The sequence below is a fragment of a genome, unplaced genomic scaffold (genome assembly GCF_019419815.1).
Source record: "Pyrus x bretschneideri cultivar Hongxiangsu unplaced genomic scaffold, Pyrus_bretschneideri_v1 Contig59, whole genome shotgun sequence".
Taxonomy (NCBI): Eukaryota; Viridiplantae; Streptophyta; class Magnoliopsida; order Rosales; family Rosaceae; genus Pyrus; species Pyrus x bretschneideri.
The window spans coordinates 876,143-944,448 of record NW_025999797.1 but is presented as its reverse complement, the minus strand read 5'-3'; the positions used below and the strand labels follow the sequence as shown (position 1 = coordinate 944,448).

Sequence of the window (68,306 nt, the reverse complement as noted above, 5' to 3'; positions counted from 1 at the left end):
ATATACACAGAACCATAGCAGTATATATATATATATATATATATATATAAACAGATGCTATACTACATGCTACAGATTCATATACATACATACATATATATATATATATATATATATAAATTACTTTCATGCCTTGAATAATCAATTCTACATCAAATTAATGCCACGGCATGACACACCCCAACCAAAATCAAGGCGTGACGGCCAACACGCCTTGATTTTGGTCGGGGTGTGTCACGGCAACCTTGATATGCTTCAAGTCTTGTAAACAACACGTAGTATAAACAAAGTATAAGACAAAATATGGATTACATGCGCCATACATGATTTGAACAACAATTTTGCTTCTCAGTTTCTTTATAAATATAATCTTGGTTTTAGACTTCTAGATGCATATAACCTACTCTCTGATGCCACATGTAAGTTAACTTTAATATACATACTAAAAGTACTAACCTTGAAAAGCCATTGAATCCAAGCTTAGTGATGAAACACTAACACAGCAGCAAGCAAATATCTTCCGCTCCTAGTACACGCCTTATGCACTCCTATATAGGGTAGGGTTTTATGCCAGAATGTGTGTACAAGAGTGGGGACCTAAGCCTTATATTTATAGGTGAGTTTATTAGGTTTCTTGCCCATAAAGAAATCCCTAATACATATCTTTAGCACCTCTCTAGAATCCATGACCTAATAGGAAAAATATTCCCAATCATTATAAGTTTACTTGACCACCAAGTAATCCCGGATAACCAAATATTTCTTCCTATCTTGTATTCTTAATAAATTAGAACTCCTAAATAGATGTAAGCCAATAAAAGTCTTACACCTTCCTATCCGCACGTTTCACACTTTCAATTTTAAGTAAGATCTCTATAACTTTCAAAAATCTACTCCTCTCTATGTCTCTCTTTTGACAATCTACCTCTATAACCCCCAAACTTTTTTAATTAGTAACTAAACAAATATAAACATTGCTAATCGATCCTTGAAGTAGCTAGGCACTTTTAATCAGTTAAAAGGCTGTAGATGCTTGAGATATCAAGAAATATCAACGGTTGATGAAAATAATTTCTTGTATTCTAGTGTAAACTTATAACAGTCAAGATAATCAGAATCTTCTTAACACCCTCCTCTTTTGTCTTTTATTTTCTTGTTCACTCTACCGTGCAGCAAATTCCAAAATATCATAAATGATCAAGACACATGCAGTAAAAAAATGTTGAACAATTTAATCCCATGTTGGAATCTTTTCGTGATAAAATTCATCAGATGTTGGACTATGCAAGTGGTTAAGTTGAGATAATATCAGCATAATTAAGCAGATTCTAAAATCTTGACATGGTATCAAATGGGTGCTTTTTTGCACATCACTCTCAAGTGATGGTAATATTTAGTACCCTACTTATTACTGTTGGATGAGTTTAAGTTTTAAAATTTACGACTATACACTACACAAATTTCAAAATTTAAACTCATATAAAGGTGATAAATAAGGACGTGATGAGCATTACCAACTTAAGAATGATTAGCAAAAATATCCTCGTATCACATCGCTCGCCTTAACAACTTATATTAAATAGTTAAGCTTCTAATTACCTATGCAGTAAAATCCAACATCTGTCAAACCGTAAATGTGATTGAATTGAAACAATATGGACATGAGTAGACTGCTCACTGGACTACGAAATCTCGAACAAAAAAATATACCTTCCCCTTGAAAGTACAGATGAAGCATGAGTTAAATTAAAAGCCTCTGATCACTTCTCTCTACAGACCTTTCATATTTTGCCTTCTGTGTCTCTTTAACTGTTTTGTAGTACACGTATAAACAAGTAGAGAGTAGCAGAAGAAACTCAAGTGAATGGAGTGAATTTATCTTATTTTTTAGTTGCCTTTTTTCTCCTTTTACCCAAATCAGTTTGCGATCTCCGTACAACATGGAGCTATAATGATAGCTAGTAATAGTAAATATTATCTCTTTCCGATTCCATGCATTTTCATTTGTTTTTGTTTTTGTTTTTTGTTTTTTTTTTTCGCTCGGGATTTGTAAAAGGAAGAATTGGCCACCCAGACGGGAGAGATTTTTCAGTGTGATCATCACACAAGGTGGTATATCACGTGTCTTTATATAAATGGTAGGTTATGTGTGTTAAAAGGTTAATAACTTAAAAATTAAAATTTTCAATCATTTGCATAAAAATATATGATATACTATCCGTATTCTCGTCATAATTAAAAATTTCTGCACAGATGGGACAATGCTTGGTGATGATTGATGGAGGGGATAAGATAACTTTCCGGACTTCGAACACGTGGCCGGATATTACAGGCTACACTAATCATCATCAACTATGATGACAACTCGACCAAGAGGAGACTTCCAAATTCCCAGAAAATTAGGAAAACATAAAAAACATATTATTTTTAGGTCGGCTTGGGATTCTGAAGCTTTAAACAAAAAAGTTTATTAAAAAATTTAGAACAAAAAAAAGTGATTTTTTTTTTTAAATTGTTGTCAACAACTGTAGAAAAATGGAAGTATGATCCAAAAGAAGTGTTTTTATTTTCAAATTATAGTATAATCAGTGCTTATTTAATAAATTTACAAATAACATATTTTGCAAAATTATAATCTTTGCCTTCTACTACGTTATTATCTCTGATAATTATTATATTATATTAAAAACATATATTGTTTAGTCATTTAACATATTCATATTAATTTATATAAAAGTTTACCAAGCACTCCAATACTGTTTTTTTTTTTGTTAAAAGCAATTTTACAAAAAAAAAATAAAAAAATAAAAAAAGGTTTGTCAAACACTCAACAACTTTATTTTTCAGCGGTTTATTCTCACAACACAACATAAGCATTTTTCTTTAAAGCACAACAATACCAAACTAACCCTTAATTTAGAGAATTTTTATTTCCTTTACAATAAGAAAAATGCTAGAAAGGTCACATTTTTGTACCACATGTGTCTACCATATGATGTGGTAAGTGATATGTACATGTCATGTCAATTAATGAATTTATTTGATTAGATGTTGATTGTATGCATTACTTGCAGCATGTGATGGCATATCAATGTGGTATAAATATATGGTCTACTTAACATTACTCAAACAGTTATAAAAAAACGCTAAAATGCACGAAATTATTGACTGCATTTGCATGTATTATTGGAACACTACAGGTCTGGAAAGTTATTATTATCATCCTGGAACACATATTCGCGATATAACAAATACTGTTGTAGTATTGAGTTAGTATGATCGTACTAAAACATAATTAATTACGGGATATAACAATATTAGCTACTATTGTAATACTAGACAATATAGAGACTGGTTTTTTACTTACCACGTGGCTATGATTCAGTATCACACAATAATTTTTCTATACTAAAACATAATTACGAGATATAACCAATACTAATTAATATCATGTTACTGTACTACATCACAATTGGTTATACATACCACATAACTGTGAATAATTTCTCAGGGTACGAGAGAGAAGAGTACTGCAAAAGAATGAAGAGTAGGAGTCTAGATAGGTAGAGAGAACGAGACACCAGAAAATGAAGGGACATTAGAATTCTAGAAGCTTTTGTTATTCCAACAGTCGTTTGTTCTCTTCTATACTTCAGATCGTACACAAAAAACAAAACAAACTGCTTCTTCTTCTAAACTAACTTACAGTGCTAAGCTTAGCTGTACATGATTAAAAGAAGAAAAACAATAAAACTAGCGAAGAACTGAACGTAATTAGTAGAACCTAATTAAAAATAATAATAATAGCAACAGATTATGCATGAGAATTACCGATCTTTTTCGATTCCTTTCGACCGCTCGCTCGTGTTTCATGGCTTTAATCGAACCCACTCGTAACGTCCTTCGAGCGGCTCGTCCTTAGAAACATCAAAATTGTACCTGAAAATTTATCACCAATTTAGAATTTCATGCTCGGACAATGAGAACGTAAAACCTAAATTCGAACGAGCTATAAATTTAATTTATTTTTTTTTAAATGAGTTGACTTACTTCTCGTTAAATTTTTGCTGGCTTTCCTTTTCCACGGCAGCGAAGAATTCTTCGAGCTCCGACGCGTTCACTACCGCCGGTGATCGTCGTTGAGACTCCTCTTTAAGCCTCGCCGTCGATTCTGCTTCTGCTCCAACTTCGCTCGTCGGCGCCGTCATCTTTCTCCTGCTGCGAAAGCAAAAAAACGCACGCAAAAGCGAGAGAAGTGAATTGAGAAACAAATAATTTAGACAGAGTGTGCAAATTTAAATACACTTCACCTACGTGAGTGAAACAAATTCGAATTTTGAAACAAAATTAAACTTTTGAATTTTGAAATTTAAGATAGGATGCAAAAAATACGGTAATAAATGTTCGACGAATTGTAATATTATATGCATATTTATATATGTGTGTGTGTGAATAAAACCTTTCGTCTCTGCTGGAATTATACGTCCACGATTCGACCTGGTCACTCTCATCCTCCTGCAGAAAATAATTAATTAAAATTCCAGTTAATTAAAGCGCGACGAAACTGAAAAATTCAAAGAGTTACAAGAGAATTGAATTTATTTCACTAATTAATTTTGAATTTACCAGCTCGCTCGAGCCGTTACTCGAGCAGCAGTAGCTCTCCGCGTGATCCGACGTCCAAACGTCGTCGTTGGAAGTCCGTACGCTCTCTGCCTCCGTCTTGATTTTCGGCGCGCTGCTAACCACGACGACGGGTCTTCTCGGCCTCTTCTTGTGCTGAGCCACATCATACGACGACGGCAATTCGACTGATTCTCCGTCCGCGCTGCCGGCCTTCCTCTTTCTCGCCGCCGTCTCTGACGTGGCAGCTCGAGTCACCTCCATCGTCGTAAATTCCTCTTCTGCAAGATCTTCGTGCTGTTGCTTCCTCATCGTTGTCTCTCTCTGGACCTCGTTTCTAGAGAGAGAGAGGAGAGGGAGAGCGCGATGACGATGATAATGATGGTGGTGATGATGAGTCCGTTGGACGGCTGTGATTGATTTGGTTTATAAGTGCGGGTTGGCCAAACGTGGTCCAGACTCCGTTAACAGTGACGGGGAATCTGAAAACGGGCGTTTTGACGGCGCCGTTACATAGATCTGGGCCGCGCCGAACATTCCTCGAATTGCTTGCTGCCACGTGGATGGGATGCACGTTGAAGATAACAGGAACAATTAAATGATAAGAGATTTTGCAATGTGTCGAAAATAGGATTAAGTATATTAAGTATCATAATACAAACAGTTAAAATTGTTTTTTCAAGTATTTAAATACTTTTATTATAAAAATGTATCAAATCGTGATTTCAATACGTTAAAAAATCTATGTTAAATGATTGCCTGCACGAGGGTTCCGGTTTGGAGGCTGTACGGTTGTGGAAGTAGAACGGGATTCACTGAATTACGGGCAGTTAGAAAGAGCTGAATTACTTATATGCCCTCGCGTTTATTTGGAATCATCTGTGCTACCATCAACTAGTTTGTTTTACTTGTTCCGTAATTACCAATGAGTTAATGATGGTTTGTGCATGTTAATCTGCATGTTTGGGCCGATTAAATAAGTGTAAAATATCAGTTTTCAAAACTTTATGGCCAATGGTAATTGCATAGGGGAAGTTTTAGACATTGTAAATTGAATAAGTGCAAAAGATCAACTGCGTTATTTACCACATTCAAAATAAAAGTTCAACTCTTGATTTTTTAACTTTTAAATAAAATTAAAAAATAAATTTGATTTTTGGTGTAGTTCATAACTACCAATGTTCTTTGACTGAAATTTTTGTGGGATTAAAAATATTAAATAAACTAAAAAAAAAAAAAAAAAGATATTAGGCTTAATAACATAATTAATGCAAGATCCCTTCTGGCTTTATCATTGTCCCTATTCATCCATGAAACCCTCCGTATGCCCACTCTTTCCAAATCAAGATGAGCTTTGATCATGTCATTTGTCTTGCCCTCGATATCTAAAATGGTGCCCACCAATATGTTAAAGACATTTTTCTCAACATGCATAACATTGAGGTTGTGTCTCAATTTTAGTGTTGACCAATACGGGAGCTCAAAAAACATAGACTTGTGCGCCTAGTTCATATGTGTAGAAGGTTCGGCCATACTCATTTTCCCGAACGGAGCAAAATTCAAACGGTTAAGCTGTTCCAAAATTTGATCACCGGACCATTCTCTAGGTCTGAGGCGATGCTCTGTGTTCCCGTCGAACTCTTTATCCTTTTCATGCCACTCATGGTGCCATGGCAACCATCTCCGATGACCAAGGTAACAAACTTTTCCGGTGTGCCAGCCAGATGTTACATTATCCTTGCATACAGGGCATGCCATATAACCCTTAGTGCTTCACCCAGAAACTATAGCATATGTAGGAAAATCGTTCATAGTCCACATAACTGTTGCCTGCAAAGTGAACATTTTCCTAGTGGACTTATCGTACGTGCACACACTATTTGTCCATAAATCCCTTAGCTTATCAACCAATGACCTTAAGTAAACATCGATTGATCTGCCAGGATCCTCAGTTATGAAAAGATTCATCATCATGTATTCTTTTTTCATACATTTCCAAGGCGGCAAATTATATGAGAATATGAAAATTGGCCAAAGTGTTGTGGTGTTGGTTTAGAACCCCGAACGGATTGAATCCGTCAGTGGCAAGTCTCAATCTAACATTTCAGGGATCAATAGAAAACTCGAGGAATGTTTGATCGAACTATTTCCATGCCTCCCCATCTGCAGGATGCCTCATCACTTCGTCATCTACCCGTTTTTCCTTATGCCATCTCATATATGTGGCAGTATGTGTCGACATATACAATTACTGCAACCTAGGTTTCAGGGGCAGATAACGCATGACTTTTTGTGGGATCTTAGTCGTTCTATTATGAGATGTCATTTTGAACCTCGACTCATTGCATACATGGCATTTATCCAATGCTTTATTCTCTTTGTAGAATAAAATACAATTGTTTTTGCAAGCTTGAATTTTTTCATAACCCAATCTAAGACCATTCAAAACATTTTGCACATGTCTATAGTCTTTCGGCAAACAATTGTCCTTCGGAAGCATTCTCTTGAAAACCCCCAAAAAATAATCGAAACACTGGTTTAACATACGATACTTTATTTTTTTGCGTGCATTAGTTCCACAATGGCCTTGAGAACGAAAAAGCTCTCGCACCCCGGATATAACTCTTGGTTGACATTTTTTAATAGTTTTTCATATTGTTCGAACACTGCACTGTCCATTGGTGTAGGCACGTCATTTGCCCCTTCCTGATTGGTGTTTGTCGATGCAAATGGAAAAGCATAATTTATAATATCCATGACTTGTTTATTAGGATCCACAATAGGTTCAACATTGTCTACTCTTGTGGCGTTTGAAGACGAAGCATTAATTGTCTAATTGTTCACCATGATGGTTCCAAGTATTATATATCTCAATCATTCCATTCCTTACTAAATGAAATCGAACATTTTCAATGGTCTCCCTTAACGCATTGTTACACATCTGACAAGGACACCGGACTCTAGTTGCAACCGGGTTATGTGTACGTGCAAAGTCAATAAAATCCTCGATTCCATCCGAGTATTCATTCGCGCATCTATTCGGATTCTGTATCCACGTCCTGTCCATAATTCCTAGAACCACAATAAAAATACAACAATCACAACAACTTCATACAAATGATAATGTCACCTTATGCCTCTGATAAGAGCCTTATCCCATTCGGGAATGCATAGTCATGTCATGTAATTTATGGCTACATCATATTAGATTTTACATTAATACTTTTACCCTAACAAAAAAAAAACGCTTACCAAACATACCAAGATAGCTTGATCAACCTAGAGAATAAGATGGAGGGGGTATTAGATGATAAAATTGAGAGAAAATGGAAATAACGGATGTCAGCTTGAGCAAAACCGAAGGGGATGAGTGCAGAGATTAAATCCGCAATTTTTGTGCAGTTTGCCTCTGCATAACCTGAATCCAGATTATAAAGTTACTTTTGGATGAATGATTTTGCTTGACGAACAAGGTCTTCATTGCGCAAATGCCCTTTGTGCGACTAACATAGTCTTCGTTGTGCAAATAACATTTGCGCGACAAAAAAAAAAAAAAAAAAAGTATTCGTCGCTCAAGTTTACCATTTTTTTTATTTTATTTCCTTTACATTATAATTTATTCTTTTCAACAAATTGCGAGACAAAAACAAGTATCATCGCGCAATGCATATATATATATATATATTTTTTTTTTTTCCATTTTATTTGTATGTATTGTAAAATTTTCTTTTATTATAAATAAAAAATTTAAACCTAATTAAACATTAAATTAATTAACAAAATTAATTTACCATTCCAAATAAAAATTATAATTAATGTAAATATTAATAGTCATCCACACAACATAAATTTATTATTGAATTAAAAATAAAGTCCATAAAATCTTATTTAAAAAAATAAATAAAGTAACCCTCCTCAACTTCATTCCTCTGTTGCCCGCAACACATCAAACTTCCACCGCTAGAAACTTTGCTTGAAAAGCCCATCCACATAAATCCGTTGCTTTTCCTCGATTTTATCAACATCCTAATGAACCTACATTAATGCCAATAACAATAAATTAGTAATTTAAAAATATTACATTTTAACAAAAATAATTGTTCATTGTTTACTACAAACTTACCGATAACTCCCCTAGCATGGAATTCTTCAACTCCTCAAGGATCTTTTCCAAGACTCAAACTCGACAGAACAATCCCTCTGCACCAAATTCCCTATGTCATACACAAATTTGGCGTACGCCTCAGCCATATTTTTGCCTCCAAAGTACGGCACTTGCTTCCGTCGATACCTCTCTGATTGCACTACAAGTTTCTTTTTATCAGAACCTTCTCCAGAATCAAACATTCTTTTTGAAATAATTATTATTTTTTTTTAAACCAAGGTTCTGAAATTGTGTTTATATAACACTAGGATACCTTTGCGCAACGAAGTCATTTGTCGCACAAATCTCCACGTTTGTTGTGCAAAACGTGTCATAAATGCGCAATAAATGGGAAGGTTTGAACGCAATCTGACCGTGCTTTGCGTGACAAACACCTAATATTCGTTGCACAAAGATATCTTATGTGACGAAGGTGGCGTCGCGCAAAATATGTAGCGACGAATAGAATGATTGTAATTATAAAGTTTATGTAAACATATATATATCTATGTTTAAGTAAATTTTATAATTACAAACAAATATTCAGTTAAAAATATTTAATACCTTAAATATTTATTCTAAAATAATTAATACTTTAAATATTTATTCTATAAATAATTAATACCTAAGATATTTATTCTATAAATAATTTATACCTTAAATATTATTCTATGAATAATTAATGCCTTAATCCATACAATTATTTTGAGCATAAGTATGAAGATTAAAAACACATACAAACCGAGGATAAGGTGCTTATATTAGGCCTCAATAAAAAAACCAAATAGGATTTAAAACCTAATTAAGTCCAAATACATAACTTATAAAAAAAACCTTGAATTTAAATATTGTCATACAAAACATAAATTTAAAACTACTATTTCGATGGTCCTGGTCCATTCCGCAGGACTTCATAACGTCACCGATTGTAACCTCCTTCCAATGCATCGTCCATCAACTTCATCAACTGTTCGTTCGTATCATCGTCAAGAGTATACTTACACTGTTACACATATATGCAAATAATTAATTCCAACATATAACTAAAAATTTCATAAACTTAATTATTGATCCATCAACAATATACTTACTAATAGTTCATCCATCACAACCTTCTTCACATTCCTAGGAACATCTAACCAAGAACGCCACTCAGTCGTAGGACAATTGTTCCCCATGGCTACATCAATCGCATGTGCGAACTGAAAATGCTACCTCAAATCATTTGGGTTGGCGTCGATCACGCTCTGGTCCTTGTTTTTATCCTCCATCTCACCACAAACAAAATTGTGATGAATAAGGAGAATAGAATTGTGAAGAATAAGGACAACAGGAACGCATATTTATAGGAAGGTTAAGGCTTGTGCGCGACGAAGGCTTTATTGCGCAAACATCTGTAATAAATGTGGTATTGATTCCTCTAATTCACCTACATTGAATGGTCAAAGATGACAGGAACTTGCGCGACGATCCTTGGTCGAACAAATGTCCCCTTTTCGTCACTCAAGTTTTTTCGCTCCAAGAAAAATTACCTCGTGTTTTCTTGCTGACTTTACGAGATGACAACAAATATTCGTCGCGCAATTTTTTTTTCCTACCCTGTCTATTTTGCGTGACGAAATATTTTTTCCGTCGAGCAAGTATGTCTTGTGCGACGAAATATTGTTCGTCGCGCAAGTTGTTTTTTCTACTAGTGTACCTACATCGTTGATTTATTTGTTAAATTTAGATGATTAAACGATATCTGATTTGAATGATTTTTTGTAGGGTGATCTTCAAATGAAGATTAAGAGATCGAATGGATTTGATTATAAAACTTCTACAGTGAAGATACATTATTTACAAATGGAGAAATGAATTCATCCCCTAAAGGGAAATGCAAGTATTATCCTTGCATTTTATTCTAAAAATAATGTGACATCCCACATCGCCTAGGGGAGTGATCCTTATATGTATATTCTCATCCCTACCTAGCACGAGGTCTTTTGGGAGCTCACTGGCTTCGGGTTCCGTAGGAACTTCGAAGTTAAGCAAGAAGGGGGCTAGAGCAATCCCATGATGGGTGTCCCACTGGGAAGTTGCTCGTGAGTTCCCAAAAACAAAACCGTGAGGGAATGGTAAGCCCAAAGCGGACAATATCGTGCTACAGTGGTGGAGCGGGCCCGGAAAGTGATCCGTCCCGGGCCGGGATGTGACATTTGGTATCAGAGCCTAACCCTGGCCGCGTGTGTGCCGACGAGAACGTCGGGCCCCTAAGGGGGGTGGATTGTGACATCCCACATCGCCCAGGGGAGTGATCCTTATATGTATATTCCCATCCCTACCTAGCAAGAGGCTTTTTGGGAGCTCATTAGCTTCGGGTTCTGTAGGAACTCTGAAGTTAAGTGAGAAGGGGGCTAGAGTAATCCCATGATGGGTGACCTACTGGGAAGTTGCTTGTGAGTTCCCAAAAACAAAAACCGTGAGGGAATGGTAAGCCCAAAGCGGACAATATCGTGCTATGGTGGTGGAGCGGGCCCGGGAAATGGTCCCGCCCGGGCCGGGATGTGACAAATAAACTACGTGATAAAAGGAGAAAGAGAAAGAGAAATAAAGGTTGGAATTGTCATTGAAGAGTCCAAATTTTATTTTTTATAAAAAAAACATAAAAGCATATGAAAAATTGAAACAGTGGATTAGAGAAGTGAATGAAACGGCTGCGGTTTATAATTATATAAGTTTAAACATAGGAGGAATTGTTGAATATTTTAAGAATATATTCATATATTTGCTGGTTGAAAAGTTAGGTATTTGCCTAACCGTTGCTTCTCTTGGAGTGAAGTATTGCAGCATATGACATACTATATTATATATATATATATATATATATATATAATATATATTGGTGCTGCATTGTGCAACATGTGTATGCGAAAATGATGGTACCAAAGGGTTGGATTTAATTCAACCTTGTATCTTTTGGTTGAACTACAACTTTTGGTTAAAAGACATGATACTTATTCAAGTTGTATGAGTAGAATTAAAAGATATAAATACTCAATATTTATTTTCTGAAAATTCTAATTAGAAGACATATCTTTTGGATCAACACTATTAAGAAGGGTTGTATATCTTCAACTAAAATGAAAGGACCCGATGAACGGGTGCTTTAATGCCTATAAATACCTATTGCGGCATAATGTTTCACACACAATTTTTAGAAATTTGTTTCTACATTCCTTGCTCTCTTTTCTCCATCACATTCATACAATTTCTTTCTAATTATTTCTAAGGGAATACAATTCGGTTTTGCTAATCGAATATTCCATACTTTGTTGTATCTTGGAAGTGACTTTCCAAGAACCCTTTAGCAAACTCATTCAAGTGGGGGCAAATGACACTTTAAGGAAACGATTTAAGTCGTACCTCAAAGTCATCATTCATATTATTCTCTATATTTCTACATTTTACTCTAACAGGAATGATTTCTTCTTCCTCACCAAATTGAACAGCGACTTCAGTAACACTCTTTACAGAACACTCGCTCACAGATCGGCGAGAGTGAAGATATTTAAACATTGGCTGCACACATCCATGGAGGTCTCCACCTCCACCTGCCAAATGGTTGGGGGGCCCACCCAATGTAAGAATTATTGTGGGTATCAATAACTTGTTAATTACATCATTTCATTCAGGTGATCTTGCAGCTTTAGTATGGCTAGAATAATAGAGTCTGAAGTCTGATTGACCTATTACGTATTCTCTATTTGGTAAAACTTGTTATGGTGGAATATAAAATATGTAATTGTGATTATGAAAATGAATCTCTCATTTAAAAATAATGAGAGATATCCTAGCAACTATTTAAAGATTGGCCTTGCTCTCACAATACACACGTTCTATTATTTATTGGATCGATTCATTATATCGGTGATCGTAATGTCTTATTATTGTGCTTTTCAGAATATGTCTTATACCAGGTCCCTATGTGGATCCGCCTCTGGCTAGTCCACAATAAAAACCAGTCATGACTAAGAGGAAAGGTGACTATTTTGTCTATAAGGACATGGAAATCGAATTTTTTGGACAGAAACAACATGTAAAATTTTAGTATGGTATTTCGTTGAATAGTTAGTAGGCTATAATCATTTGTCTAGTCATATTAAATGGTTATCGACTGATGCCAACAACTTCCAAATGAATTTGTCAACGTCTATATACGCAAAAAATATGTTGATAAATGCCAACAACAACGTACAAAGGCGATACCAGGTCTCACTCAAGCATTTGTCGGAACAATTTATACGTGTGAAGTGGCTACTACCCAAACAACCAAAAAGTCACCGAAGGTACTTCCCTACAATTTTTCAGACCGCCAGGGGTCAAAGGACCCCGTTGACCCCAATGTGAACCCGCCAGTGACATTAATAATTCTTGTTTTATCTGTTGTGTCCCAATGCCATATCTCACTTGAGTTTGATGAACTATATTGCCTTTTTTATATTATTCTCAATTTGATTAATGGTTAACTAGATTGATAATAAGACTATAAGAGAATATGACATGTAAGAATGTTTGATAGGAATTTACATACATACATATATATATATATATATATGGACAAAGATTGTCCACCCTCCCATTTCCGGTGCCTTCCCGTGCTCTACTGTTTTGTGTGGTCACGGTTAAGCCACGTCAACATTTTATATTATTTTTTTATAGAGATAATAAGACAAAAATGAATAGTAATATAAAATGTTGACGTGACTTAACCGTGACCACACAAACAGGAGGGTACCGGAAATGAGAGGGCAGACAATCATTGTCCTATATATATATATGTGTGTGTGTGTGTTATAAAATTATAAATATCAATTGAGAACCCAAAAAATTATGAGCAGGAGTGTATCTTATTCTATATCAAGTTCCCACGTCATGAGTTGGGATTTCAGCAAATCAAGTTTTCAATTCTCTCTCATATTAGTTCATGTGCTTGGCACCGTGACTTGATCTAACGATAATAAGGATGGCAACTGACTTAGGTGATAAATTTGCACTAAATATAAAGTTTAGGTGGCATATTGCCAAAATAAAAAGTTTGGGTATAATTGCGCATACACCTACTAATTCAGGTGGTATTTGTGCAAAATCTACTTATTGTAAGAGCGACCTTCTTACCTTTAGGGGTCCGTTCTATTAAAAAATTCCGACTTCCGAGTAATTAATTTATAAATAGTTAGAAGGGGTCCATTCCATTAAAAAATTCCTAAAACTGCAATGGTGTGAGATGCTGGTATTTGATGATTGCAATATGTAATGGAGCCAAGGAGGTGTAACATCCAATCTCTGGTAAAATTTCAGTTCATCCAATCTTTGAACTAATTAAGGTCATTCCCGATAAGTTACATCAAAAGTTGAGGGGTGGTTTTAATAATCATTTCGTTTTTTTTTTTTTAGTTTTTGGTTTTCACTTTTTATTTTTATTTTTAAAAATATTTGAAATCTTGTTTAGTAACCACTTTCAGTTTCCAATTATAAAAAATGAAAACCGAAAACCTAAAAATTGAAAACACAAGGCTAAAGTTTATAAACTCAAGAAAGTAGTTTTAAGTTTTTGGTTTTAAGTTTTCACTTTTGAAAGCAAAAAACTAAAAATAGTTACTAAACAAGATTTCAGTTCTAAAAAAAGTGAAAAATGAAAACGAAATGGTAATCAAATTGCTCCTTAGTTAGTTGTAGTTCGTGACATTCATTTAATTCATTATCAGTAAATTTAATGACATCAAATGTCTTTAGGTCATGTTTCCTCACAAGGAATAGATTTGTAAGGAATGAGCATCATTCATATTCATGTGTTTAACAACCAATGATTTGAAAGGAGTGAGTATGATTTTCATTCGTATGTTTACTAGCAACCAAGGAATGAAAAAATAATAATTGAATCCATGTTTCCTATATTTTCTCATACCTAAAAAATTAAGGTACGAGTTTACTAATTGGAGTTGTTTATCTTCTACCAAATCCTTCATATCCTCATTCCTTCGTTCATGCCCTTAATTATGTATTTAGATTTGTGAGAACATATTGCGTTTTAAGTACCTAATCCTTCGTATCCTTATTCCTTCTCATGATAAGTAAACATATTATTATTAAAGTAAACTTGGAGTAATGATATCAATTTCTGAGCTTATCACTCTATAAGAAAGTAATTAAGAGCTAGCTAAACTTACATGTAGCACTTGAATAAAAGAGAATGCTTCTTTCATTGCACAACTAATTAATCTCTTTTGAGGATCACATCTAATTATCTATTCGATGTTGACATGTTGTTGCCGTCGCAAACACAACAAATGGATAAAATGGAAAAGTGAAAGACACCCATAATTGAAAATGACATCAAATTATCTTTTTCTTTTGGATGTTGGTGCCATTTTATCGATTTTTAATTTAATCCCAACATTGACAAGGACCAACTTTCATAGTAGAATTTTATAAGATTAAGAACCAGGAAGGCAAGAGTATTTTACACTTGACTGGGCGCTCCTACTCCTTGCATGCATCGATCATTGTATTAAATTTGATTACTGTATATGAATCAAAGCACAACTGTGGAAATCCTTTGAATCTATGGAATGAAGGAATTTTCAATGTTATCGTAGAGAGAGATAGAGGGGTGATGGAATGGATATTGATAAATAGGAGAAATGCTAAGAAGACTTTAAAAAGTGAGGTTTTTCATGGACTCTTTAACACTTGATATTTTTAGTACAATATTTCATAATATTGCCACAAGAATTAACGTTAAACTGTGAAGTAATAGAGAATTTTTAGAAAGTTTCAGTTTGAGAGAGTCTCCTTAGCGTTTTTCGGGTAAGTAGATAGGTAGGGCAAAAGATTGGTTTACTGAATGTTTGAGGTTGGTTTGTTTAAATTAAGGGTAATGCTAGGAAAATCAAATTTGGAGACTAAATTTGCAAACTAAATGATGTGTCAACAATAAGAATGAGCACATTTATCAATGTGTAAGTAATAAACCAATCATCAACTTTCATATTCTTTAATTTTAAAAAATTTGTTTACAAATTTAATCTTCCTACTATTACTCTTAAATTAAAGAGAAAGTAAGTACCTAACATCGTGACCATTAAATCATAACAAGGGAAAAACAGAAAGTAAGATTCCCTATCAAGTGAGAGAATAAAAAAGGGAAAAAAATAATATAGACATTATAGACAAGGCCACATGGATTATGGTGAACAGTGAGCACTCAAAACTGGGACATATTTTGCCCTTCTACGCTTCTACTACCAAAATTAGGGCGCCAAATCATATACAGTGGCTCAGCGGCTCAGCGGCTCAGCTCAGCCCCTCTATCCCTAAAACTAAGATTAATTGAACAAAATCAAACCCTAATTAAACGTAATTAAAGTGCTTTTTTATAAAAGGTAAATGAATGATTCATTAGGCTCACCTCACCCTTGTTAATTTCCCTAGCTAATTAAACTCTTTTTTATTAATGTTCTTTTGTTGACGAAAGGTCTTTTGATTACTGAGATTATGAGTCTATGACAAAAGTTTCTCAATGCAAATTAATTCACATCATTAGGGCTCTAGATAATCTTTCTTATTATAATCAGTCTAGTGTTTTATCAGTACAAAACTCCAACAACTTCCTCATTAAGTACATTTTCTTAGATTTGAATGCATGCTTACATGGGTTAAGTAATTTCCGGTATTTTTTATCTCTTAGTGTTTGAACCAAGGGTATCCTAGTTCACGGATCACGCCATAGTAACCACGCAATGATTAGTTTTTCATTTACTACTAATATTGGCATATATAACTAACTTGTAAGGTAATCACTTAGAATTATAACATAGTTAGGTTTAATGTTCAACTCACTCTAATCAAATTAAACATTAACAAGTATTCAAGTATCACGACTCAGCACACATTGTGGATGGTTTTCCACGTACTCTTAATTATTTGGCCCTCACCATCATTACCAACATATGAATCATTGATGATAGTGAAGTTCAGGTTAAAACTTAAAACTAATTATATGGTTTGGTGGATCCGAGGAACAACTTTTAATTCTGCTGGGGCAGAAAATTTTTCAAAAGAAAGGGCTGGAAAAGTGAGATAGACAGAACTTCAAAATTCAAAGTGTGACAGTGTGTGCATAGATCACGGTTACAAGCCAAAACCCAAAACCCAAAACCCAAAAGCGATGAGTAAAGAACTTTAAGCAGGGTAAAGACGTAATGACCAGTTTTGCTAAAAGAAATGGAATAGAAAGAGAAATAAAGAGAGCGAGAAAAACAAGGAAAGCATAAAAGCAAATAATTATGATGAGGAATCTGAAGGTGTGTACAATGGATGTTAAATGCCGAAATGAAATGAAGACATGCGAGCTTTCCAAGGGAAATCCATTCATGTCCGCAACATGTCGTTGCTGAGTTGATGGTGCTCAAATGCATGGTCCTTTCGTTTTCTAAGAGCATCTCTTTAATTTCCTTTCCCGAGTCAGGGTTACGGTACAAATTCTGCCATTAGGATCCTCATCGGATCCTTTTGGTAAAGATCTTAGGAATTTGTAAATTATGTCTGTTTATCGTATATTCTGTGGTCAATTTTTGTCCAGTACTATTTTTATTTAATTTCAAATAAAAATATTTAAAATAATTTCTAACCGCACGATGTATGATGAACAGATATGATTCACGAATTCTCAAGATCCTCACAAAAAGTATCTGGAATCCGGATTCCAAATTCTGGACCCTCCCTCTCTGATCAGTCTGCTTTCAAAAGTGACGAGGATGATAAACTTTTGTGGCTTATGTCTTTTGCGTCTTCTTTTTTAAAGTGACTTCGTGGCCAACATATAATGGTGCTGCCGGAGACGAAGCTAAAAATTTAACTAAGAGGGGGCACCTTAAAAAATTTGAGTTTCTTTTTTGGACAAATAAAGCTAGTTCTTTTACAAATGCTGAAAAAATTAATTTCCAAATGCCTAATTTTATTACTCTATTGTCTAATTTTGTCTTTAATTGTTGACAATCTAATGCGCATTTGTACTAATTAACCCAATACATGCAACTCAACAATGTTTAGACATTAGTGCACGAGAAAAATATACAGGACGGATGCGTATTTAAAAATTAAAAGAGGATTTTCACTATTTTAATATGATTAATTGAATAATCTGCAAAGCGAAAAAAATGGGAATGATTGATTGAATAATTTGTAATGCAAAAAAAATGGGATGAGAGGGGGCATGTGCCCCCATTGGGCCTTACCTCCCTCCGTCCATGCCTAATACGTGTGTGTTATAATTTGACTGAATTCGAGTAATAAATCAAACGTTAGTATGTCATGTGATGTTAGACATGATATTGTCACGCTAAGTAATTTTTGTTTGTGTCAGTGAATTGAGGGGCAAGTGCTTGGATTTACACTTAATTGGTATGAGCTAGGACTAGACAAAGTGCACCACACATTTTTTTTTAACAACTGAAATAAATTACAAAGAAGATCTTGAACGGATCTTAAAACCACACATGTCAAAAATTAATCTTGGAATGATAAAACTAAGTAAACTGTCCGACTAGATACAAGACTAATTAAGGATAATAATGACGTAGCAAATTCGTTGGCTGCCATATTTGCTTCCCTATATATGTGTGTGTGTGTAATAATCACATAAGTTCTATTAAGTTATGATATGAAAAATATTAGTTTCTATCATATGGTCATCTGTTAAAAAGAAGGACTTTAGTGTATTTATATTTGGTAACCCAAGGTCAAGGGTTTTTGAAGAGAATGTTAGAAAAGTTTTCCCTCTCAAATTCAAACCTTACCAAATTCTGGCCAAAAGAATACATCATTAAACTTAGGCAATTTTAGATGCATAAAAACTAGGGAATTGTTATTAGCACTCCAAAAATTTCATTCCACACTCCAAACTTTCTATATTAGGAAAGAAAAATACACTTGTGAAGAGTGTAGAATGATATTTTTGAAGTGCCAATAACACTTTCCAAAAACTATGGGAATAAAAATCGGGAATAACAATGATTCAAGTTATCTTTTTAGTAAAAAGAAACACACACTTTCAATATCATCCGTTTGGGAGGCTCCATAAAACCTTAACCATTCAAACAAAATAGGATTTTGTGTCCTAGTGGTACCCATAAAAAGATCCCAGAGCTCAGTGCATATATGAAAAAGCTGAATGTGACTAAATTATATACAGTGGCATTTTATTATTATGTTGTGCATGCAAAGATCATCTCCAAGAGAAAATTTTATATTTTTGTTAAACTAACAAGTAAACAGTGTTAAAAAATTATTTTAACTATTTAGAATTTTTTATCTTCAACAACACTTTCTATTTTAACAAATTTTGAATATTTTATTATTAAATTCAAACCCAACTAACTCATTTTCTAAGAGCTAGTTTAGGATTGTTGTGCCTTTTCAAAACTACTTCTCCTATGTTGTGAGAATAGACAATTGTGAAAGAAAAAACAAGGTAAGTGTTTGGTAAATTATAATGCTAAAAATGCTTTTAGCAAAAAAAAAGGGAGTCGTAGGATTGGCAATATGAAAGTTCCAGCTGTTTTGGACCCATAATTATTATTATTTTTTTTCATATATCAAACTTAATTAAGGCCACCAACTTACATGGAACAGTCCACCGTCACGTGGCGTCTTGTATCTATTAACACATTGTCATGTGCAAGTTTTTCTCCACATGACAATATATTATCAGGTTTGGATGCCACGTGGCGGTCAATTGATTCCAAGTAAGTTGCTCTTATTTTATAGAGTCTGTTAGAGATGTGCTTTTTTAAATTTGGCTCTTTAAAATAGATTATTGGTTGTTTACAGGATCTCTTAGAGATCGATGCTCTTAAGTTGCAACTTGTTACCTTTTACGATTGTTGTAAGTGAGATGCTAGTTCAATCAAGGTTAATTTCTATGCCTCAAGTGCCGAGAACTTTACATCTTTATTTGTTGTATGCTCAAACTAAAGAGAATAGAATTAAATATAATTTCATTGATAAGGGGTAGGCATACAAATCTTAAAATAAAAGATAAAAGACTGAAATCTAATACAAATTTTTAATGAAAATAAGAAACGTACGTAAAGTTGAAATGAAAGGGTTAATTAAAAGAAAAAAAAGGCAAGATCAAGCCACATGAGGCTAACTCCACGAATTCTTACGCCATGACAATTGAGCGATGGTACAAGAACGCGTCGCACAAAGTACTCTTTTGGGGAGATCAAAGCACTTGTCTTTGCTTTGGCCGGGGCTAAAAATTTATTTTTTTATTTCTATCACCTATACTATAACCAGTTTTTGTGCCATATTTAAATCAGCCAAATTGCTCATTCAGATTCGACTTCAAGATCTTTTATGTTATCGTTTTGATAATGTTGGTAGTGTGTTATAGTTTAATTTCAATTTAATTAGTGCGAGTTTTTCATCGACCAGTAGATGAATTTTAAATCCGCTTCTCTGTACTAAAATCTCAAGTCACACTCTCCCTGCTCTCTCTGATGCCGATTTGTACTCAGAATATAGCTTTCATGAATTGGTGAACTATGCGAATCATTAGAGCTAGCTAATGTTCTCCGCAGAAAGTTAATAAATCAAGGTGGTGGATGTTGCTGCATATATTTTTCAAGTTTGTGTTTTGGTTTCACTTACAGATTGAGTTAAATCTTGTGACAATACAAGAGCAAAAATTCATAATAATTCTTTACCTTTTTAGGGTTAACTAACATGAGTTTATATACTTACAATTATCTTTAATTAGAAAACCAAAAAAGAACACCAAGAGTAGGAGAAATTTTTCATTGTGATCGGAATATGAATGATACACCACGTGTTTTTATATAAGCTGAATTACAAGAGGCTGAGACCACCATGGCCTATAAATATGTATACGATCGGTAAGACGAGGAAACACGAAAACTCTAGGCCAGAAAAAATCCACAATATTGCAGCGTACGTGGGTTTGAGTGTTACAACTGCATGCATGCAATCCGAGCCCTTGATGCATACAAGGTTCCTGCCTCTACTCTAGCATTATCTTCAACCATTTTCTTTCACTTTCACTTCCGACGAATCGAGTTTTTATCCTTTCTATGAAATAATTAGTTACAGCCAAAATTCATATGATATGTAGAGATAAACATTGCCTTATAAGGGTGCATGCTGAACCTCAATTCAATTACAATAACATATTTTAATATTTGTTTTGTCAAAATGGTAGATTTTTAGTAATGACATTAAGCATATACTTATTACACAGCTACGACATAGTAACACAATAATAATATAAAAACGATTTAAACACTAATTATTTCTGTAATTAAATGTCGAAATATATCCATTGTAGCTAATTAACAAATTTTTTCTTGTGATAATGTTTACAAACTAAACACATATTTGTGCGAATCCTTCCAAAAGCTATAGGACGTAGGATAATGTTAGAGAGATCAAATTTTTTTAACTAAATTTGCAAACCAAATTATATGGTTGTTGATGATAGGAGTGCTTATTTTCTATTGGAATTTTGATCTTACTAACATTATCCTTTCTTTTAAATTGTCCTTTGTGCTCAATTACTGTCGATCAAATAAGCCGTTGCATTGACATTCAAGCACGAGATGTGGAATGTTGGTTCTTCTTTCTCCCTTCAACTGCTCTACTGAAGCGTGCCCCACAATACGGGCCACTTTCAGATTGATTACTGACGCCAAAGTATCCATCCTTTTCCTTCCTCCGCAGTCCGCACTCACTCACAGCATCGGATTCTCATTGCTTTAGGGCTCATTTGGACGTAGTTTCAAAATTGCTGAAAGTGTTTTTAGAGAAAGTGTCTTTGGAACCCAAAAACACTTTAAGTGTTTTCTGCAAGAAGCACCAGTTATATGCTTCTTCCAGGAAGTACTTTAAGTACCTTTTTCAAGATTTACTTACATTTCTACTAAGGATTGGTTCCAAAACTATTTTCACTAAAAACGCGTTCAATCATTTTAAATGAACGTCCAAATGAACTCTTAGACTTTAAAGAACCGATGTCGTGTTGGAAAATGACATATCGTTTCCGTATGGGCTTTGGATGGCATTTTATGTGGGCGGGGCCATCAGGACTTTCGGTTACGAACGTCAAAGGCCTGCATGGTACTGAAGAGGGCTCGCTGTCACTTCCACTTGACCTATTTACGTCCCAAACGTCTATTATCTAGGTATCTTTTTTGTTTGTTCAAAATTTAGGTCTCCGGATCTCTTTCAAGAAGGTCACAGATTAAGTGATTCATATTTTTGAAATTTCATTCAACGGTTCTCTTGTTTTGACTTCTTAAAAGCTATAATAATTTTTGGCCGTTGGACGAAATTTCAAAGGCCCAAATCACTTGATCATGTGGCCTTGGTGGAAGAGATCTGAAGAGGATCTCTTCTCCTTTTAAACTCCACATGGAGAGCAATTCAAACGTTTTACGTGAGACCGGATGCCACATAACCGTAAACTCATTTCAAGTAAATTCTTCTCCTTTACATATAATGGCTCAGTTCATTTTTTGTTTTATTTACAATGATATTAGAGGAATAGTTGTACACTATCATTAAAGCAGAGGAAGCCCTTACTCAAACTAGAAGGAGAAGAAATTGAGTCACATGTTGATGTTGCCATGTACTGGTGAGCCTTTGATTTGAAGTGATGCTTTGGCAGGTCCCTTATCATATTTTTGGGTTTTTGTCTTATAGAATTGCACAAGAAAGAGGTCCACCAAACTCATTTGCTTGTGGCAGTTTGTGTTAAACGACAAAGCATACACATTTAGGAGAAAAATTTCAATGTACCTGAAAAATAGGGTAGTACACTACATGTCATTATATAAGTGAAGAGACACGTGAAAAAATAAAATTCTCTCCACTTATATAATAACATGTGGTGTGTCACTCCGTGTTCAGAGTACATTGAAAAATTTCTTCACGTTGATAGAGTCGTAATAAATATGAACAAATAGAAAAGAGTTTTTTTTTTTCTTTTTTGGTGTTTTTAATGCTAATAGTCAAAGGGTTGTTTTATTCACACCGCATATTTTGTTGATTACACCTCATATATTTAATACACCCCACTTTTACATTTTAAACTAAAATTTATCTTAATACACCCACATACTTTCCAATACTATCCCCACACTTTCTACTTATACCCCACACTCTCCACTTAAAATCCAAATCAAATCATGTGTTCGTCTCACAAGTTCATCTTCTCCACCATTTTCAGAAACGAGTATTGTCGAATGATCATGGGTAGAAATTTCTAATAGGTGTAAAAAGAAAGTGCTTCATCTTCAAATCAATGGTTTAGGGTTTAGGGTTTATGAAGAAAAAGTTTGACCAGACTCCATTAGTATCATCTTGCTTCTTTCTTTGTGCATCTTTGAGGACTCCACTTTTTCATCTAATCTGGAATTGTTGCACTTGAGATATGTTGAGTTAAGGGGTTTCTCAAATGGTTTATCATCTATTAAGAAACTCGAATCAAGTACGGAACGAAAATTTTCTCATAGTGTTTTTTTTTTTTTAATTATTGCATTTTGGAGTTTCTATCAATTAAGAATTTTAGGGTTTCTCTATTCAATTAACTACAAAGATCTTTGTCCATTTGCGGGGTTAGTTTTTAATAAACTTCATTGATTTCTATCAATTAGGGATTTTAGATTTCACGTGTGTGTATATATATATATATATATATATCCATCTATACTCATCTTGTTTGATAGCTGTTAGAGTTTTGTTCTACAATGGATGATAGGAGTGAGTTTGAAAGCTTGAAGAAAAAAAATATGAAAACAATTTGGGATGTATTCAGAAAATAATTTTATTTTTTAAATTCAAATGTGCCTAAATAATCATTTCATAATAGGATATATAAGTTATTTAATAATAAATTTTTATTTGGTGTGCATTAAAAAATATGTGGGGTGTTAATAAAAAAAATCATAGTCAAATAAAAGTGCTTATAGTCATCCTACAAACAATCCTCCGCTTATTATGCATACATATTTATATATATACATATGTATACACACACATATACATATACATATACATACATACATACACACACACACACATATATATATATATATATATATTACTAGGCGTGACTGTTTCAGATAGGGCATGATAACCAACCTAAACCAAACACCGGATAATAAGCTTCAACTGGGCTTTCATCTCAAAACGTAAAAGCCCACAACCTTATCATTTACACAGTTTCAATCCAATACCTTGTGGCCTTAACAAACAGCAAAAAGCAAGAAGCCGCCAACGCTGTATAGAAAAATGGTGACAGGCGCGGCACAATGCGTGCTGTGCAAGCCACAGTTCTGTCCTCCTTTTTGGGCGACCGCTTCCTGCAGTCGGCGCAGGCTCTCCACCAACTCCGCGGCTTCCATCCAGGTTCTTACAATAGAATTTTACAGCTTAATTTTTATGTGTTGCATAATTGAGAATAGAATACATACAATTTTTGTTCTCCATGGTAAACTAAAAAAGGATATAGGAATTATATTTCCTAATAAAGGACTTTAATATTTACACAATATTTACATTCTTATTAAAAACTAATTCACGCAACACTCTCCCTCAAGTTGAAACATAAATGTCACACATGCTCAACTTGATAAGCGAGTCACCAAAAACTCTGCTACACATGACATGAGTGAGGATATCCGCAAACTGCTCTTCTGAGTTCACAAATGGTACTGACACAATCTTGCTTTTCCTTAATGAAATGTCGATCAACCTCCAAATGCTTCGTTCTGTCATGTTGTACCAGATTCTTTGCAATTTCTAGTGTCAACTTATTGTCACAAGACAACTTTATAGCCTCCTTTGGTTTGAAACCAAGACCCCAAAGCAACTTACGTAACCAAAGAACTTCACACACTCCATGTGCCGTACCTCTGAATTCGGCCTCCGCAGAAGACCTAGACACCACATTTTGTTTCTTGCTTCTCTAAGTAACCAAATTTCCACCAACGAACGTAAAATATCCAGAAGTAGAACGCTTATCAGTCACATCACTTGTCCGATTAGTATCAGTGAACCCCTCAATTTTTAGATGACCAGAATTTTTATACAAAATTCCTTCCCATGGGGCCAACTTTAAATACACCAAGATACGCATAACAGCAACCATATGATCCACACTTGGTGAGTGCATAAATTGACTCACCACACTCATTGCATAGGTTATATCTGGATGGTTATGAGCTAAATAAATTAGTCTTCCTACCAGCCTCTGATATCTGCCTTAATCCACTGGTTCTTGATTCGGATAAATCCCTAAGTGATGTTTCTCCACAATAGGTGTATCCATAGGTTTACACCAAAGCATACCTGTTTCCTTTAACAAATCAAGAACATACTTCATTTGAGACAAGAAAATACCTTTGGACGAACGAGTAACCTCAACTCCCAGAAAATACTTTAAGTCACCCAAACTCTTCATCTCGAACTCAGCCGCAAGGTTCTTCTCCAGTTTGACAATCTCATTTGAATCATCCCATGTTATTATCATGTCGTCCACATAAATAATTAAAGCTATTACTTTACTGTTCCTCCGTTTCACAAATAGAGTATGATCAGAATAACTTTGATAATACCCATTCTTTCTCATGGTCTGAATGAATGTTCCAAACCATGCACAAGGTGACTGCTTTAGCCCATAAAGAGACTTCCGCAATCGGCACACTCCCGTTTTTCCTTCATTATCATATCCCGAAGGAAAATCCATTTACACTTCCTCCTCCAAATGTCCATGAAGAAATGGATTTTTTACATCAAACTGTTTCAATGGCTAATTCAAATTTGCAGCTAATGAGATAAGAACTCATACTGTATTCATTTTAGCTACTGGAGAAAAAGTTTCCTGGTAATCAACACCATACGTTTGAGTATATCCTTTTGCTACCAACCACGCCTTATACCTAATGAGTGAACTGTCAGCCTTGTATTTAACTGTAAAAACCCATCGGCACCCAATTGGATTCTTCCCTTTCGACAACTCCACTACTTTCCATGTATTATTTTTCTGTAGTGCCTTCATCTTTTCATCCATTGCTTCCACCCATTCTCGACTCTTCCGCTTCCTCTACTCGAGTTGGCACTTGAATTAACTCCACATTATTCACCTAAGCATGACGTTTAGGTGAAAGGTTTTCACACGACACATAATTTGCTATGAGATACTTTACTTTTCCTTCTGGATAGAACTTGTCAGGAGGTACACCACGATTTTGCCTTGGTGGCAGTTTATATGTACTTATAACATCATTAGTTGCATGAGCATCACTAGTACTTACCTCAGGGATATTTAGAGAAGACGTATGAGACGATGGCATGATCAAGCTAAAGAGAGGGGGAAGCTTTAGCACAAATCTCATGGCTGTTAGCTTCGACAGATGTTTACGATGAGGCTAGCTCGGCCTCGGTAGTATTTGGCTGCCCATATATATCATCTTCGACAGGAAGCAACCGAGACCCTGCTTCCTCCCTTGGCACGGTATTGTTATCTCCCCCTGAAGGACGCACGTCTTGGACATCCAACCACCCAAACACACCATCAAGATCACAAATAACACTCTCCCCCTTGGGATCGGAAGGTGAGAATACGGGAGTATAAAAATACTCGGATTCAGAGAAAGTCACATACATGGTGACATGCATGTGGCGGGTTTCAGGGTAATAGCATTTATAACCTTTCTGTTGGGATGCAAAGCTAAGAAAAACACACCGAATAGCACAAGGATCCAATTTACTACGATGAATCTTGTGGATATGAGCGTAAGCAACACAACCAAACACTCGAGAAGCAAAAGCATTGGTAGAGACAACAAGAACATATTTTGTCAGAACTTGGAGTGGAGTACGGAATTCTACAACCCAAGATGGCATGTGATTGATGACATACACGACATACGTAACAACGTTCGGCCAAAAACTCTTAGGTATGGATGCGCCAATAAGCAATGCACAAGCAGTTTCGAAAATATGACGGTTTTTCCTTTCAGCCACCCCATTTTGTTACGGGGTATAAGGACAAGTGGTCTCATGGAGAATTCCTTGATCTTGAAAAAAAGAAGAAAGCTTAGAGTTAACATATTCACCCCCGTTATCAGAATGAAGAACCTTAATAACGGAGGAATATTGTGTAGCCACCATATGAGAGAAATACTGAATAATCATACTAACATCACTTTTATGTTTCAACAGATAAACCCATGTCATACGAGTGCAATCATCAACAAATGTAATAAACCATTTAACTCCTGAAGTTGTACTAATAGGGGAAGACCCCCACACATCAGAGTGTACTAGCGCAAATGGAGAAGATGTTCTATTCATACTTGGAGGGAATGAAGCACGATGACTTTTGGCTAAAATACGTACTTCACATTTCAATTCTAAGTCTTCAATACCACTGAACAAATCAGGTAATATATGTTTCAAATAACCAAACGATGCATGCCCCAAACGATGATGCAATAACAATACCTTTTGTAGATTACTATTACGTGACGCACCAACCAAATTAACTCTTCTAGGAACCACGTCATCCATATAATATAGCCTCTCTCTCTTTGTGCCACGCCCAATGATCTCCTTTGTCTGAATATTCTGAAGCAAGCAAAATGAACGATACATTAATACAACACAATTTAATTGTTTAGTGACTTTAGGTACAGACAATAAGTGATGTGACAATGATGGAACCAATAAACAATTATGTAAGGGAAGAGAGGGTGTAAGAGACACTGTTCCCTCTCCAACAACAGCAGCAGTAGAACCATTGGCAGTTGTCACATACTTTCTATGAGGACGTGTCATAGATTGAAATAAGGTTTTATCATACATCATATGATTTGTTGCACTGGAATCCAAAATCCAACCTATATTCACCATTGTAATAACTCACGAGACATTAATACACAGCAGTCACAACAATATACGGTAATTGAAGCACGCTCCACGAACAAAACTTGCAGTAAAATACTCCTACACGATATTGCAATTGCTTAAGCACAGCAATTCTACACGAGACTGCAATTGGAATGGTATACTGCCAACACTTTTGACTCATGCATGAATTTTGTATTAGGAGAATTTTCATGATGAGCTTTTTTTGTTTGTGCCGCACCACAATTACCAAATCTTTTGCACAGTTGCAAACCACACGGCAAAAGCAAAAATAATATTACGCTGCATTCCAGGCATTAGCACACCTAATCACCCACGCTGCACTGAAATTCGCACGGTATAGCCGCTAGACACGTTCCAATGTACTGACACACACCAGCATAGCCACCATAACAAATAAAAAACCAACAGCTTCCTGCAATCTGTACTGCAGCAGTTCAAACCAACAACAACTATGATTTGAGAACACACCACCAATACCGTAGCAGCCCCAAGTCTTTGTAAGGTTACAGACAAGCAGTAGACAAGCACACACTGCACGTCAATACACGGTACAATTGCATAACACAACACTTGACACAGTTTACTGTTTAGAATTCCGATCGAAACCAAGATCTTGATGCCAAATGGAATTTTACGGCTTAATTTTCATGTGTCGCATAATTGGGAATATAATACATACAATCCTTGTTCTCCAAGGTAAACTAAAAAAGGACATAAGAAATATCCTTCCTAATAAAGGACTCTAATATTTAAACAATATTTACATTCTTATTCTAAATCAACTAACGCAACACATACTCCTTTCCTTTTGTTCTTTTTCTTGCTTTTGAATTTTTAAGCTAAAAGTTCAAACATTTCCGATTCAGCTTCAGTTTCAATCGAGTCTGCTCTTTTGGGTTTGTTTGAGTCCGACAGTGATTGTATTTGTTTGAAAAATGAACGTTTAGCTTGCGAAATCGAGGTTTTGTGGTTTTCAGTGAGCTTGGGTTATTGGATGTTTGGGGGACTGGTTCTTTTATTGCTATACGAACTGTTGTATTCTGCATAGGATTACCGTAGTGCAGTGGTGTTTCTGATGGTGTGAGCTGAACTAAAAAAGAAAAGAAAATTTGGGGTTTTTGGGTTTAGGGTTTAGGGTTGTGAACCTGATGTTGTCACTTTGAATACGGTAATGGATGCTTATTGCTGAATGGGGCACTGTACGGAGGCTATGAGAGTCTTTGAACAGATTAAGGAGCCTAACATCATTTCATGGACCACTTTGAGATCAGGATATTCAAGGATTGGGAGTCATGAATCATCCTTGAAGGGATACGATGAATAGCAGCAGAGTCTACCCCGATTTGGGCTCTCTTTCTTCTGTCCTTGTGTACTGTCGGCACCTGGGGTCTTTTCTAAATGGAAAAGAAATCCATGGTTTTTTACAGCTCAGCTGGCCCTGCGTTGTTGATATTATAATTTGTATGCCAACTGCAGTAGAATTCGGGATGCTAGAAATGTATTTAGGTTAATGAACCCAGCTCAAGTTGGTTCTTGGAATGCCATGATTCTTGGTTTTATTAATTTAGGACTGGAGGATCCGGCACTTGAATGCTTTAGAAAATGCAAAGTGCATGGGTCAATGCTGACCAAACGACAATCTCTACTGTCGTGCAATTTGAAATTCGGAATACAAATTCACGCCTCCATTAGCAAAACTAGTTTGATTTGGTTGCTCCTGTATATGGAATGCACTGATCCATATGTACGCCAAATGTGGACACATTGAATCTGCATACTCAGTATTTACTAACATGGTCAATAGGGATTTAGTGTCGTGGAACTCAAGGATTGGAGGCTTTTGAATGTATGGAGATGGAAGAGCTGCTCTTGAGCTTCTGCAAGAGATGAATCATTCAGGAATTTGCCCGACTTCTGTAACTTTTACTTCTGTTTTGTCAGCTTGTAGTCATTCAGGTTTTATCTTCAAGTCTTCTACAGTACGACAAAGGAGTATAGCGTCATCCCCAGCATGGAACATCATGCATGTGTTGTTGACATGCTAGCACGTGATGGTTATTTCCCCAAGTTTATTGATCTATCTTCTGACCTCCTCATGGCACTTTTTTCTGAGTTTTTATTTGATGAATGATGTTTCTGGATTGGAATTATGAAGCCCTGCATGATTTTCAATTGCACAGTTTATTCTAGGAGAACATACATATGCAGACACTTTTTTGTAAACTCTTTAACTCTTAAGTGACAACTATTGTATTGAAATTAGAAATGTAGATACAGTGCTAAACAAGTGCAAACGTCTAAGACCTGGAAAAATTTCACCCAAGCGCTTTGTTGCAGATCATATATCAAGGCCTCCTTACGTAAAATCTAAAAAACCACTACCTGAAGTGCATGATGAGAAGGGGATGGAGTGCATGAGAGCCTGTGGAAGGCTCGCAGCACAGGTTCTTGAATCTGCTGGAACTTTGGTCAAGGTGACTTCTGCTTCTGGCTAGTTAGTCATCTATTCTTGCACTTGCTTTGCAAAATAAATTTATGGCCCTCTGTTTGGTATCCTTCGGGGATCAAGTTTTTTGTTTTTGAAACTAACGAGTGTTAAGTGATTTAGCTACATTTATCATTTTGTAAAACAAAAAATGGGATCCGAGAAGGATACCAAACAGGCCTTAAATTCTTGAAAGCCCAAGGTTGTGATTTGGTGGCTTTACAGTAGTGCAGATTCAGCCTGCTTATTTCCCAGAATTCCCAGCTCAACCCAACCAAGGTTTCTTCAATTTGAGATTACAGATTTAGATTTGGAAAAAGTTGGAGTGTTCAATCTCTATAATAGTTTCTAAGCTGGTCTTTTCGTTTTTCTTTTAGTCATTGTTATTAACTTTTACAGTTGTTAAGCTCAGGCTACTTACATGATGCATTTAAGATATTGCTATATCTATATGTTAATTCTCATTTTTATTTAGTATGATTGGAGATGGATTCTTGACTGTGATTGCATGATGCTAGAGAGGTGGGTGTCTTGCTTTGTGTGAAAGTTTTAATCGTAGCTTCTGATGGCAGCCAGGCATAAAGACGGATGAAATTGACCAAGCTGTTCATCAAATAATAGTTGATAATGGCGCCTACCCTTCACCGCTTGGTTATGGTGGGTTTCCAAAGAGTGTATGCACATCAGTGAATGAACGTATTTGCCATGGAATACCAGATTCCCGAGCACTTGAGGTCCCTTTGATTTAAGTTCTTAGCTCCAAAATCATATCCTTCTAAGTGATCAATAATTTCCGATGACTTTCACTTTTTTTTGTTTTTTGGCTGGATGGTGATATAGTTGACACTGATGTTACCGTCTATTTAAATGTGAGTATGATTAATCCAAAGCAATTTGAATGAAACCACATGAGATACACATCCTAGACTTGAGTTTTGACATTGTTATCTACATTAAATGGTTGGCACAGCTCAACTTTTTTTGGTATAATAAACCCACTCTAACGCCGAGACCTTTCATATTAAAACCCCACACTTGACGGATTGAGCAGGTGCCCAAGTAGGGACAGTATCGGTGTTGTAGGAGTGGGTCCATGGCCCGTCTACCAGAAATTTAACCTGGTTTTAGAGCTAGGGGACGGGCCCATACTGCCACGTGAACAGATGAGTCCCCTTCAACCCCTCGTGAATGGGTGAGCCCTGACTTGGCACCACGTAGGCTAAGAAATGCCACGTGAATGGGTGGGTCTCCATTGGCCCTATGCGAACGGGTGAGCCCCGGCTTGGCTCCATGTGGTTGCCGATATGTGGAACTTCACGTGTGACCCATAAAATGGGGTCTCACGTGCGGGGGAGTGTTAGAATTCCTCTATCCCACATCGGCCAGAAAGCTTGAGAACAAGCCCTTTAAATAGTCCACTCTAACTATCACCGAGGCCTTTTGTATTAAAACCCCACACCTGACGGATTAAGCAGGTGGTCAAGTGGGGACAGTATCGGTGTTGTTGGAATGGGCCCATGACCCATCTACTTGAAATGTAACACTTGTATTACTTGCTACGAACCTACGTTTCTGATAGTATGCGTGTTTTATGTGAACTAGAAAAGCTAGAAAAAAATGCCAAACATGAGCGAATATCAATATTGCGTAAATGGTGGCACTGTCTCTTGGTGGCTGTGACTTTTTCTTGCATTTCAATAATGATTGGTTTCAGTTTATTAGCTATACGCCTATTACAAGGTTCATCACCTTTTTTCATTTGTATACAATATTCAAAACAGATTTGTTATGAGAATTACCAAAGCAAATTAAATAATCAAATCATGCATTAGTTATGTCTTAGAGGAATATTGTTTTGTTTGGTTTGTTAACCTTTTAATGCTCTAGGGTTGTAATGGGTTCATATTACAGTTTTTTGTTTCCGATTGCAATATTTGTGGATTATCTGTGTACCTTGCGCAACCAGCCTCTTGCTTCTTTATAGGCTGGGTTCCAAACTTATGATATTTTCTTGCTGGAATTGTTTGCATGATTGTCATTCTTTGATCTGGATAAGTACATTTTTTTATCTGTTTGACCATGCCCAATTGTTCGATCTCATGCATCTTCAACGACTTTCCAAGTTCAAGCTTTAGTATCTATATCCATTGATGGGTTTGTATTTTACAGGGGTATCATGGTGATACGTCAACAACTTTCTTTTGAGGAGATGGTGATAATGGGGCCAGAAAGTTCAGGTGGCAATACCTTTCTTTTAAATTTGGGGACTTCTATTTTTTTTTCTACATATTTGTTACCGTGAGCAATAAATGTGACAAAAATATTTCACTTTTTATTTTCAAAATGTAATTCTCCCTACAAATTAGTAGCCCATGTGTGAAACTTTGCTTACCTTGTGTTGCCAATATCTTCTTGAATGCCATCTCTTAAAATCTGTTGCTCGTTTAAAAATGTTATTCACTGACTAGTCATAGACGACAAACTTAAAAAAAAATGTTTCAGCTACCCTATTTTCACACTTTTGGATTTCCTTTGTTTCTTCTTGTACATATGATTTCAACTTATACATTGTTACTTATCGTTGGCGTGAAAGTTTACGAATCTTGGTAATTCTATCTCCCATTGCTAAAGCTATAAATCTGTAGTGAGACATCTTGTATAAGAACCTTTTCAGGCAAATTGTCAGTTGTATGACTTAGAGTGAAGAATAACTTTTTAAACTTCTTGAGATGTTCTTCTATTATAGCTACGCTTACAAGATTTATTTTTGAAGTATTGCTTTAGGTAACTAAAGAATGTCTCGACAAGGCCACCTCAGTATGTGCACCGGGATTAGAGTATAAGAAAATTGGCAACACAATCCAGTAAGGCATTTTTTTCCCCACCTCCTTCCCCTTATGCTGCAGTTCTCTGTTTCTTATATTTAGGACTCAGCAGTAGCATTGGTGCAGTAAATTTTAAATGTCTCTTGTTTGGAGGCTCTAACTTGTCACTTGCTTGCATACATAAGTCACATATGGATTGCTAATTAACTTTTTTCTAATAATCACCGGTTTTCTCCCTCAATTAGGGACCATGCAGATAAAAATCGCTTTGGTGTTGTTCGACAGTTTGTTGATCATGGGGTTGGACGCATCTTTCATGCTGATCCAGTTATTCTACACTTCAGTAATCATTCTGAACTTTCTGCTGCTCTTTAAGCAAGTCATGCAAATTATTTATTGAGAACTTACGGTCTAGCAATATTATTTAGACTAATTATAGTGACAATTGAAATTACTGTGCCCTTAGACCTACAACTAATTAGCTCTACTGTCATAGAATTATCTACAATGTATACTTATATACTAGCTCATGGAAGGACCCCCTGGATTTGTAAAAAGTTCTTGCTTATTTATCATGTACTTGGTGCGCAGAACCGATGCTGACAATGGGTAGCTATAATGCTGTAATGTGGGACGATAACTGGACGGTAGTCACAGAAGATGGAAGCTTATCAGTGCAGTTCGAACATACAATTATAATAACCGAGAATGGGGCTGAGATACTAACTAGGTTTTGGCGGTGGTGCTCGACCTCGTACGAGAGAACCTATAGATTCCCAGTTCTGGGAATTATACTCGATTGGATCTGCATCTTCCAAGTAAATTTTTTCTATTTTGGAAGTGCAAATATATTTCGCTTTTACCACCATGTTAGGTGATTCCTATTACTACACATACCAAATATATTAACATTATTTCTCACAGCTGTAGTATATTATACTAGAAGGATCTTTACATGCTGTTTATGCATTTGATTGTTTCTTTCATTTAGTAACATGATAATTTATCGAAATTGTTTTACTCAGCGTATTAAACTTCTGTCTGTTAGGGATAATTTTTCAATGTCGTGACTCGTGAAAGCGATACTTCACCAATTTATGCCTACAAAGCCATTACCGTACAGCTATTTTGGTGGTGAGATGGTATTTCTTTTCCAACAGATTAAGATGTATCTGCAACTTCAGGGGCATGTCCAAACGGACGCTTTAATGTCTGTTCGAGTTTTCCCTTCTGCGTGTGATGGTGGACAGAAGTTGGTTCAACTGCAGCAACAAACATTCCATCCAAAAAGACCCGCTGGAATTCACATTGAATAGTAAGTTTTCCAAACGTACATTGTGAGGATCATCTTGAAAGTTTGGAAGTTCTTCCTGGCATAACGTGTGGCCCAAGTAATTTTCTATTTCTCGTAAAGATTGGGTATATCACAATGTTGAACAAAAGATCTACAACATCTTAATTACAAGGGTATTGGCTAGACAATTGGCATGCACTTTATACCATGATGCTTGTACTGTAGGGGTAACTTGGCATCAATTACTTTAATTTCAGTTTCACTTTACTCCCATAGGTCTCGTTTGGTGGCCAGATTACATCAGACTTCAAGCCGGCCACCAAATGGGACCAGACATACTATCATACGATCACAAGAGAATTTTAGAGTGTGAAAAGAAGTCAATGAAGTAGAGAGGAGTGCCTTTTATTACAAGAAACTCTGTAGGACTATTTTTGTTTCAAAGGCATGGCCTAGGTTGGCTTACATTAACATCAATCTCTTCTCTCTCTCTCTCTCTCTCTCTCTCTCTCCCTCCCTCTCGTACTGTTATACTGTTCATAACGTGTAAGTAATTGGATCTACTGAAATGGGAAATTAGTTGGGCTTTGATTTGCCGATTTGGGCAATTAGTATAATATGGATAATTTGCTTGTAGTTTTGGAGAAAACGTGTGTGGTGCTTGGTTTGTTGTTGGATTTTACTGAAGGGCACTATAATTCATTCAAAACACGCCACGTAGAAAGTCTTCAATATCATTTATTATTTTGGGTTATTCTCAATTTACTACTCTGAAATTTCTTGGTTTTCAACATTTAATACATGAAGTTTTTTTTCATCCTAGAGTGGTACATAAAGTCATAATTTTGGGACAATTTCATACATCTGTTAAGTTTGCTATTAAATCAGCCGTTAACTGGTGACATGACGCTCAGGTGGACAATGATTAGACACCACCTGTCATAGAGGCCCACATAAATATTAAAAAAATTAAAAAAAAAAAAGTTTTTGGGATGTCCCCTACCTTAACCCCCGACCCCCTCCCTCCCTTCTCTCCTCTTCACACCCTTTCCGCACACCCACCCTCAATTCCCTCTCCCAAAACCCATCGTCTTCACCGGCCCTTATCCCCCCTAACCCTCCTTCCATTCTCTCATCTGCACTCACCCAACCCTCATTTTGTAAAACGTGCAGGATCTAGAACCCTTTAGACCGGCAAAGATGAACAAGATCGTGATGAAATCAGTGGTCGGGGGTTGGCGGTCTGCACGGTGCCCGAAATTACACCGCTGCATTTTCATGGCGGTTGTTGTAAGGCTGTTAGACAGCACTGAGTTCCTGAACCGCCGGAGCAAAGATGATTTTAGCAAATCTAGGGCTGGCTTTCGAAATTTCTGGGTTTTGTCTTCTTAAAACCAAAGTGTGAAGGTTTGAGCTTCAATTGGAGCTCTGTTAGTGGCATGGCTAGGTTTTGTATCAGAGAAATTAGAGGTTTGGTTTATTGATTAAGGGATGTGTGGCTATGATTCTCACGAGGGGAGGGGGTAAGGTAGGAGAGAATGAAAAAAGGTTGGCTGGGATTGGGGTGGAGGGTGGGGGAAAGAGGTAAGAGATGATGGGTTTTTTTTTTTTTTTTTTTTTTAAAATTCTCACATGGGCCTATTTTGACACGTAGCGTCCAATCATTGTCCACGTCAGCGCCATGTCACCAGTTAATGGCTGATTTAACAGTAAACTTAACGGATGTATGGATGTGACATCCCGTCCCGGAATTATCGAAACGTACATGTGAATTGACCATTTTGCCCCTAGTTAGCTTGGTTGTGTTATTGGTTATTTGTGTGCCTTGTTGGCATGCTTGGGGATCACACACATACCTCATTTTCCCTATCCCTTTCTCAGTCACTTTCCCTGTCTCTCTCTTTCTCACTCTCGAGTCTCTATCCTTCCTCTCCCATTCGAAAACGTACGGACACACACTAAACCCCTCAAAACATCACGGATCGAGGAAACTAAGGACACCTTCGAACTCGTGAAGCTCGTGTGAATGCAACCATACCATTTGCAGGTGAGAAATCCTCCATTTTCACGTCGATTCCATAACCTCCGATTTGAGCACTATTCATGCAAACTTAATCTAGTTAGTTTTTGGACTTTTGAAGCTTGTAGATGTGTAGGTGAGGTCCCAAGGAGCTTGGGAGTGTATCGTTGGACGGAATTGGACGACGGGATCACGAACTGTAAGTTTGGCCGAATTTTCATATTTTTGGAAAGTTTGATTCCGTTGTTTTTAGGCCCTAAAACTAGTCCAACGTAGTAGTTTATGATTAGAGCTTCATTTTGGTGTAAATTACGTGAAAAATGGATGAAAAACGAAGGAGAATAGTGAGTTTAAACTTTTCGCAGTTTTCCGGTGACCGGAGTCCGGCGAGGGTTGATCGGAGAAGAAACAGGAATATTCCGTTAAGTTTAATGGAATATTCCTAACGGCAGTGACGGCGTCTGTTTAGGTTTAACGGAATATTCCGTTAGTTTAACGGAATATTCCTGACAGCGTCTATTGACACCGTCAGTGTGCACGGCACGTGACCGCGCGTGGGGGCGCGTGGGTCCGTGCCTATTTTGGCGCGTGAGAGGTCCAAAAATTATTTTAAAAATATGGTTGTGATTCTGAGGTTGTGTAGAGCACATTGGTATATTCATTTGTCCATTTTGAGCAATGTATGAGAAGTTATTTTGAACGGAAGGTTATGTGCTTTAAAGTTAACGTTTTTATAGTTAATTCGCATATAGGTGACACGTATCCCGAGGACGAGCGTGCACACTCGAGGCAGGGGGGCTACGACCCTTCCACATACCAGTGAGTGGGCTTTTGGTTTTCCGTATATACCTATATACATATAATTCCCATAAATTAGTATAAATGCTTATTCGTTATATGCCGTTTCTTTTATATAATTGGTTATTATGCATGGTTAGTTGCATATATGGTTATTATGTATATTCATTTATACGTTTATATATATAATGGTGCTGTGGAGGCACATGTAAGTGCCAGGTAAGCGTTATTTCATATATGCATTCAATAGTGATTAGAGATGCTTAGAGAGCTCATAACCTGCACCCCCGGTGTTAGTGCTCCCGCCCAGAGTAGGGCACAGTCCTTCACGTGTTGTTCACCTCCCGCACCATACGCTCAGCTTGGATCCAAGTTAGGTGCACAGTCCTGTCGTACAGACCACTATAGGTGGTTCCGACTCGTAGGTGACCCACGATTATTCGCATAGCCTTCACGTGATCGTAGCACTAGAGCGTTTATATGTATTATACCCAGTCTTGTCGTACAGACCACTATAGGTGGTTCCGACTCGTGGGCAGGTTTAGTTGTTGAGATTGAGATTTGAGCTCTAGATTCAGCCGTACAGGTCACTTTAGGTGACTCCGGCTGCCAGTGATAAGTTATTGACACGGTTTATACCTGAGCACTTGCATATTATTATGAGGTTTTGAGCATGACGGCATACCTTTGAGCATGATGGCATACCCTTGAGCATTTTTGGCGTATTTATACCTACGTATATATGTTTATTTCCTGGGAAGTATACAGGTTTTACGGCGAGGGGTTATAATGTATTTTATGAAATAGTTTTCAAAGAATTTGTTTTTGCCCACTCACGCTTTTGTTTTGCGCCCCTCCAGGTTTTAGTAGCTTAGCGGGTTCGGTGGTTTTCCCAGAGGACGTCCCGGCATTTCTGACAGACACGCACCGATGTAGGGTCACCTCCGGGTGCACTATTGTTGTATCTTTTCTTTGGACTGTTGTAGTCTTTAGGCTCTAAATTCAGCGTCTCACTTACGCTAGCACCTACTTTATCACATTACATATGCTAGTTTTAAATTATTCGTACTTTTATATTATTTCCTTTAGCTTCCGCACTGTGCACTCGGCTACGTCACCTCCACGTGACGGCCAGCATGCCCTGATCTCGGTTGGGGTGTGTCAATGGAAGTGTCCCAAAATTATGACTTTATGTACCACTCTGGGATGAAAAAAAACTTTATGTATTAAATGTTGAAAACCAATAAACTTCAGGGTAATAAACTGAGATTAACCCTATTATTTTTTATATTTAAAATTCTCATAATTACTTTTACTACTAATTAATATACACCATGAGATCAATCTAATGGTTGTTCATTTTTTTTCTTCTTCTCCTCTTTCTCATTTTTCTTCTCAAAAACACAAAAGAAGTTCTGATCAGCATCTCCACGTACTCACACACGATTTCAATTTTTATTTTTTGAAAATTGTTTTATGTTTTCATGAAATAATTGGTGGTACTTCCTGTGTGCTCATTTGTTATCTTAGATTGTTTGTTCGCATCAGTGGGATAAAGACTTTGTTGTTGTTATTTGTTCACATCAATGTAGTTGAATTGATATCAGTTGGAAATTTAAAAAAAAAATTATTATTAGTAACGGAGGAGAAGAGTTCGAAACTATTACAATAATTTAGGAAGGGGAAGCTCGAACCAGGGTGCATGAGTAGAAACTCAACACCTTATCAGCTAGAATATTGGACCACATGCAGATATCAATTGGAAAACTCTTTTACACGAATTCTAATTTTCTAAAGCATTGAATTTGACACGATGATGTTGAAGCAGTGACCATTATCCCATTGAGCTAAGGATATTCAAAGTGTCCTATTTTTGAAGGGTGATGCATAGGTGTTGTTGGGGAGGTTGTACATGATATTTATCAAGATGCTTGATGAAAGAATACCAAACTTAGATTGTTTTGAGATAAAAGAAGCAAATTCGGCAGCAACCTATCTATGAAAAAAAAAATAGACTAACATCTTAATTGATGAGTAAAAAATAGACTAACATATTAATGAAAGACTAATAATAAAGAACGAAAAAAAAACTATTGCATAAATATGTCGGTTATTCATATTAACATATTAAACCTAATATTAGACTAATGTATTAACGAACAAAAAATCAAATAGTAGACTAACATGTTAACCCTAGTACGCGCCATATATATGTGGGTTATTCATGTCAAATTCACATGATCAAATCAACTATTGCATAAATAATGAAAAAAAAAAAAAACTTACCTTGATTGCATCCCATGATAAAAGCTGGAGAAGGTTTTAATGTACAATTTTTATATTTTTTATTTTAAAAGAAAAGCAAGAGAAGGAAGTGAGAGAGAGAAGAAAGAGTCTGGCAAAACATACTGTAGGGAGTATTTGGGAAGGAAAAAGAGTGGCAAAAGAAGTAAAAAATGAACTATTAGATTGATCTCATAGTAATGTATGATAATTAGTAGGAATTATAATTTGAGATTTTTTTTTTTTTTGAAAAATGATATTATCTACACTAAGAAGGTGGGGGAGTGGGCTAAGCCTCATAATGAACTAGCAACAATGTGATTCAAATTAATGATTGTTTAAGATTTGCCACGTGGCGAATTTGAATGGATTTGTAGTGCTATTTAACATAGTCTAGTGACAAGCCAAGTCACACACAAGTTTTTCTTGTAGTCTTGGGAATGAGACCTTTAATTGGGTTCCAATAATTATTTATGTTTATGGATATAAAGTTATAACACACCCTTAAGCCTTGGAGAAAATTTTAAGTGTGTTGAAGTATCATAATGCAAGTAGTTGGATATTTGAAAAAAAAAATTCCAACCACTTGTATTATGATACTTAGTGTATCGGGCCGTGTTCCCAGCACATTGAAAAATCCCTCTAAGCCTTGACCATAAAACTTTAGATTTTGACCATAATCTCTATGTTTATCGTGACGCTTGATTTAAGTACGTAGAATACAATTTGGTTCTTTTTCTTTAAGGATTTACCGTGCAAAACTGCAAATCATACTTAGACAAATATATACAAAAATAATTCATTAGAAGCACAAAGAAAAAGAGTATATGTACATGTAACAAGATGTGATTTGCCTGTGTAAGGAGAAATGCCTTCTTCCTCCGAGTAAGTAACCAAGTATTTTTCATTAACTTTTACTATTTATTTCTTGATACAAACGATATCTAAGAAAGGAGATTCAAACACAAAACCTCAAGTGCATAGATAAGGTTCAATTCAATGCACTTGTTTTGTGTGTACAATTGTCCAAGCAGATTGTAGACCATATACGCATATACTTTAAAGGCATGTTATGTATTACTCAACGTTTGAGGAAATGCACATTTATGATTGTTTGGCAAGTCCAAACCTCTTGACCTAACTTCTAATCCTCTTTAAAAGTATAAAGCATGGGGGTTTGGGTTGAAAGATTGAAACTTAACCTATTTATATCGTCCTCCATAATCCATTGTTGGGTTTAAAATTCAACAAATAATGATGAGGCAGGAACATTCTCTTCATGATGAAATAAACCCATCAAGCTATGGTGACACGATCACTGTTCTAAGCATTGATAGTGGAGGAATTAGAGGCATTCTCCCTACAACCATATTAACTTTCCTTGAATCCAAACTACAAGTACGTATACAAATACTTCATGCCATGCATGACTCTCAGTCTCTATGTTGCTCTCTATGCACAACTCCGAGTAGTAGTGGTAGTAGTAGTAAAATTTTATTGTTCATTTTAGGAGCTGGATGGAGAAGAAGTCTGAATTGCAGGTTACTTCGACGTGATTGCAGGAACTAGCCCAAGAGGCCTTATAACAGCCATGATGACAGCACCTGATCAAAACAAGCGACCTCTTTTTAAGGCCAAAGATATTGTTCCATTCTATCTTAAACATTGTCCCAAAATATTCCCTCAATCCATGTTATTTATATAAACAGTTGATATTAATGCATACTTGACAGTTTTTATTCTAGCTAATTTACTGTCTCGCAAGAGAACATATTTTCATTTAACATAGATGGGCACTAATACTTTTTCTTTGTGACAATATAGAGGAATTATCATGAGAATGAATGCCTTAAGGGGACCAAAATATAATGGCAAGTATCTCAGAAAGTTACTTAGAAAGATACTTGGATATCGAAGACTGCATGAAACTGTGACACGAATTGTTGTACCAACATTTGACATCAAATTGCTACAACCCCATGTCTTCTCAATCTTTGAGATACATAGTTCATTTGATAATTAAGTATATATTTATGATTAAAAATGTTCATTTTTTAATATAAAATTATGATCTTCTATATATGCAGGCAGAGATTGATACTTCTGAGAATGCATTGCTATCAGATGTTTGCATCGGTATTTCCTCAGCTCCAACTTATCTTCCAGCTCATTATTTCAAAACTAAAGATTCAGGAGGAAACGATAGGGAATTTCACCTTGTTGATGGTGGGGTGGTAGCAAACAATCCTATAAGAAATAAATTAATATTAAACTTGCCCTCTTTGTTGCCCGCATACTACCTTTGGCTTCTAAAACAAATTTTATAGGAGTAACTTATGTTGTCTCTCATCATACCTGTGAGAATCTCTCATCATATATGTGTGATGCTCGAGATATATACATGGTCAACAATAGGATAGTAAATATGGTACAAATAGTTTAACGTCGAAGTTGTACGTATGCATGATTGCATGCATACGATATTATATATATATATATATATATATATAGCTTACAAAATGCAAAAAGTATTATAATTATTTGGAATATTGTGGTGTAGGCATTGCTAGCAATGAAGCCAATAGGGACAGTGTTCCCGAGGAGTCCAGATGCTCTTGCAACACCACAAAGTCCAGATTATCATAAATACATCATGCTTTCACTAGGCAATGGGGCTTCACAGATAGAGAAGAAGTACGATGATAAAGTGGCCTCAAAGTGGGGGATTTTGGGCTAGCTTTACAAGGATGGTCATTCCCCTTTGGTTGATGCTTTTACATTTCTTATAATCCTTAGCAATTAGACCTTCATTTTTCCTAGGCAACATTCCTTACTTGGCATGGAAGATTTGCAAACTTACTATCAGAGGAGCGAAGACTGCGCAAGGAAAGATTACAACGGTGGTCCTCCAATTGATTAAAACAGATATTAATTATTTGTGTTTTTGTCAAACAACTTGTTATATTAGAACTCAACTGCTCAATATTTAAAGCCCAAATCCAAGCAGAATCATATATATTGTGACTTTATACTTCTGGTGCAAGTTTATTAACCTAATTCTTATATCCTCCATTGGTTCTTACTCATCAAATCTCCATTTTATTTGAAAATGTTGTGAGTTCACGTTCAACTACCCTTCTTTCACTAGCTAATAAAGATCAACACATCTCCATTTTATTTGAGGATGCATGTCATACAGAGGAAGATATTTGAAAGCGAGCTATTACTTTCAGTAAGAAAAAGTCATTATGTGTTGATCTTTAGTGGATAAATAAAAGAGAAATGGGAGTCAAATGACTATTTTAGAGTGTTAGTAATAGTTCTCTTTTGTAGAAGGTATTGAGAATAATAGAATTTTATGTCTAGGGTGTCGTTTTTATTGAAATATATTGAAAACATGTTGGCAACAATAATATTAACACATTATCAATAATAAATTAATAACCATTGTTGTATAAAGAATGAAAGGGTCGAATGACTATTTTAGAGTGTTAGTAATAGTTCTCTTTTGTAGAAGATATTGAGAATAATAGAATTTAATGTTTAGGGTGTCGTTTTTATTGAAATATATTGAAAACATGTTGGTATATTTTGTTGGCAACAATAATATCAACACATTATCAATAATATATTAATAACCATTGTTGTATAAAGAATGAACGTCTCTCTTGTAGCCAGACTAATAGATTAATCTATGTAAGTTTATAGATATGACACTTTTAATTACTCTTAATTGTTGTAAAACTAACTTTGAGAGAAGTGTGAAAGAGAGAGGGTCGACACACAGAGAGAGAAGGCTTTTAAGTATATGAGAATTGTGTCTTTGCCCATGACCTTGTACCTTTATTATACTATTCGTGATGAGCTTTCTTGCCTTACAAGTAATACAAAGTCTAAGAGGATGTGATCACCAAATTCTATTGGGATTATACTTTAAGTTTACACAATCACATCCCTAACTAAACACACGGTCTACAAAACTCCCCTTTAAGTGTGTATAACTTAAGAAGTAGTCGCATTAAGTCTTTATGATTAAGAGATGACGGTTGTTGTCGTCAATTTTTGGCAGGTACAATAATTGCTTATCACGAGTCTCTTTGTGGGGTGCATATCAAAATAATCTCACTAAGACCTAGCTATGGTAAACCCAATAGAACAAACCCGCAGTCTAAGGAGAAAATGTGAATTAATGCAGTATGTCGATGTTTCACATCTTCATGATGATCATTAACACACACAAGGGTACGACCAACTCAGAATAGGTGCCTCGTTAAAACCTCATCAAGTTAGCAAAAACCCAATAGGAAAAATTGCTCATGATCGTAGGAAAAAGAGTACATTAAGGCCATTCAAACATGCTTCAATATACTTCCCCTAAGTTCGACAAAACTCCCTATGAGAACTATTAGTAATGCAAATCTAAAATTTTACGCATTTCAAATTTTTGAACAAGCTTCTGAAAGGTAAACTTTGATAATAACTTTGTGAAAAGGTTAGCAAGAGTGTCTTGAGATCAGATATGCTTGACTTCAATGTTCTAATGCTTTTGTTGCTGATATTGGATGTATGCCTAAAAGCAATAAAGATTAGTGGATTGCTTAAGGTAATACAAGGATTAGTCCATGATCTAATCATGGGGCAAGATCACTATAGGTAAATTACCAATTTAATCTCATTAATGAGTCCATAGATAACGGTTATATACATATGTAAGAGGTAACTTATAAGGTAAAGTTAAACAAACCCTATTTGAATGTGTGTATCCTAAATATTGTTCATGTTCGTTCAATTGTGCGAGCACTTGCTCAGTTGGATTGTTGATGGATTCGAACTGAGTTGCACGTAGACTTCAGGTGAAAGATTTACGAGTAGAACCTTGCGAGGTGGCATTGGGCCATGTGGAGCCAAACATGTCTTTACTTTCTAGCTTGAAGCTCTTTGTGAACTAGGTCCAGGTTTGGTGAATTCGCTTAGATACACTTTTCCATGAATCTTAGGATCATCTCGTTGTTAGAGTTACTGGCTTAACCAGAGATGCTCTTGTCATGTAAACCTTGGTAGGTTATGTTGTCTCTTGGAGCTCTGCGAACATGTCGGAACTTCTTGGCAAATAACTCCCACTGTCTAGATGGGTTGTTTCATGTCTTCTCTTTTTGTGGTCCCACATATGATTAATGGGCATGTTGTCCATGTGAATCTTCATTGTAACTTTTCTTTCCTTTAAGTATTCTCACTAGTCTTGCTACCTCCCACCACGAAGAATTAAAAAGAAGGAAGAAAACAACTTTCGTCTTTCCATTCATTGCCAACTTTCCATTTACTCTTCATTCTTTTTGTTTTTGCTACTATTGTAAATCTTATCTTCTAGCGGATATAAAGGGCATATCCTTCAAATTCGCAACTTTATTTGACAGAAAAATATTTGTTGGTTACTGATATTTTATTATAATGCAGACATGTAGTGTTGTAATAGTGCAAAATGAATTGAAGAGAAGGATTAAATTGGAATCGTGGGTTGGATAGATAGTGTAGGTCTAGCGAGTTTGTTGTAGGGATGTACCCATATACTTCAAGTCACAACTAATGGATGATGGAATGAGTCATGTTGGTTTAGAATCTATGGATCGAGAAGTGGAATTACTTCGATGCGAGTTGGGTTCATCGTCTTAGCTTGCGCGACACTTGCTGCTCAAAGTTGCTGTGTCTGAATTACAGTTGCTTCTTATTTTGTACAAATTGCGGCCTTCCTATGGGTTTTCCCAGCTTTGATTTTCTAAGTGTCCTAGTTGCTATTGAGAGATCGTTGGCTATCTCTTGAATCAAATTCATGTACAATTTTCTGCTAAGGACGCGATTAAATTGCTAGAGAAGAACAAATCAACTCATCTGAGTGTGATAATTAATATCATGCATATTTGCAATGTATTAATCATGAGATAGTTGCCGTGCACAGAGATTGCTTCAGTTTAGCGTAGACGTCCATTTCAATTCCCTTCGTTTGTACATGGTAGAGTGATTTGGTTGGGGGAATATGAGTTCTCTCAATGAAAACACCAATTGTTGGAACCAAATTCGTGCACATCCACCAATTGACGAAATTTAGTCGGACTAGCCCATGATCTCTGATGAGGGGAGAATGGGGTTGATTGGAGGGTGTAGTTGAATATGAATAAGACTGCTTACATATCTCCGGGAAGGAGAGTCAAACCATGCGTGTAGTTCTATGAAAGAATGAAAGGAACTATCCTGACGAATAGCTTATAGCAGGGCGTTAAGGAGATGAGTTCTCCATCGACACGTCTGCGCGTACACGGCGACGTAAGAGCCTCTGCTAGGCACTGAGAGAATATGTGTGTTGTAGAGAATATTAGACTTAGGGAGAAATAGATTTCCCCTGATAAATACCTAGGCTAGTGTCTTAATAAGGATCTTGAGAGTTCTTGCAGAGAAAGTAATCTTCATCAAATCTACAGACTATCTAGGGGAAATCTAGGATAAGATACCCAATCTTCTTAGAATCATGATCATGTTACCTAATCCTCAAGATATCCTAATTTGACCTTAATTAGGATTGTCCTTACTTGAGGGACAAGTAATATTTTTAATAGGTTTTTAACCCTAACTTGTCGGACTACGCTTGATGGGCTTTGTGTATTCCGATCCTTTTTGCCATCAATCATGGGTCTAGAAAATGATGGTCCCACAACAGCTCTCAGCCAAACTGCCATTTCATCATCAGCTTTAACAACGGGGATTGATACGGATAGAAATTAAGAGAGCACTCAAATGGGTACGCATCGCCTACGTTGGCTACCGTGATTGCTGGTTTGCCTCCAGCAACGACGACAGTGTGCTACTGAGCTACTTGCAATGATGATGGCGGGTGCCTTGTGATTAGCAGCTGCTGGTGCTACTGGTGATAAAGATGGCGATTGGGTCCGAATTTGGAGTGTGGGTTGCATAAGGATTGGGAGAAAAGGGAAGACAAAAGAAGGGGGAGAAGCTTTGATGACAAGGAAAAAGTAAAAAGATAAAAAGATAAAAGCAAGAAAAAGATAAAAATAATATCAAACTAATATTACAGTTTTATTAATTTTTTAATCACAAATATCTGAACAATTTGTTTTTAGGGTTTGTGAATGCATTTGGACGGCTCACGATCGTAATAATTACCTATTACCTGATTATCTGGGCAATTATCGGGTAAAGGGTGGATTTGCTCTCAAAGGTAACACCAGCATTTCCGAACCCTCTGTCCTCTAATTAGCATCCACGTGGCAAAACCATGAAGAAAGACCTCCGGTTCATCCACATTTTTTCTACATCGTGTCCTCCCTAATTTCAGAGAATATTTTCCCCTCCGCGCCTCCACCACCTCTCTCTCTCTCTCTCTCTCTACCCTTTGTCTCTCTAGACATTTTCCTTCGAACCGAACAGCCCAAATTTTTCCCGGAAAATTCCAAAAATGGACTCGACGCCAATTAACTGGGAAGCCCTAGACGCTCTCATCATCGATTTCGCCAAATCGGAGAAGCTAGTCGAAGACTCCTCCACTTTTACGACGTCGTCTTCCCCGCCCTCTTCCCCTCCGTCTTCCTCTTCCCCCTCCTCTATCTCCTCCTCGTCGTACCACTCGAGATTGATCATTCGTCAGATCAGACGGTCGCTAGAGGCCGGTCACATTGACGCCGCCATCGTCTCCTCCGCTCCCACGCCCCTTTCATTCTCGACGATCACAGGCTCCTCTTCCTCTTGCAGAAACAGGTACTCCAGCTGTTTGACTGCCAATAAAACGCTGGAAAGTGTTGTCAATTGCAATTTCTAGGGTTTAATTTGTGGAATTATTAACATTTGGCTATTTCTTTTGAAGAGGTTTATTGAGCTATTGAGGAGAGGGACCACAGAGGATCGTGATTCTGCAATCAATTGCTTGAGGAATGCTCTTGCTCCGTGTGCCCTCGACGCTTATCCGGTACTTAAAAACTTAGTTCTTTCTTCTTTGTATTGAGCCTTGTATAGTTTGTTGCTTTCATTAAGCTTGTATTGGAATTTATTACTAGGAGACTAGAGGGGTTAGCTATAGCTCTATATAACGTTTATCTCAAAATTGAGCAAATATAGAAACTGGGCTTGTGCTGTTTTACTAAATGTTTGACGCCCGTTGCTTCTGTCGGTTTGATTATGGATTCTGATGGATTGTTTTATTGCATTTTAAGGAAGCTTATGGGGAATTCAAGCATGTACTGCTTGCTTTTATATATGACAAAGAAGACCACTCTTCTCCGGTAGCGACTGAGGTGGGATACTATTTGTAATGTATATGCAGCTACGAGCAAAGATTATTTTTTAATTTACTCCCATACCATACATTTAGACTAAGGTAAAAGGGGTGTTTGCATTATGCTTTTCAGTGGTCTGAAAAGAGGAGGTTTGACATTGCCGGATTAGTTTCCACTGTCTTGAGAGCTTATTTACATGCTTATGATCCGGTCTTCTCGATGACCTTGAGATATTTGATAAGGTGTTGCCTCTTTGACTTTGGTTTAGTTAATTGCAATAAATATTATTATGTTCATTGGGTGTGAGTGATTGAGTGCCTGTGTGTGGGGATGCAGCACAGGCATTAAATTCATTGTTGTTGTCTTTTAAAGTTATTCCTGTCTTATGCAGCATCCACAAAGGATTTTGTTTTCGTCAAGGAATTTCGTCGCCTATTTCAGATCTTACACATAGATTACTTCTTGAGGAGCGTGACCCCCCTGCAACACCCCAGGAGAGCTTGTTTGAAGCACCTCCTTTTGATGAGGTGAGATTATCTAAAATGCAAACATTTTTCATAGACATTACAGGAGGTAAAAATTGAATTATCATATAGGTCAGCATCTTGCGGGTGATACATGTATCCACATATTTTTTTCTTATCTTCATGTGTTTGACAATTAAGTACTAAAACCATCAATTACACTACTAACCATGTCTTTATATAATCATGTTTGTATTGGAAAACCAGGTGGACATACAAGCCCTTGCACATGCTGTAGAGCTCACGAGACAGGGAGCTGTAGATAGTTTGAGATTTGCCAAGGGTGATTTATTTCAGGCGTTTCAGGTTAATAATTACTTACGATGTACTTATTATTATAATTACCTCAAATTTGTTTTTAATTTTTAATTTTTAATTTTATTACATCATTTATTCACAATTCGTGGGAGAGTGGCCATGCATGCAGGCTTTTTCTTTTGCCACCCAGATTCATAGCTCTTAATTTTGATGCAAGACATACTTTCATACATACGAGTAAAAGAACAAGAAGCATACTGTTAGTTGTTTGGATGAATGAAAAATGCATATTTAAAGAGTAGGGACGGATCTGATTTTAAAATATAGAAGTTATAGTACTGTTACTCGACTACTTTTTACCCAACCCTAGAAACATGATTTTGGCCTTGTTATGCTTGCATGCTAGTGCTTCCCTGGGAGAATGCACCTAATGATGCCAATGCACATTATCTTCCTGCTCATATATCATGTAACTTGTTTAAGAGGTTCATTGAAATGTTATAAATGGTTGGCTTAGATATTTTTGAGTCCACTAACATTAAAACTTGTGCTTATATACTGCAGAATGAATTATGCAGAATGAGATTTGATGTTGCCATGCTTGACGAGCTGGTTCGTGAGTATTGCGTTTACAGGGGCATTGTGGATTCTGGTTTTGCAACTTCTTCTGGTGAAACTTGTGAACTTTTTCTTTCATCCTTATTTTCTAATGTTTTGTTAAGTGAGCGTGTGAGCTTGTTTTTTTTTTTTTTTTTTTTCTTTTTAATTATTATTATTTTTTATATTTTAACTTGTCAGACTCTGACTACTACTGATCTACTTATCCAATGCAGCGTCTGGGGTGCAAAGCCTTTCCAAATCTTTGAAAGTTGATCAACTGGTGATTGGGCATTCTCTGTCAAGAGACTGTTCTCATGAGGTCGATTATGGAGCCAGCAAACATTCTGATGGTGAGATTTCTGTTAGTAATGATAATCTAGGTGGTTCCCCTGGAAAGAGTTCTGATGTGACGAGCATGCAAGGAATGGATATTGAAATGCGTTACGTTTGTGAGCCATCGAGCACTAATGAAGATTGTAGCACCAGTGGATCACATCAGCCTGATAAACTCAGAGTTTTACAAAGAAGACCCAGTGCACCTGCAGAAAGAAGTAAACGCAAGCGATGGAGGGGAAGACAAGATGATCTTGATTTTACTCCTGGCATTTCCTGTAAGGAGATGAGTAAAGATTCTAAAGAGCTTAGCACAATTGACCTGGTTTCCGATACGTATTCATCAAGGGAACAGCAGGTTCTGTGTTGTTCGAATTATTTGTCATTTAGTAGTGGTAGCATTGGTTGTTATTTGACAATGGTGTTGCTCTGCAGGCTTCAGAATGCTTAAGTTTAGGCCTTGACAATGTGGAGGACAAGTATGAGATTGTGATTGGGATGAAGGAACTAGCTAGCAAAGGAATGGCTGCGGAGGTTGTGGAAGAAGTTAATTCTATGGACCCAAATTTTTTTGTACAAAATCCTGTTTTGCTCTTCCAACTTAAGCAGGTACTTAGCTCATGTATTGTAAATAGCTTGAAGTAATTGTTTTTAAATCATACTATAATATACAAAACTTTACATTCTGATAATTTCACAAACTGTAGGTTGAATTCCTTAAGCTTGTCAGCTCAGGTGATCATTCTACTGCTCTGAGGGTTGCATGCTCTCATTTAGGTCCTTTAGCTGCAAGTGATCCAGCTTTACTGAAGCCCTTGAAGGAGACTTTGTTAGCACTGCTCCAACCTAATGAAGATGCACTTGGGAAAGGCTTGCCCTTACATGCTCTTGCAACTTCACTCCAGGTATGCCATGACTTACTGTCATACTAAAATTAATAGGAACTGCCGATGCTTTACAGAACCACCATTAAATCGTTTTTCTATCTGGATATGAGTCTGAAATGTGATTTATACAATGTACCATGGCATAAGTGCGAACTAAACATTTGCTTCTGTCTGTGATAGGTTGCGATTGGTAGGAGGCTTGGCATTGACGAGCCCCAGCTTATGAAAATAATAAGAGCAACCCTTCACACCCATAATGAGTGGTTTAAACTTCAAATGTGTAAAGACCACTTCGAAAGCCTATTAAAGATTGATTCCTTGAAAGAAGTTAATACTCCTTCGCTTGCTGCTGCCGCTGCTTCCAAGTCAAATGCAGATAGTTGCTCTAATGGGTCTTCCCAAGTTACAGTATCTTCAAGCACAAGGATGGTGGAAGATGGTATCAGCCTGACTCAAGTGTCGTCTAGAGATGTTGTGTGTGATGAAAATGCCATACTAAAAGTAATGGTGAGTTTTATGAACTGAACTTGCATATCTTTATCTTTCGAAATTGTTCCACGTGGAAGCATATTCAATTTTTAGTAGTGAATTTTCCCTTTTGACGAACACGACAGTTTCACTTCCTTGGCCTCGTCAAAAATAAACATGTGCACTTTATTGTCATTAGCATGTTCAGTCAGCCGTACGGCATAAGATTTCTTATAATCCAATTCGACTATTTGCACTTGTATAAATAAATTTGACTGTTTTAATATAAACCACATCTTCTAAGTTCAAACACTGGTTCGTTCACTTCAACTAGTCTCACTGTGGGTGGTTGCAGGAATTTCTAGCGTTGCCCAGGGCTGATGCTATCCATCTTCTTGCACAATACAACGGAAATGCCGAGACAGTCATTCAACAGATATTCGCATAGTTTGTATTGTAGCCGGTTTTGCAGATACGTATAATTAATTTTTGCTTATTATTTGATTCAATTTGTGCATAGAGTTTCTAATTTAGGTAGACAGACATACGCGTAGTTGTTGAAACAGAGGTACAGTACGGTAGCATTTATTGTTAACACTTAGGCTGTTCTTGTACATTGTCATATGGGGATAATCGTCTGAGAAGAGCAGCCATTAATAAAACACTTGGTTGATATAAAGACGAAGAGGTGCTTGTTGGATAGTTGGATTGATTTTATTTCATGGAATTTTCTCTGTATTTTTTTGTTTGTAAGTTTTGAGGTGCGTCGATGCGCAGGAATGGCAAAGGTCTTGTTTTCAGAATTTTCTATGGTGCTTTGTTGTGTTGGGTGTTCTGGATGTTTATCGTCACATCTTTGGTCAAAATCATAAAACTAATATCTAACGGTGAAAATGTCCGGAATATTTTATACTCGAGCACAATAAAATTTTCGCTTGTTTTTTATTTTTTGTCATTCTGGGAAAAAGATTAGTATTATGAAATTTCACTAAAACAAGTATCTAAAGTACAATTATCTTTCATCCAGCTTGAAGACACAATTGGAACCTCACACCTTGTTTATGTGATATAGGCTGCTGTGGTTATTATATAATTATTATTCTGAATTACCAAATATATTTTTCAGAAATATAATTCCAATTGGAATTTACAATTTACTTTGGTGATTTGGACTTGGGAAGTTTCTTATGATGATGAATCCATGACTTAAAAATTACGTAAAAATATTGGATTCCGCATTAGCTAACAACAAATAAAGTCGGTAAGAAACACTTAAAGAATCAAATTATAGAAAAGACATTACCAAGGTTTTTAATTTTTCATTTTTGAAACGGGGCTAATATTTTCAATTGCGAAATAGAATTTTAAGGTGCTTATTTGCGAAATTTTGGTTCACAGGAAAGTTTGATCATAAAGCCTCCCAAGAAATCTCCTTTGTTATCGAGGATGGCAGTCCTAGTGTTTACGAGGGTATTCGGCGTTATAACTGCTCCATATGTGTAAACTCTAAAGCAGATAAGTATCCGAACCATGACTATATTTCAAAGCATCAAAGTCATCGAAAGGCCTTTGCACGACATCAAACTACTAGAAATGCCCAAAACTTTTAGCAGGTAAATGAAATCTATTACCCTTTAGATTTGAATTCGGGCAGCGTTGTTCCTTTGGATAAGAGCATCTTCAGCAATGCCCAAGAAATCTTCTCTGTTAAGCATCTGTTTTGGTCTATTTGTAGGGCCGAATGTGCACGCAATCCTGTAATATTCTTTGCAATCTTGTCGATGCAGAGATCGGGGAGTGGATCGTTTGAGAGCTTGTTAAATAGTCTTTAAAATGTTAGCTCTAACGAGGAGATATTCTCGGTTAGGCACAGGAGGGAAAATATATCTTCAATTGTACAGACTCTGAATAAAGTTTACAGTTTGGACTGGTACAGTAGTGCTTCGAAGAATGAGTGCTTTGCCGCAGCTGGCTTCAAGTGGATGCTTAATCACGTATATGTCTATTACTCCATGCCGATAGGTGTATTCTATTATGAAGTAATCTGTTCTGTGATTAGCAGAAACCTTATTCTTTTAGTGATAATTATTAGCAAATGTGAAGCAGTGTGAACCACCATATTGCTACCTAAAGGTTTGTCCATTGTGACCCTAAAAAAACTGGAAATTTAGATTATCATTGCTCCAAACATTAGTATTGTGGGACCATGAATTTTCCTCAGCCCAAGTAGGCGGATCAGAATATAAGTGCCTCCATAGTCTAGTCATGGACTAGACGATTCTGATTGGGTCGAGCCGCATAAATGGGTGAACAATGCCACCACACCCTGTCTGATTCCAGAATGGTAGGCAAGGCTCACATGCCATGTCGAGAACGATCATGCTTGTTCCACAAGATACTGAAACCTAATCCAATTGGGATCATATTGGTTTCCTATATCTTTGGAGATTCCTATAATCTAAGGATTGTCTCGAGTCACAAGTAATCATACTCCTAAAAGAAAATAATATCTTATGCTAGATATTATTTAGGATTCTTCCGACTTTTTACGGATTCACTATCCTAAAAGGGTTCTCTCTCAATTAGTATAGAACACCCATCTGGAATTCATAAAGGTATTTTGATATTGTGCTCTTTGCATTGCATGTCTCTCTCTCGCTCTCTAGCCCACTGCTTGATTTCTAAAACTTTTATTGACTTGACCTTGGGAGACCATTTGGCCGATACCACACTGGTGCCTAGGACTTCACGGTTATATGTTCTCTTTTGTAGGTAGTCGTTCTTGCACTCGTCTATCCACGATGGTGCGTAAATTTGGTTCCAACATCTACTATTATAAATTTCTGTTTCAATCAAGGAGGATAAATTGACCATTATACTATAGAATTATCAGAGATGCGGGCCAAGTTTCCACTTCTAGCAACACCAATACTATCCCCAACTTAGTAATTACCAGGTGTGGGGTTTTATCATAAAAAACATTAGTATTAGTTGGAGTAGGATTAAGATATTTAAACCATTATACTATAGAACCAATTAGTGGGTCACACGTGGGAGATCCACAAATTAGCACTCATGTGGAGCCAAGGGGACTGACCCTACACGCGGGGTCAAGGGACCCACCATCATCACGTGGGGCCAAGGAAACTCACCCATCACGTGGCAGTACAGTACAGGCCTGCTCCTTATCTTTGATATCATGTAGAATTATTAGAGAGGCGGGCCAAGGGCCCACTTCTAACAACATTGATATTGTCCCCAACTTGGTAATTACCACATGCACAATCCGACATGTGTGGGGTTTTATCACAAAAGGTCTCAACATTAGTTGGAGTGGGGTTAAGATATTTAAACTATTATTTCTTTTTTTCTATGGCCAATGTGGGACTCAACATATACAACTTTTAGTTAAATGAGTTTAATAATAATTTTCATGCAAGTGGCCTTTTATCATAGTGATAGAAAAATGTTGAGTCATTGCACGACGACGTGGGTTCAAACCTTGTCGTTAACTATTCTAACACCTAATACTATCCCCAACTTAGTAATTACCAGGTGTGGGGTTTTATCATAAAAAACATTAGTATTAGTTGGAGTAGGATTAAGATATTTAAACTATTATTTCTTTTTTTCAATGGTCGATGTGGGATTCAACACGCCCCCTCACATGGGGCCCAATTAGTGGGTCATACGTGGGAGATCCACAAATCAGCACTCACGTGGAGCCAAGGGGACTCACCTTACATGCGGGGTCAAGGGACCCACCATCATTGCGTGGGGACAAGGGAACCCACCCCCACGTGGCAGTATAGTACGAGCCTGCTCCCTATCTTTGATATCATGAGAATTATTAGAGAGACGGGCCAAGGGCCCACTTCCAACAACATTGATATTGTCCTCAACTTGGTAATTACCATATGCACAATCCAACATGTGTGAGGTTTTATCACAAAATGTCTTAGTATTAGTTGGAGTGGGGTTAAAATATTTAAACTAGGTTAAGATATTTAAACTATTATTTCTTTTTTTCTATGGCCAATGTGGGACTCAACATATACCACTTTTAGTTAAATGAGTTTAATAATAATTTTCATGCAAGTGGCCTTTTATCATAGTGATAGAAAAATGTTGAGTTATTGCACGACGATGTGGGTTCAAACCCTGTCGTTAACTATTTTAACACCTAATCTAACAAAATCTATCATTTGACAAAAAAAAAAAAAAATCCATAACTAAGAGTGAAACAATAATTTTTCATTGACCTACTTTCCCTCGCACCCAAAATTTTCACTTACCCACTATTATAACAATAACTTTCTTTTGCACATACAAAACATATATATGTGGAAGTTACTAGTTACGTAGACTTAATAAGGGATTTGGTTCATAGCCAAATTAGTTTAACAATGTGTTTTGCACATGGACTCAATATGGAGTATAATGCACTACGGAATCTATAAAAACTCACTTAAATATTAAACCAAATACGAACCCTAAGAATCTTTGGATTTCAGACTTGCACATGGACTCAATATGGGGTATAATGCACTCCGGAATCTATACAAACTCACTTAAATATTAAACCAAATACCAACCCTAAGAATCTTTGGATTTCATACTTTGGATTTCATACTTGCACGTGGACTCAATATGGAGTACAATGCACTCCGGAATCTATACAGACTCGCTTAAATATTAAACCAAATACCAACCCTAAGAATCTTTGGATTTCATAATTGTTTAATTCCCCCGAGACTTTGCAATTCCAAATATAAACTTAACTTATGATGGCAGAGTACTGTAACTTGTCATGTTTCCTGTGAAAAAATGAGATGTATACGCACAATCGTTGTACGACGGCTTGTGCAGATACTTCATCATGGTAGGCATGCGGAGGTCGGCTTTTTCGAAATGTGAAGGGATGTACTTTTTATAACACATGGGAGGGGCCGACTGTAAAAGTAATAAGAAACTTTTGGCAGCGTGCATGGTTAAAGCTAGCCGCTAAAACTTGGAGTAGAATTCTTTCTACTTTTATTCTCATTTTTTTTCTTCTCGTCTCATATATATATATATATATATATATTTATAAAAAAATTAATATAAATTGTTAATGTAACTTAAAAATTTCTGTTCAAATAAGAAGATAAAAAAAAAAAAAAAAGATTAAAAAAGAAAAGAATCCTCCACTAAAAACTTTGGGAAAATTTGAAATAGGTCCAATTTTATAGGCCATCTTTTGAAATAGGTTCAATTTTTAGTGACTTTTAACTTTTGAAATAGGTCCAATTTTTAGTTACTTTGGACCCATATCAAAAAACCCCTAAAACTTTCACTCCTCCGCAAACAAATGAAACCAGATGGCTGCAGGTAAGATACGAATAATATATTTAGTAGTTTTTTTCCAGCAATGTTGGGGGTTTCGGTTGGAAAGCTGATGAGCTTGTCTCACTGAAAAGATTTAATATTTTGTGTTGGTGAAGTACAAAATGTATTTAAGAGTAAAATTATAGAGAAAGTTCTATAAATTAAATAACATGAAAGTTGATGATTTGATTATTATTTAAGTGCTAATTAATATGTTTACTTTTTATTGATGACACATCATTTAGTTTGTAAATTTAATATACAAATTTAATCTACCTAGAATTACTCTATATTTAAAAAACAGAATTGTAATGTGAAAAAAATTATTTTCCAGAACGTGAATGGTGGAGAATTAGAGCAAATTGTCCTTAGCGTATCTCTCGGTTGCTTGATGTATATAGTATTTTGCTTCAACTTGTTATATTATATCATTCGAGAAACGTACTATGAATCCATGATGCTTTCCGGCCGTGGTTTAATGATCACGAATTAGAAAACAATGGATGGTTCCCAAAATTAGCTCGTGCCATATACTTAATTTTGGTTGTATATTGCACCATTTCGACCAAATAAATGCAGTAGACTAAATTTGCAAACCAAATAATGTGTTATCAATAAAAAATAAGCACGTTAATAAATATTTAAGTAATAAACCGATCATTAATAAAAATATCATTTAATTTACAAACTTTAATTTAAACTTTTAGTTTCTTCCTAGCATTACCCATCTTCTATTATTAAAGAGTAGCTATAAAGGAGAAAACATGCAAATGAACGGTTTGCATGGGACATGCATACTGTTCACATGCCATCATACGACGACCCTGATGTGTATAGAAACTATGGTGAAGTAAGTTGTTTCCATAAGTTACCAAACATATGTATATCGACTTGCCATAGTATTTGTGCCAGTATAATTTAAGTTAAACAGGAGAGAGTGAAAGTACAGTACTGATGGTAACACTAGCTAAGTGGCTATCAAAGTTGTAGTATTAATTCAGTGAAATTATTAGGTGTGTTGAGTTTAGAATTTACAAAATTTAGAGCATTTACCTTATATTTGGGGTAGTTTAAAAGAATTTGGTGGAGTTTGAAAATTTATGCGCTTTCAATGTAGATTTTTAAACAGTCTATAAAAGCAGTGTGGTGTTTAATTAGGATAAATTCTAATGACTTCTAAACATTCCATGAAGTTCTTAAGGTATTAATCATGACTTAATAGAGTTCATGAAAGTCATGTACTATTCACAAGTTATTGCATTTCGATGATTTCATTAAGGCCTAATTGGATTATTAGTTCCCATGGCGACATGGGCTTAAATCGTAGTTTTTTTTTTACCACATGGGCTATCTTCCAACTATCCTATCACCACGAGGACTATTAATCCAATTAAGCCTTTCATAAAGGATTTTTATTGCATTTCGAAGATCTTCAACTAAACAAAATAAAGAAAATGAAAGAGGTGAAGTGCATGACAGATGATGTTTTATTTTAGTGGCGAAAAACAATAATATTTATGCATCTCGGTGTGGATTTGATTCCCACCGATCTCCCTCTCCCTATATATTTAACATTTTAACCCACTAACACTATCATTTGTAAAGCAAAACGAGTGTTTGTAACATTTTGATGGACTTAATTGACTTTGAAGAGAAAATATGTCTACCAAAACTTTAGTCATCTGATTTCTATGGAGTTTTGGTACACATTGCACTTTCCATAACTCAAATCCTTTTACGAAAAATTTTCAAGTTATTCTCATATGCAAAGATTTCCTCTGTGGATACATAGTATTTTTAACCGTTATTTTTGCATCAATTACTACTATGATTTAGTGATGTTTATTTTCATTTAAAAGTGAGAGGTTTCAGATTCTACTCACGTGAATAGCAATGATCTATAATATTTGTGTGAGTTTGATATATACCATAATTATGTTTAACCTATTGTGCGACTTAGCCAATGCTTCTTACCCTTAAATAGAATATCGTTATGTAGAATATGGTTAGCCTATTGTTGAATATTCTCACTTTATTCTTTACCGGATTTTTTTACATGGCACCAAAAATATTTGAATACAATTTATTTTAACAAAAGAAAAAATATTTAAAGCAAATAAAATAAAATAAAAATTAACATAGAATATGGTTCAACATTCAAGCACACACCTGCCAATTTTCAAACCTTCAAGTTTGCTTACTAATTAAACCACTAAACCAAACAAAGATGAAAAACACATGTATTAGAAGCATGAAGAACATGTAGTCATCACCGCTTACACATTGCGTTTTTCCTTAAACAACACGCAGCATTCACCTTGGCTTTTTTCTCATAAACGAAATTTTTTAAGCATATAAATATGGAATATATACGAAGAATAAGTAAGAAGACTCTTTTTTATTTTTACCAAAAAAAAAAAAAGGAACATCAAAGAACAATCATTTTAATTATAGATTTATGAATAAGGTCTGTTAAATTCTCAAACTCTTTGGAATTATACTAAACTCTATAAGTAAAACCTTGTAAAACTCTGAAAAACTTACCATTTAGTTATGTGGAGTCTACAAAAGGCAATAAAATTCATAAACTCTACAAAAGTATTTGAGATTCCATAACACATCCCCCTCTGTAAATATGAGACTTTGTTGCTCACATTATGGAAATCAACATATTGTTGTACCTTTACAGACACACACACACACACATATATAATAATAATTAAAGTAGCATGTGAACTAACTTTTATTCTAATTTCTCGTTACAAAAATAGCTCGTCTAGTTGTAATGTAGAGAGAGAGAGAGAGAGGAGGGGGAGGGGGGGATATATATATATATATAGATATATATATATATATATATATATATATATATATACATCTTTTGAACTCGAGAGATTCTCATTGGTTGGCACATGCACCTCACTTGTGCCCTCCTCCCCTCTATATATTTCCACGCAGAGGGAAGTGCCTAAGCAACGAGCTTGTACACTTAGTTTACTTGATTATCCAAGGCAGGCTTGCTCGAATTGATTCACTACCATGACCTTGAACAAGTTAACCCTTTTTGCTTGCTCATTCCTAGTTTCCCTACTCATCTTAACCTGGGAAATTCAGTCCATTGATGCAAGGCCCTTGAAATCAAGGAGTAAAAATGAACTCCAAAACCTCCCAATTCACACCAAAACCCACAAAAACAAATCGGAGGATAATGCAGGTCACAAAAGGGACTTGCATGGTAAGAGCACAACTGAAGCGTCATCAGTTGTTGTATCTCCACCCCCACCACAAAGTGATCAGGTTGATGGTGCAGCACAGCTGCCACCACCACCAGCGCATGCCGTAGATGACTTCAGGCCCACAGCTCCCGGTCACAGCCCCGGTGTTGGACATTCTCTACAGAACTAGGGCATCTGTAATCTATCCCCCCTGTATATGTGTTTGCGCTCATAAAGATGCCTATTTGTTATGTGTGGGTAATCTTGCATGCACATGTTTTCATTTGTAATTTATGATCAGTATTTGGCCATTAGTTTTCTAGTAGCTAGTGAACTCAGTTATGTAGAAGAAGTAAAAAGGCCTACTGAAGTGTGTAGATTTGTATGGAGAGGGAGAGCTCAAGGGAAGTTGGCCTAGAGTTTGATCTCAACCAATAGCCCTACTCTTGCAAAATGCAATAGTGCTGATTTTATGTAATTTGTAGTTGACTACCTGTTTAATTCTGAATGAAATTTCTGGTTTAATTTTCAAACTTTTTTTCTGGTTTAATAACACAAAGGAATTGAGGTAATTTTTTATTTTTTTTGGTTACATTAGAGGGTTTTGAACAACGATTTTAGGCAATTTTTACTCATCATCCTACACTCACCCTCTCTAGTTTACTAACCCAAGTAGCTCAAAATACTAGATTATTACAAGGATACCATGTTCCTTTTTTGTTCAGTCTGACAAAGATACCATATTCCATGTCCTTTATGTTTGGAGGTAGTAGGTACTAGGAAGGAACAATATTGACTGTCAGATTTTAATTAAATATACTGCCCTAAAAAAACAAAAAACATATTTGTTATGACATAAAATTACCATACACATTCTTATCGGATAAGAAATTACCATGCACATGCCTATAAAGAGAATAAATCACAATTGGCAAGGAAACTGAATTATGTCGGGGCTTGATCATTACCTTTATATTTTTCCTATTTTTCATTAATCAAATTGAAGATTGGACAATATTATTAACTTCTGAAGGTAGAATAATCTAGGAACCCCACCATTAAAATTCTACAAGTTTTGATATTTTTGATTGAATGTTTTGGTATTTTTCATTGAACTACATGTGTGTGGTATATATATGCATGCAAACTTAATTTGTTGATATTCTGTCATTCCATGTGTCTCACGTCATTTAGGGTTACATCCTTTAACTTGCACAAGCAGCCGAGCATCAGAACATGCAATTAATCAACGTGTTGGGTCTAATCCTCCACATCACCAAACATTCATTGGTACGTGCCCTAAAAATAGTGATCGTGTTGAGAACTTAAGTTGTTGGTAGTCGCTAACCAAGCCTGTTCTCACCAGAATTACGACAGACAAGAAAGACAAGAGAAACTTAATCCAACTAGGTCAAATCTACATTTGTGGAGGGTGGAAACACTCCGGGAGGTTGAATGATCTATTGATCCATGAGCCAATTGGACGATACTTATTGTTTCATTTAACCAAGAAATATCGCTCCTTCAACTACCATACCCAACAAATAAAAAATAAAACCTTAAGAAAACTGTAATGTAATGTTCGAGCTGGGGTTTGCCAAAGAAGGAACGTGCCGGATATTAATAGACCCTTTGTGGACGTATAAAGGTTCAGTTCAATGATTCTTGAAAATAAAATCGTGCCATAAAAAATTATATATGCGGGAAACCATGGACACATATATGTATACTCACTCAAGAACTAATGTAGTAATTAGTAAATGGGTAAAAACAATCAAGCTCAACCTTGCCAATTATGGAAAATTATTTAATCCACGAACTTGATTGAAAATAATTAAGTAACTTTGGTGCAAGTGGTGGATTACACTAGCGATAGGTCATTTTTTTCTTCATTTCACTGTATTTCTAGTTCAAATTCTCCCCGCCCCTTAAGTGTAGTTTAAGACATAACTATTTCTTTTATTAAAAAAAAGACAGTCAATGAACCTAGTAGGCTGGTGTATTAGAGCAACTCCACCCCTTAAGGCGAATTAACCAGGTAACTCGGCAATGGACAATTATTGCCTTAATGAACAGTATTTTCAGCTCCTAAAATGGAGAAAAACTTGTATGGGGCTTGCCTTGCCACTGGACTTCGCTGAGTGGCACTACAATCTACTCAAAATTCGCCATTTGGCAAGTCTTAAATATAATCTTTTATTATTCTTTTATATTTAAAATTTTTATAATTATTTTTTTAACTAATTAATATATTATATATATTAATGTTATGTTTTCTTTTTTATTTATTTCCACGTAGCTAGTTCTGAGTTGATTGTAGTGCCACTTAGTGAAGTCTAGTGACAAGCCAAGTCCCACACAAGTTTTGAGTGGATTGTAATGTCACACCGAGATGCCACTTAGGCCATTCTCGCTAGACTGCCTAGTCAAGGAGTGTTGGGTCCACCTATAGCCTGACTTGTTTGAGATTGCGGTGGAGAGAATTTTGTGGGTTATTGGGGATTCAGTCACCCAAGTGCTTGGACAGATAGGACATGCAACCTAAACCAATTGAAATTGGGCAGATGCAATGTGGGATTCATATCTCGCCGTACTTCATTATCAGTGAACAGGTTCTTGACGCATGATAACTTTCTCGATCTAACCAAAAACCCACCATATTTATACTGTAGGACAGATTCCAGGGTTTAAATTTATATTCTCAACTTGGTACCCATCTAAGCCAAAACTGCAAAAGAACAGAGAAAATATACTTGCTCTTTATTTTTCATACCATTGTTTACATTCATGCCCTTAATTAAGGCATGCTCAAACTCACAAATTAACCCAAACTTTCTAGACTTGGTCTATCGAGTGGTTACATGCATTGTTTTTGTCCAAATTTATTTTTCCAAAGTGCTCGCATATTGGTTCGTGCAGTTCATTCTCCCCCTCACATTCATCTTCTACTTCTACCAGATTAAACCAACCAGAGCATGCATATGCTTGATACTGATATAAATACTCTGTGTATTTAAAAGAATACCATTGATGTTTGATTAACTACATGCATGTGACGGTTCACTAACAAATTATGATTAACAAAAAATATCCTTCTCTCTTAAACAATACGCATCGCACATTGCATTTTTTTTATTATGTATTAGAATTAATAAAATAATGTATTCGTGCAACACCAGCTAGCACAACAGACACGCACATATATATGCAATCAAGTGCGGTTTGATCTGTGCTATATTTGGTACAATTTAGTAATCTTACTATTATACTTACTAAGGAAAAATAATAAACTTATTAGTTGAGTGGAAGAGAAAGGCGGGGTAGGGCTTCCTCAGACCGTGGAACGAATCACAGCTAAACCCTTACAAGAACATTCTACATTGTTATTAATTAATTCCATCCTCAGTGGAGGGGTGGAGGCAATAGGCATGGCACTTGTAGGAGCTCTCATCATTTGCTTCATTTTTTATCCTGTTAGGCAAAATGGCAAGTAAAAATGACTTTCGCCTTTCGGGACAAACTAAAGTGGTCCGGACCCTCCACAGTCTTTGGGGTTTGGCTAGTGCATTTGACTTGACCTTTTGGATTCTTTGACCATGAGTCTTCTTTAACTTTATTTTCATGGCAACTAAATAATAAAAAAATGGGATTAATAATACAAAATCGAAAGACAACTATTCGTTAACATAACATTTTGTTTTTTGGCCAGATGCTATATGAAAGGACAAAATTAAAAAGCAACCGACAAAATATCATAAGACAGCAAACAATCATATATAGAATCGGAAGGCAAGGTTTCCACTAGCATGCCATGGCAAAAGATGGAATGTATGATGCCCAATTTGAACTTTCAACCGCAAGCAACCAATTTGGTTCAATCAAACTTACATAAGAAACGTTGAATCTTCGTTGATCGATATTTCCTATAGATTTGTCATGGTTGATTGTTATATTTAAATTAAGAGAAAATTGTAGCATTGGTCCCTCAACTTTAACTAAATTGGAGCAATGTTCTCCCAAGTAAAATTTCATGACCATTGATTCCTTAACTCATCAAAACATACAGCTATATTCCTTTTCGTTAACTCCGTCAGAATTCCATCAAAATGAGTTATGTTGGATGGACCATTGCCACAATTGGATTAGAGTTGAGGGACCATTGTTACAATTGGGTTAAAGTTGAGGGACTATTTCTCCAGTTGGATTAAAGTTGAGGGACCATTGCTACAATTTTTCTCGTTTGGTTTTCCATATTTGTCTCTCGATTCAGCTTCATGTGCGTGGCATGTCACTCATTTTGATGGAAGTTCTAACAGAATTGAAGAAAAGGACCATAGTTACACGTTTTAAGGAGTTAAGAGACCAATGACCATGAATTTTTAATTAAGCGACCATTACTCCAATTGAATTAAAGTTGAGGGACCATCGCTACAATTTCCTCTTAAATTAAGCAAAAGAAAATATTGTAAGACCAAATACCATCTTAAAATCGATATTAAGTTAATACAACTTACAAATATACAAGCTATAACAAGATTAAAGCATAAACAATACAGTACATGTAAGCCATGATCGATCTCAATTATACAAGCTATAACAAGATTAAGGCAAAGATTAAGTTTTTTTATTTTTTTGAAAGAGCATAGGTCACTGTTTATATAAGTTCATTCTATGTTGTCCTCATATTAGAATCAACATAGGCAACTGAAATTGATAATCCTTGTCCAATTTCGAGTGTAAGATGCCGTATTCGTATTGAGTTTCACTCCTAAACAAAATAGGACAACTCATCCTCTTTTCTAGTAGACGTTTCCATACCAATTTGAACATTATAACAAGTTTTAACTCTTATTCTCATATAACAAGTTTTAACTCTTATTCTCATACTCACATTCTAACATATATACCCAACAAATCATCACACAAAATACTGTACCCATGCATATCTTCTGAAATGAATTGTGGTAGATACAAAATCTCTCACATTCAACTATTACTTATGTGATGGGTGATTGTGAGAAATGAGCATAGATGCTCTGCAACACCACTAAAGAATTTCTTTAAGAGGAGGTATACAAGCTCAAATATCTCACTATATATTCAATGTCGTAATCAACAAAACTTAAGCAAAATGTACATAATTATATCTTCTATGGTTAAGTCAAACTCTAATAAGAAATTATCATAACTCTAAAGAAAATTATAACAAAATCACCGTATAAAAAATTAAGTGGATGGTAATGTTCGAAGGGTTAGCCATATATATTAAGTTAGAGCAAACTTTCGAAAGTCAAACTAATATATATAATAATCATGGGCCAGTGTCAAATGGTGCATATAAAAATTGAAAACCTCAATAGCCAACATTCGTATCAATGTATGATTAGTCCGGGCTACATGACTTGAGTCAAATTTCAGCTCTTACTAACTGAAACCATCCATTTACTAACCAAAAATAGCTTTTGTGAATTAGTGGCAGCCAGAAATTATTTTCTTTAATGCACGAATGCAACAACAGATTCTAGTGCTTTTAATCACCATCACGCGCATGGACTACTAATTATTGTTATATTAGATTCGCAGTTTGGAAAGGCAAACGATATTGGGATGACAGTTCAAAATCTTATGCATGGGATTTTTTTTTTATTTTATAATTTTTTATGGTTAATGAGAACATGGGGATGAAAGTTCAAAATCTCAGGTTATAGTGCTTTTGTTGCATGTTTTAGAACTGTTGATGTCAAATATTAGACGAGGTAAATTACAAAAAAAAGAAAAGAAAAGAAAAGAAAAGAAAAAAAATACGAGAATACATAATGTATCATGATTTGCTTGAAGTTTGGTTAAATCTACTAACTCATGATGTGGGAATTGGGATGGATTGACTTAATTGCTTTTTTTGTAATACTATCATTTTTAGAGAGAAAATACTCTATTTTGACTTGCTAAAAAAATGAAAAGACCACACCTCTCAATGTATGTAAATAATTTAACTGGCCATAGGTAATATATGTTAATTTTTGAGATGTTCTAAAGATCAACCAAAATCAAACAGAAGTATGGGCTGAGTGATGATCAGTGCTGATCTGTGTTGCTGTTGTGAATTGTGGGATAGCTGAAGCTATGCGCTCGTGGCTGAGCTTCATTTGCTATGTTTTCAGTAATATGGCTAATCATTACAAAAATTAAATTCTGATATTGCTCAGATAAAATGGAATTTATTTATGGTTGTCTACGACCCTCGGGGAATCTTCACCAGACACAGTATATTTATGCACGGCTGTATCTAATCATTGAACCCTTTTGAAAGTTTTGCACACATTACCATAAACACAAAATTTCAAACCTGATTAGAGTAAGGACATATGTGCTTCAGTTGAATTTTGTGGACAAAAGAGTTGTAGTTAGGCTTGTACAAGTAGCTATAGCCATCTGCATATTATTATAACTGGTGGGATAGTACACAAGAATCTCTAAATCTTGGTGCATTTCGGTGGTGGAGGGGGAGGCCAACTTAGCTTGTTTTATTCATCCTAAACTAATCACCTTAGCTCTTTAAGTACCCTATTAACTTTCCTAAGCAAAATTTGATTGATTATTAGATAACCGTCCCTGCAATGTTCAAACAATAAAGCAACACTTCAGAACAATGAAAGGTCAAGCAAGGACGACTCTAGCATTCATAAAATGAAAACTACATCTGAAAAATATATCTTAAGAGATAAAGCTTGGTGTTGGTAGACACTTCCATGTCACTAGGAAACTTTAGTAGTAGACATTGTCCAGTTAACACGTTAAATGCATCATAATTTATGCTTAAAATTCAAACACGTGATACACTCAAACTAAACAGTACCGAACACTCAATTTGCCATATATCAGAGAAGTTTATCTCAATTTTCCACCTCTTTAAGCAAGTCAAATTATGATAATATTGTTTTACGTATCAAGAAGAGATGTAAGCTTAGAAAAGAAAGAAGTAGCAATAGTGGACTAGCAAATTTTGGAGATGAGAAGACCTTTGAAAAATGCCAAAATATGCACTAATCTCCTAATCAGGGGAGGGCCCCAGAAAAGTCATGACATAGAACTGCAAACCATCCAAATTGAATTTTTCGTTCTCTTTTCTTTCAATTAAAGTAGAGGTTAGGATCTAAACAGGGCATACGTTGCCAAGATTATAAATACCCACCAGGACGTGAACTTTAATATCAAGTGTTTGCTGAGTAAAAAAAAAAAATCTAAAGTGTTTGCTTCTGCATCTTCCATTCCTTCCAGCTCTCTCTTGTAATTTGAGTACCTTCCCTGAGCCTTGTAATTTCAAAGTTTTCAGAAAAAACCATCTAGTTTATTAATATCCTTTTCATAGTTCAAGTGATTAAAGAGCATTTATTTTTGCAACCGATATCTTAAATTCAGTTTCCCTCCTCCACACTATCACTTTTATTAATATCTTTTCCATTAGTTATGGAAGCTAAATGTGCTATTCTTCTTGCCTTTATTGCATGCATTGAAATTGTCTGCATTGAGGGTAGGCCATTTTTGCCAAAGAACAAGGAGTCGATCAACACAGTCGAAGCCAACCCTAAAAGAGAACTGGGCGAGCAAGTCAGGCAACCCGCTTCCCATCACCCCATTGCTAGTCCCAAGACACTTCACAGTACTGCCCATAATTTTGGTGATATTTCAGGTACTCATGCAGCATATAAAGATGATTTTAGACCTACAACAGCAGGCAACAGCCCTGGGGTTGGTCATAAATTCACAAAAAGCAGAGAATACATGGGACCAAAGGCTGATGATTTTGTTGGTGCAGGAAAGCCCACAGGACCTGGGCACAGCCCCGGGGTTGGCCATGTTCTTCAAGTACAAAATGCCAAACCAATTCCATAGATCACATGTACAGACACATTTAGGGTTTGCCAATTATGGGTTCTATCTATTTCATGTAAATGACCATTAATCTAGATTCTGAAAAGAGGCATGCGCATTATCAGCATCATGTTCTTCCTTAATTTCATGTTTTAGTTAGTTCTACTCTCTTTTGAAGCAGTGCACATCTATGTATCTACGTTTCATCTACAACTTCTTCTTTAAAATAAAGGGTCATGTAATATTCAAGGCCGACCTTGAGGGTAGTCGAAGTAGGCGGGCCGCCAAGGGTTTCCATTCCAAAGGGGACCCCCAATTTTATTTTATTTTGTATATATACATAAATAAATTAATATTACACATTTTGTGTCTGTTTAAATAAGAAGTTTACTATGAGTATTTGTCAAAATACAATAGACCATTCGGCTGAGTGGTTGTGCCCAATATTTGTAAGATTTAATTGTTTTATATAAATTAATTGGATGGTTGTTGAGCCCAACATTTGTAAGACTTGTTTCTAAAGCTAAGAATCTTGAGAGAAACTTTACCGAAGGAAATTTTGGACAATGGAAGTGTTGAATTGTCTAAGACAAATGGATGGTTGTTTCTCAAATGCATGGGTTGCTTATAGAATTTTGTTAACTATACTTAAAGTTGTCTATAGAAAGAAGTTTTCCCAATTAAAATTGATCTAATCTTATATTTGATCAACTATATCGCAAGAAAGATTGAATAAGTTAGCTATTTTATTAATTAAAAAAGAATTGATTGAAAAATTAGATTATGTAAACTTAATTAGTACATTTGTGTCTAAACACGCAAGATGTGTAATATTTAGCCAATGTTTGTATATTTTTCTTCTATGGATATTTAATTTTTAGTGATATTGATGCAGAAGTAGATTTTTTTTATGTTTATTTTTTGTATTTAACGAATATTTTTAATACATATCATTGTACAAATAGTTGGAGGTCAGAAAACTCTGAGGGCTCACTTCGAAGGCTCTCCTAAGGCTCCAAATTTTCAGAGTTGGCC

General features: G+C 35.9%; 2 protein-coding genes and 3 pseudogenes across 3 annotated transcripts; 4 read left to right on the top strand and 1 right to left on the bottom strand.

The window, feature by feature from the left end:
* Positions 1-3,588: 3,588 nt before the first annotated feature.
* On the bottom strand, positions 3,589-5,031 carry LOC103964480 (cyclin-dependent kinase inhibitor 6). Of its 2 annotated transcripts, none has more exons than XM_009377417.3 (4): positions 4,627-5,031; positions 4,460-4,515; positions 4,051-4,218; positions 3,589-3,939 (listed from the first exon to the last, which is right to left on the bottom strand). In XM_009377417.3, exons 1-4 carry the CDS (start codon positions 4,933-4,935, stop codon positions 3,870-3,872), a joined length of 603 nt encoding a protein of 200 aa, XP_009375692.1. In that variant the 5' UTR covers positions 4,936-5,031; the 3' UTR covers positions 3,589-3,869. The 2 variants fall into 2 exon arrangements, with proteins under 2 accessions (XP_009375692.1, XP_009375693.1); XM_009377418.3 differs by having other exon boundaries at positions 4,051-4,215.
* Positions 5,032-24,121: 19,090 nt separating this feature from the next.
* On the top strand, positions 24,122-34,389 carry LOC103964502 (annotated as a pseudogene).
* A 6,303-nt stretch (positions 34,390-40,692) lies between these two features.
* LOC103964501 lies at positions 40,693-42,271 on the top strand (annotated as a pseudogene).
* Positions 42,272-46,867: 4,596 nt separating this feature from the next.
* Positions 46,868-51,552, top strand: LOC103964479. The gene is given in 13 exon segments (XM_009377416.3): positions 46,868-47,162; positions 47,165-47,232; positions 47,339-47,440; positions 47,685-47,765; positions 47,880-47,989; positions 48,139-48,274; positions 48,479-48,577; positions 49,094-49,199; positions 49,363-49,820; positions 49,898-50,071; positions 50,170-50,367; positions 50,530-50,856; positions 51,173-51,552. Coding segments are annotated over 13 exon segments (2,181 nt in total). The 5' UTR covers positions 46,868-46,933; the 3' UTR covers positions 51,266-51,552.
* Positions 51,553-51,596: 44 nt separating this feature from the next.
* Positions 51,597-52,928, top strand: LOC125471185 (annotated as a pseudogene).
* Positions 52,929-68,306: the final 15,378 nt, after the last annotated feature.

What these genes read in the sequence shown, in the direction of transcription:
- LOC103964480 (XM_009377417.3), bottom strand. Translation starts at nt 4,935, where the DNA reads ATGAGGAAGCAACAGCACGAAGATCTTGCAGAAGAGGAATTTACGACG. An exon ending in AATTCCAGCAGAGACGAAAG is followed by an intron (nt 4,219 to 4,459) that starts GTTTTATTCACA and finishes TTGCTTTCGCAG; the next exon opens with CAGGAGAAAGATGACGGCGC. An exon ending in CAGCAAAAATTTAACGAGAA is followed by an intron (nt 3,940 to 4,050) that starts GTAAGTCAACTC and finishes ATAAATTTTCAG; the next exon opens with GTACAATTTTGATGTTTCTA.